Source organism: Terrapene carolina, unplaced genomic scaffold, assembly GCF_002925995.2.
Source record: "Terrapene carolina triunguis isolate 2854851 unplaced genomic scaffold, T_m_triunguis-2.0 Scaffold139, whole genome shotgun sequence".
Lineage (NCBI taxonomy): Eukaryota > Metazoa > Chordata > Testudines > Emydidae > Terrapene > Terrapene triunguis.
Window position 1 is genome coordinate 15,523,872 of NW_020664490.1, and position 72,089 is coordinate 15,595,960.

At 40.8% G+C, this 72,089-nt stretch overlaps 1 protein-coding gene across 3 annotated transcripts; it reads right to left on the minus strand.

The window, feature by feature from the left end:
• Positions 1 to 5,444: 5,444 nt before the first annotated feature.
• LOC112112601 (ribonuclease H2 subunit B) lies at positions 5,445 to 58,464 on the minus strand. Of its 3 annotated transcripts, XM_024208570.3 has the most exons (11): positions 58,330 to 58,464; positions 44,661 to 44,732; positions 42,456 to 42,563; positions 39,248 to 39,324; positions 29,239 to 29,356; positions 22,473 to 22,537; positions 20,605 to 20,710; positions 17,228 to 17,309; positions 14,054 to 14,096; positions 11,576 to 11,656; positions 8,916 to 9,257 (listed from the first exon to the last, which is right to left on the minus strand). In XM_024208570.3, the coding sequence occupies exons 1-11, from the start codon at positions 58,442 to 58,444 to the stop codon at positions 9,150 to 9,152; spliced, it is 975 nt and encodes a 324-aa protein (XP_024064338.1). In that variant the 5' UTR covers positions 58,445 to 58,464; the 3' UTR covers positions 8,916 to 9,149. The 3 variants fall into 3 exon arrangements, with proteins under 3 accessions (XP_024064340.1, XP_024064338.1, XP_026509301.1); XM_024208572.3 differs by lacking the exons at positions 8,916 to 9,257; positions 11,576 to 11,656 and adding an exon at positions 5,445 to 5,528; XM_026653516.2 differs by lacking the exons at positions 8,916 to 9,257; positions 58,330 to 58,464 and adding an exon at positions 55,120 to 55,188 and having other exon boundaries at positions 11,169 to 11,656.
• Positions 58,465 to 72,089: the final 13,625 nt, after the last annotated feature.

A 72,089-nucleotide genomic window follows, 5' to 3' on the forward strand; every position in this document is an offset into this window, starting at 1 on the left:
AATATGAGTCAACAGTGTGATGCTGTTGCAAAAAAAGCAAACATGATTCTGGGATGTATTAACAGGTGTGTTGTGAGCAAGACACGAGAAGTCATTCTTCCGCTCTACTCTGCTCTGGTTAGGCCTCAGCTGGAGTATTGTGTCCAGTTCTGGGCACCGCATTTCAAGAAAGATGTGGAGAAACTGGAAAGGGTCCAGAGAAGAGCAACAAGAATGATTAAAGGTCTTGGGAACATGACCTATGAAGGAAGGCTGAAAGAATTGGGTTTGTTTAGTTTGGAAAAGAGAAGACTGAGAGGGGACATGATAGCAGTTTTCAGGTATCTAAAAGGGTGTCATAAGGAGGAGGGAGAAAACTTGTTCACCTTAGCCTCTAAGGATAGAACAAGAAGCAATGGGCTTAAACTGCAGCAAGGGAGGTCTAGGTTGGACATTAGGAAAAAGTTCCTAACTGTCAGGGTGGTTAAACACTGGAATAAATTGCCTAGGGAGGTTGTGGAATCTCTGTCTCTGGAGATATTTAAGAGTAGGTTAGATAAATGTCTATCAGGGATGGTCTAGACAGTATTTGGTCCTGCCATGCGGGCAGGGGACTGGACTCGATGACCTCTCGAGGTCCCTTCCAGTTCTAGAATCTATGAGGGAGAAGCAGGCACAGAGAACTACTGTATCTACTGCAGTCCTTGCTAGATTCCAGACGTTGTGGTAGCATCCAGCAAACTCTGATCCCATGGACATGTTTGGCTAGCATGGCAGTAGTCAGGCCCTTTGCCCCTTATATATACTATATACTGCAACACATTATGACCCGGGAGATAACAGCAGTTATACTTGGTGTTTGCTAAAATCAAAATGATACAGTAGTAACTTCACTTATAAAGAACTGCGGCAACTTTTGGTTGTGGAAACAAACCGAGATATTAATCCTTCAGTAATCACATTCTAGATACAAGCCCAACCTGCAAACTTTGACTCTGGCTCTAGACCGAAACTTCCCAATCTTAAGGGTTGTTCAGGTCTGGGATATTGGGTCAGCCTCATCTATTGTGTGCCAGATTCTATCCCTCCCCACCCCACCCATACTATTTACAGCAGCAGAAAGGGGAGCTTATATTTCCTCATCATTTTAAAAAGGGCAAGAGATGATGTCTCCCAGCATCTCCAGTAGGGTTGCATGTCCTGTGCAGATGAAGTTTGGTAAAACTCAGGCTGAATTAATTCATTTTTAAGAAGTATTTTTAATTTCATTTGTAACATTGTGAGTTAGTGCCATGCAGACCAATGACTCAGCAATGTACTGATTGTCTTATTGCTTAGTAATAAATCAAACTGGGGTAATTTTGGACTTTTTGTAGAGACCTATATATTGTTTGTCTTTTTATAAATAAATCAGACAGAATATGCCTACCCCTTCAATGATGCAAGTTTCAGTTACCGAAACTCAGCAATCATTTTGATCAGTTGCTGCCAGTTGGTTTAACAATAAAGAAAAATATTTAAAAACTAAAACATTGATTATTTTTGGGGTCATTCAAATATTAATGAATCAGGTTGGAAATGTATTTACAGTCTCATACTGGGTCCCCACACACCAAAAAAACCATCATTTTTCAGCAAGATGGCTGTTTCCAGTAATAAGCACCAAAATGCCAATTACAACTAATAACTTATAAGTTTACAGCGAGAAGAATGTGTGCGAGTTCTATTCCCGACCCTGACTCATCATGCATGCCAACGGCAAGCTTGGGCCAAATCTTTCAAATCAGCCTCCGATTTTGGGTGACTCCATATTTGAATGGCCAGCATGAGATATCTTGTTTGTGGTGGTCTTAAGTGCTGAGCACCTACAACTCGAGCTGAAGTCACTGGGAGCTGCAGATGATCAACACCTTTGCAAAGCAGACCACAAGGTCTGTAACACTGAGAACCTGAAAACTGAGTAACCCAAAATTAGAGGGCAATTTTGAAAGTGTGGCCCTTCCCTTCTCTATCCATTTCCCACATGTGTAAAATAAGGATAGTAGTTGCCTACCATCACAGGAGTATTATTTTAACTACAATACAATCTCTATTTTCCAAATGTCCTAGGGGACACTGAGTAAGTTCAGATAACTGAGGTTGTGGATAATCAAGGCAATTTTCAATGTAACAGACATTGGGAGACATGACCTTGCTTTAGATAACAGAGTTTCAGAAAACTGAGCTTTGGATAAATGAGGTTGTATTATAGGCCTTCGTTATAGTGCTTTGAAGATGTAGAACAATGAAAACAATTTTTTTTTTTTTTTTGTTCCTACTGGGCTAAGCACAAGAAGTGGGTTGTAGCCCACGAAAGCTTATGCTCTAATAAATTTGTTAGTCTCTAAGGTGCCACAAGTACTCCTGTTCTTAATGTGGGTGTTGTTTTCCTTTAATGTTAGTGATAACACTGATTTCCTGCTCCATCCTTCATGGGAATAAATGCACATATCCTAAAGAAAAACATACACAGCTGAAAGATGCATAGGTGAAGAGATCCGAACCTTGTTTACTTTCTTGTTTGGTTCTTGTTAACACTAATTCAGAGATTTGACCACCAATGAACAATGACACCTTTGCTTAGCACCTTGTTCTCTGGTGTCTGAAAATGAAAATGGAGTAAATTAAGTCTCCTGACAGTTCCGATAAGTTCTTGTCAGCATTTAGCACATATTCATGGAGACACCAAAATAATGTTTTGGCAAACATACAGTTCATCCCCTATGTCTGATTAACAGTTCTTTGTTAAAGTCAGAGAAAAGAAACTGGCTACCACTACAGTACAATTCAGTATGTACACATACATACATTCTACTGGGTATATGGTGGTGATATCTATGTGATAAATTTCATGGATATCATATGACCTCTTCCCATCCATCCACCTCAGAGGCACTTATTCTAGCATTCCAAACCCCTGAGCAAATTCATAAATAGACAGATGCACACAATACGCAGGCATCAGTACAGAAAAGTACTTAAGCATGGGTCTAAGTGTATTACTGAATTTGCCATCGTGAACCTTTAGATTTGTACCCACTTACACCATGATTAATTTTTTCCCCTGTATATGTTAATAAACTTATTTTTTGACTCCACTCAGTTCAAGAATTGACCACTTGATTACCTAGCACAGACTAAAATATTAGTTTACTGTATTTTATTTTCCATGTGAAACTACTGCAATGACCAGCAAAGGCTATTCCATAAGTTTCCACGGGTAAGGATATTTCTTTGTCCTACTTAAATTAAAAATACAATCCAGCACACAAACTGAACCATACCCTTTAATGAAGTATCCTGTATTATTTATACATCTCATATTTTGAATATAAGTTAGCAAAAACAGAAAATGCAGTTTAGACTCTCATCAAATTGCTGAATCCTCCACACAAGAATACCTTGAAATCTATATTAAAATACACATTAACCAGCCATGACAAGTGACAGTGATCAGTGCTAACTAGTCCAGTGCAAAGCCAATAAGAGACAATATCAGTATAGGATTCTAAAAGGATCCCTGAGAGCATTCATAAAATAACTAATTTCATAGAAGAGTCTTAAACATTTAAGGGCTTAGTCCTTTCTAATCCTTCTTTCCTATTCAAAACTAGAGCTGGTCAGAAACTGAAACGAAAATTTAATAGTCTCCTCCCTCCCCTCCCCTTTTGTTGTTGAAATATAGTTTCCCAGAAATATCCCAATCAACTCTACTCAGAACTCTCATTGACTTCCCTGGGCATGACACATGATTGCAGAATTGGGCCAAAATATTTTCCCCCTCAACACTACATTTATTTGCAGCGTTGTTGTAGTCGTGTTGGTCCCAGGATATTAGAGAGACAAGATGGGTGAGGTAATAACTTTTAATGGACCAACTTTGGTAGGTGACAGAGACAAGCTTTCAAGTTTACAAAGAGCTCTTCTTCAGGTCTGAGAAAGGTACTCAGCATGTCACAGCTGGACACAAGGTACCAAGCTCAAGAGCGTGTCAAGTTTGTCCAATAAAAGATATTACCTCACCCACCTCGTCACTCTCATACACATATTTAGGCTTTATGTAAACATACAGGTCACCTGCTTAAGTGCTTTGGTCAATTGGGCCCATAGTTAAGATTCATAGAAATATATGGCCAGTCATTTTAAAACTGCTGTTAATTACTAGTTTACAACAGCTATACCGCAAAATTTCATGTTAACGGCAGTTTGGTAAAGGTAATCATTTTTGCAAACACATACCATATGCCTGATAGAAACAGTTACAGTGCATGTGACTAAGTAGTGGGTTTTGGACCACGTAGGGCAGTTATGGCCTCTCATATAATCCCGCTGCTATTCTTGCACATACAATCTACGTTCTAAATATTCTCAGTAGGATAGTTTGGTTGAAACTCAGTCCCCTAAAATTTATCATGCATGCACAGAAATTAAGATTTTCTCATTATTTGTTGGCTTTCCACTGCCCCCATATAATCCAACAAAATGGACTAATCTGTAAAAAGGTAAAACCATCTGTTTAGTTCTAGTATCATAAAATGCACATTTTCAGTATCTTATCCATTATAAAAATATTAGCTCTCAGCCTTGTTATGATCATATTTTTATACTCCTGCCTTTATAACGAAAACACTGATTCAAGCCTAAACATTGTAGAATGATGCAAATCAAACTACTATAATTTCAGGAGGTTAGGGTGGAGCTTACTCACATAATAGATTTTTAATTTATTCCCAAATTCAGAATTTAGCAGCAAGGGAATGTTTTTGCCCAATTTTTAATGCTTTCCTATCTGTAATGAAAATTCTGCTTCCCAGCAGAGTTTGGAGCCTACAACATAAGAGACGCTCAACAATGTACATAGATATGTAACCGAATCGTCTTAAAATTGAAATAGTCACCACTTAATCAGAAGTTTTATAAAAGAGTGAAAATTATTTAAAATCCTACAGAAACATGGCATTTTTTAGGAGCTGATTCTCAAACCTCTGGCCTTGATCCAGCAAAGTACTTAAGCATGTGCTTAATTTTATGCACGAATTTTATGGATATCACAAATGCAAACGTGTCAGGGGGAGTGCTCATTAATTTCAAGTTAAACATGCGACTATGTGCCTTTGCTGGATCAGGGTCAGAGTGCTCAGCACCTTGTAGGTTTGAGCACTTGGGCCCTCACCAAGCAAAGCATTTAACCACATGAGCAGACTCACTGGACTACTCACATGCTTACATTTACACGTGCTTAAAGTACCTTCCTGAAAAGGCCTTACAGAGCAATATTGTATTAGCTATAAAATTTGAAGCCGCATATAATTAACACACAGCTTGTTCAACAATGTTATCTGTTGACATTAACTGTTTCTTAAAGCTTAGGGGATGCCTTGTTCTAAGAATTCACTTTTAAAAAGCACATAAAAAAAAGTTTTTAAAAGCTGCTTTGAGAGTATGAAAAGTGATATAACCAAGCCTCATTATGTTCTTCATTTCTTCCTCTGACATCTTTTTACTGACATCTAGAGAGAAAAGAAAAAAACAAACAAACATCAATCTATTCAAATAAGAATCAATGCATTTTATTCTCTCTCTTAAAGAAGCTGGAGAAAGCCACAATCAAACTTCTGTATACAGACATCACTGAAGTTCCTTAAATTTCAGATCCAGATCCAAGCTTTGCTGTTTAAGCCCTCTTTTCCATGGAAAATAAAATAATCAGTCACTTCCCAAATAGAGCTAGTTTTATTATTTTAGACTGCAGATTATGTGAAAGTCCAACCCTGAAAGATCCCTGAGAGCTATCATTTCCATCCACAGGATATTTTCCACACTCAGTGAGGTCACTCCATTTGTGATATGCAATCTTAAAAAATGCGATCTATCCCAAACAGCCATAAAAACAGGGAAAAACATCAGATACTTACATGCAAATTTAGCAAAGACATGTTAATCCAGGGGGAAAAAAAAGTAAAAGCACGTTTCTGTAGCAGTGCTGGGATACTGTTTAGTAACTAAACTAACCAAGCAAAAAATGTCACAGCAACACTTCATAATGACCATTCTGCTACTGCTGGCTTTTCATTGTTACTATATTTAAATCCTCACTGTGGTCGGAAACATTATTTTATGTATCTGGCACAATATGCTTTTTATAATTTCTTACAGCTTCGTGTTAAGGAAGTTTCAAAGTTGCAAAATGTATTTTATTCTTTCCTAAAGGGAAAGGATATTTAAAAACAAAATTGTCTTTTTTTTTTAACCTGAAAGCTCTACTGCTTTTGGAAACAGCTTGTCATGCATGAATTTCTGCTGGACCAAAGACATTCACTAATAAAATTACTATTGTTATAAGTTACTGCATGGCTGACAGCTGTAGTTGAGATGTGACATACTAATGCAGAATGCATCTGTGCTCACAGGAAGAACTCCAGACTTGCCCTGGCGAGCAGGGATGAATGTAGAATTCATGTACAGAAAATTGGTGCACTAGATAAGAAGTCAAGATAGATACTTTCCATCTGTAACAGACTTCTTCTGTCGGTGACCTATCCCCCACCCATTCAGAAGAGTTAATTTGACCTGCCTTTTTAAGAGCAAAGTTCACAACTCATTTAACTCATGTAAAGGTTTGCTTTTAAAACTGTATTTCATTGGTGTGCTGACTTTTAAAACTTCAAAGTGTAAAACCCAGAATCAGTGTTTGCTTTAGAAATCCACTCTCCATGCTTCTGCCCTTTCTTACATTTCTATCCTCAACTTCTCCTATAACACCTTCCAATCTCTGTGTTCCATTCAAGCTTTCCTCCTGACCATTCTCTTCATTCACTCCCAACTCTGTGCCCTCTTCCTCACTGCCTTTTCAATGCTTGAAGCAGACTTCCAGTTAACATAATCCAAGCTTCGTCACGGTCTTCCAAAATACTTCGAAACCACCACAGATTGCTTGACGCATTCCAGTTATAATAGCCATAAAAGTTTGCTTTTCCCCACTTGGAACTCAAGGGTGGGATTTTCCTAAAGCACTCATCATTGGCCTAACTACTCCCACTGAAGTTAATTGGAATTCTACCACTGACTTCAATGGGAGCAGTTAGGGTAATAATGAGTGGTTCTGAAAACATCCTTAGACTCTAGGTCACAACTGTTTATGTTTAAAACTCTTACCAATTCACAAGAATGTTTCCTACAAGCTGATCTTTAGTATTCCATATGGTGCCACAATGCTGGAAATCACTTACACTCCCAAGACAGAAAATTAGTACAGCAAAGTGACAAGGGAGGTCTCAAAAGAGTTGCTTATAACTGACAGGAAGAACACAGACGTGATGACATCTGGTCTTAATTATTAAAAGTTGGTTAGTTGACAGATATTGACTTCAGAATGGTACAGGAACCTCTGCTGAATGGTCCGGTGTAAAAGGGCTGAAGACAGTTATAGATCAGAGTGATCAGAATGTTATGGCTCTGCATGGTTTTCTTTCTTTCTTTCAAACCCACCATGTTCTGAGATTTATCTTTCGCCTTGTTTCCTACAATTTATTTGTAAAGCAGTGAACAAATATAAACTATGATCAGATTAACATGGATTATATTGTACGTGTGTATGAATTATTTCTTTATTTCATTGTCATGTCAGTCCTTCCCATCCCAACTTCCTTACACAGCAAAACAAAAGTTGGGGCACCCAAGACTGGAATTTTAAAAAGCATCTAAATGACTTAGGCGCACAATTTCAATTAAAAATCAATGGGATTTGTGCTCCTAGAGTAGGACTGGGGGAAGTTTATTTACTGAAAAATGCAGAATGTGTGTTAAGTTTGCTTAACACTTTTGACTGAACTGAAAAAAAATCAAAACATTTTGGTAATGTCAAAACAAAATGTTTAATTTCCACTCGAAAAATTGTTTTGATTTTAGGCATTGCAGAAAAGAGCTGGATCCACAAAATGGCTGGGGAGGAAAAGGTCCTTCTGCCTCACTTGGACACTTTAGCCAAGTGGCTCACATGGGAGACTGGGTTCAATTTCCCTCTGTGCCTGATGCGGTGACCTTGAGTCTCCCCCATTACAGAAGAGCACCCTAGCCACTAGGTTATGGGATATTCTGGTCTGCAGCTTTCTCAGTCTCTCCTGTTGAAGCTATTCCACTGTTTATACAATACATGAATAATCAATGAGCCAGAGAGAAAGACTATTGGCTGGTGGTTAGGGCACCCCCCTCCCCTTTTGCTTATTTGGATTTATTGAGATTTGGTCATTAGGCTTCTTTGAAAATCTCAGTCTTTGTCTTTAAGTAAACATTTGGCAACTTATTTTGGTAAGAAGCTATGATTCTTGGAAACAAACAGTGAAAGAAACATAGATTTTTTAGCAGATTTATCACACAACTTTTCAGTGATCCTATAATTTTTCAAGAAGGTGTAGAGGTGTATATACAGGGAAGCACTATGGGGGCACGTCTACACAGGGATAAGAGACTCACAGGCCAACCGCGGCTGGCCCAGGTCAGCTGACTCAGGCTTGTGGGCTAAAAATTTCTGTGTAGCTGTTCAGGCTCAGGCTGGAATCCAAGCTCTGGGATCCTGTGAGGGTGGAAGTTCCCAGAGTTCAGGCTCCAGCCTGAGCCCAAACGTCTACACAGCAATTTTTTAGTCCTGGAGCCCGAACCAGCTGACCCAGACCAGCCAAGGGCTTTTTATCTCTGTGTAGACATACCCCAAGTGCCACAGCTTATCTAAAACTCAGCATACTTCTATGAATACAGAAAACACAACGAACATTTGTTTCATACATCAATTTATTATGCTATATTAGTTTTGTTATTTATTGCAATTACAACAAAAACAACGCAGGAATTCTGGTTGCAAAGATAACATGCCCTAAGCAGCTCTCACATTATGTGTTTTGACCAGGGCTAATAAGGAAACCTTAAGAAGCTGCTCTAGTCTGATTTTATACAACATGTAAATCTCAGAAATGTAACACACTCACTGAATCCAAAAATCCTGCTTCAAAATCCTCATTAGCTGACGGACTAAATAAACCAACAACAAAAAAACTCAGGGGACAAGGGTTAGCTTTAGAACAATAGTAACTACAAAAATAATTATGTACCAAAATATATGTTTTAGTTTCAAATCTTTATTTTCTTGCTTTAGTTTTTGCACTAAAGAAAGCAGACATGGTTTTCATTCCAGTCTTGTCAACTTTGGCCAGAGCTTTCTGAGCGGCAGACATCTTGCTAGTCGTCTGTTAAAGAAATGAGGTAAAAAGAGAAAAAAAGAAAAATTACTGAGCAAATCTACAGGAGGGGATGCTAATCTACAAACTTATACATACTGAAATCAATTAAAGGTTTGCTTGGTTTCTTAGTCTACAGTATGCCACAGGGAAAGATGATGTGGGATAAAATTGAAGGAAAAAAAACTTACAATACAATGTTGAGATTTTTCAATAGAAAATAGTTGTCATGAATTATCTAACCACAAAGACAGAGAATCTGTTAAAAGAACAAGGAAGCAAAATATCTCTCCCTCCTGCAGAATGAGGTATCCTAACTCAAATGCTTACATTGGATAATCCTGGAGTGTACATTAACAGGAATAATGCATGCAACATAACAGATGCATACTGTACCCTGTGACTCAATCTCATGATTATGTTGTCAGCAGGCTGAATTACAGCCTTGCATTACAGATAATGAATAATTCACACTGATTTACTATCGAAATCTTTTAGAACAGTGAAATAAAGGGAAAGAGAGGAAAGGACACGAACGATGAAAGAGGTAACCAAGATTTGAAAAGCATGTTGAGGCCACTGGGACAGCTTCCTAGAGACTGTTACACCTAACACACATTTTATGTGCCACATTTTATAGAGCTGACCTCTTTCCTTTCTTACATTTTAAAATAGTATGCTTTACATCTCTAGCCATTTTCCCTATTAAGAAATCTTTGCATTGACCTTTCCTTCTGATAGTCCTCCTACTGTAGGACTTCACAATTTCACTCAATTTGGGTTCAGCTATGATGTTATGGACAGGATAATGATATGCAACCAACAGTAAGACTGTCTGCATTACTTACAGTGCAAACAAAAACACTGCCAAAGTATTTTAAAAGTGCAGTACACTGAACAGAACCCACGAGCCAATTCATCCTTCCCAGATGCTCTTAACTACATATTTTGTTATTTCAGAAGTAAATCAAATTTAATATTAAAGCTTTCTTCAGACTTTTTTTGTATCTTTGTGCCAAGATTCAAAACTGCATGTACACTGTATGGGAGTGGGGAAAAAATGGAGCTTTTGAGTCATTTATCACAAGAATTTAGGGGCACTCCTGTACCTTCTTTTAAGGCTGTGGAACGCCCCCTTGGAATGACAAAATGGTAGACTCCATTGGACTTCCCTGAAAACTTGCATTGAAGCTGGTAAATTAGGCAGCTTGGTATTGATTTACTTTATTAACCCACACAAACAACTGCATCATACAAAATCTGTGGATAAATTAAGACCTGTTTGAAAATGTCTGGGAATTTAAATCAATGTTGCCTCCCTTGTCCCTTTTTAAAATAATACAATAGCAAACTAATTGCACTACCACTTTCCATAATAAATAAATAAATAATAATAATCCTTTACATTGCTGTAGTAGCTTTCATCCAAGGGGCTCAGAAAGCTTCATAAACATTCACTAAGCCTTATAACATTTGTTAAGTAAGTGGCTATCTAAGGCCCACCACTAAAACCCAGTCACCTTTGCAGTTATTTAACATTACACTGCAACACTACACAACAGTTTAGGATGGGAAATTAAGACTTATCATGTCAAATGGAAACTGCAGGTAGAGTTTAAAGAAGCAGAATGTAATTGCTTTCACTAAATTTTTTCCAGGACTCTTGACTCAACACTTCTATGGTACCTCTTATGAAATGTGCCATGATAAATGGTGATAATATATGGTCACAACCTTCATTTTAAGCCTTTTTGATTGCTTCAAAATTTTCTGATCTGCCTTATTCACAAACAATTAAGTTTCTCAAAAAACTATTGACTGCTTTAGAAGATGTACCAGGGGGTAAAATACCAGGAAGAGTAAAAGGACAGTGCTGCCGTGAGAACAAATGGATATAAACTGACCAAGAGTAAATTTAGGCTGGAAATTAGAAGAAGGTTCCTAACCATCAGAGGAGTGAGGTTCGGGAACAGCCTTCCACCTGGAGTAGCAGAAACAAGGAACCTAACTGGTTTCAAGATGGAGCTTGATAAGTTTATGAACAGGATTATATGATGGGGTTGTCTGAGATAGCAGGGAACTGGACTCAATGACCCAGGAAGTCACTTTCAGTCTTTGGTTCTTATCAAGGTGAACCCACCTACAATACAGTATATTGATTTTTATTCAGAACATGTTGAATGTACTTTCCGAAAACATCTATTTTATATTTGCTTTTCTGACTAAGAGGCAAATTGCAAAAAAGGGGGCTCCTGTATAACTATTTGACCAGTATTAAAACACGCTTTAACAAAATGTGAGCATGCACACACATAAAGCACATGTACCTTTTTGTTCTTGAGATCACTGCTATTAAACTTAGTATAGTCTTCTTCTGCTTCCACAGGTGCATCTGAGAATTTCCTTTTCTGAAATGTTAGAGTGATGAAGTTGCTCTGTCAACCACTACTGTGATGTACACACATTGAACGTTAACGCTGAAAAGGCCTGCGGGCTTTCTGGTGTAAGCTAGACACTGAAATGGCACAGGCAACTGAACAAGTAATATGCAATATTCATAACAGTCTCCTCAAGAAACAGGAGGATAAACAGTCTCTCTTCACTATTCAGAGAAGTTTGGTTAGTTTTGTAGGAAACACATTTTCTTCTCTTTTGCCCACAGAAGACTGATTTATAGAATCACTTACATACACATCTGAATTTCCATCCTTTGCCTTTAGTTTTTAATTCAGAGACTATGTGACTCATCTTTATGGATTAGTGCTAGAAAGTATTATCTACTGGCCAAGGAACAGGGGACAAAATTCAAGTCCTCATAGTCTCTTGGGACTGGAAAGCACCAAGCAATCCTACATTGGGAACAATGTCTAATCTGTTTGTTGCATACAACCTCTCTTGGGATCCTTACCTTCCACAATCTGGTAACGTTCATATGTTGACTTGTTTGACATACACTGACTTGTTTTTGCTCAATGCTCTCCAATTTTAGTTCAGTGACAATCTAAGAGCTTAACTGTTCAAGTTGCTAGCTAGCCTTAACTACTATTGAAGTCAATGGAACTCAAGGGAGTTCAGCACTTGACATGATCAGGCCTTAAGAGTGCATGTTTTTTCCCTAAGCTGTGTGTATTTGGCATTTCACAAATGTAATGAGTGCTTTTTTTTTTTTTTTTTAATTTTCAGAGTCAATTACCATTGCCTTAATATCCTGTGAAATCTGAGCTGTGGCCTTTCTAGTTTCTGTGCCAGAGTGAGTGATACTGCAAGTAACTTGAATGATAACCATTCCATTTTAAATCCCTATTTTTCACTCTATTTATTGGCACTTGTGATCTCTCTCACTCTGGCACAAAAACCAGGTCTGCATCTTAGATTTCTCAGGCCCTTAGGACCAGATCCAACAGCAGCTTTTTTTTTTAGTTCAATTGGAGTTGGAGCAGGCCCTTTGGGAGGTAGTTTTCTTAAATGCTGCACTATAAGAACATTTTTAAATGACAGCCTAACAATAAAAGATGATGTCCCTCTTTTGGAATCTTCATGTTTTTAACTTTCAGTAAAACTTTTGCAGTTCAGCTCTAAGTGATCTTAAGTATTTTGCGTGGCTATGTATTATGATCTGTCAGTACCAGACTTCCTACCCTGAAAAGATATAGTGATTACAATGCAAGTTTGGTGGTTACAATTAATGGGATGGTTGGCATATGTCACATGAAGAATTCAGACTTCCTCAAAAAATCTTGTAATGGAAGAGTAAGCTTTGTAATATCCCCCAGCTAGTGGACATTTGTAGCTAAACTCTAAGGCTCCTCTGTCTCTCTCCCTTCGGACATTTATTTTAGATTATTATTTAACAAACAATTACTTTGTACTAGTAAGACACATACATCAGATCTGTCTTGATTTGTAGGAACCATACATTTTGTCCTTACAAACACCTGCTTTCACATAAAAGAAATTTTAAAATAAGCTAAAACAGAAGGTTTAAAGCAAATCAGATTTCACCTAATTTATGGCTTGGTCCTCTGAAGCAGTGATATAAAACATATTAAAGTAGCATTTTAGGCCCTGAACCTACAAAGATTTACACATGTGCTCAACACACCGTGAGCAGCCATGTGGAAGTCAATGGGACCGCAGACATTATTTCACAGTCAAACTATTGAACAAAATTCTAAAAATGGCTTTAGCTGTAATCACACTGCTGATTATTTTTAGAAGTCACTAGACCTTTCTAAAAACAGATTCTCAGCACTATCCAAACAGCATAATAGACATTCATACATATTGTATAATCCACATCACAAGAACGCTCAACAGAGTTAGTGTAACACCTAATGAATATCACTCGGCTCAAGACAGAATCAAAGGAATAAATTGTGGCCACAGTTACTTCCATGTGGTTGGATAGGTGTAACGTTTATGAAAAAGACATGAGGTCATATAGTTCCATCAACCTACCAACAAGAGAGGCTCAAATTTTTTGATTTTTCATTATAAAACAGTAAAAAAATATTGACAAAAATTGTTCCTGGTTTTTGACTAGCTACAAAGATGACTGAAATTTTGATGAATAAAAAATAGAAAAATATTTGGCAACATTTTTGTGATCCACCTCCCCCTATATTTCTGATCAGTGCTACTACAATGCAGGTTTGCTCCTTACTGCGGATTTTTTAATGCTTTGTCCAGTCTAGTTTTAATTGCCTCAAACATTTGAGAGAGACTAATCCACAACAAAACATATCTATCAAGAAGTTTTATTGTTATTCTATCTTAAAATTTTCCCTATCTTACTATTTTCCTACCTTTAGCGGGGGGTCTGCTTCTGGACTTGTAAGTTCTGGAAGCCTTCAGAATAAAAGATTTTAAGTTACAGTTTTCATATAGAAACAAATTAATATATTGGAATAAATCTTTTGAATATGTTATCTTCAAATTACATTACTCTCCCACAAAGAGGGCATCAATGCTAATCCCATCAGTCACCCTCAAAATATTTTCCACTTCATTTCATATTACTTTTATGACACACTAACGATGAGAGCCAAGTTTTCGAAAGAAGTGGCTAGCGGGGTGCCCATTAGGTTTAATCATCTTAGGTGACAACTGAAAGGGGCCTGAGTTTCAGAAAGTGTTGAGCAAACACCCTCTGAAAATCGGTCCCCTTTAATGGTGTCAAGTCAGACACTCAAAACTGAGGAAAACCCAAATTACTAGTTACTTCTGAAAAGTTTGGCTATGATCTGTGAAAAGATATTTTATGGACATTTTACACTTCTGAAGGGTAAACTCCTAGTACATTCCTAGGCCCTGATCCTACAATATGTTGCATGCAGACTGCACATGCACAGAGCCCCAGCAAAGCACCAGGGGATGCCACAGTCTTCTTGCAAACAATGAAGTGCAAGATCAGGGCCCTAATCCAGGATTACCTTCTGAATTCACCTAAGACACAATATAGGTTAGAGTTTAAATTAAGCCCCAGAAAAATTGTGTTGGGATGGAGATAGCAGCTTATTGAGTGAGAATGGAGAGGCAGTGTAGCTTAATAGCTAGAGCACTACAGTGGAACCCAGGAGTTCTAGGTCCTATTCCTGGCACTGCAACTAGCCCACTGGGTGACTTGGGTAAGTAACTTCACCTCTCTCTGTCTCAGCATCTCCTCTATAAAATGGTGATAACAACAACGACCTTTGTAAAGCACTTTGAGATGAATGGATTAAAAGTGCTATGAAGGGCTAGGTATTATTATCATAATTATTAGTATATTTCTACTAGCAAAACATGCTGTTTACATTCACAACGCCAACCTAGATTTAATAAAGAGAGCTCCACTCCTCCTAAGAATGGCCATGCTGGGTCAGAACAATGGTCCATCTAGCCCAGTATCCTGTTTTTCGACAGTGGCCAGCGACAGATGCTTCAGAGAGAATGAACAAAACAGGGAAATTATTGAGTAATCCATCCTGTCAACCAGTCCTGGCTTCTGGCAGTCAGAGGTTTAGAGGCACCCAGAGCATGGGGAGGCATCCTTGACCATCCTGGCGAATATCTATTGATGAACTTATCCCCCACGAACATACCTAATTCTTTTTTGAACCTGGTTATAGCTTTGACATTCACAAAATCACATGGCAAACAATTCCAAAGGTTGACTGTGCGTTGTGTGAAGAAGTACTTCCTTTTGTTTGTTTTAAACTTGCTGCCTATTAATTTCATTTGGTTACCCTGGGTTCTTGTGTAATGTGAAGGGGTAAATAACACTTAATCACTTTCTCCAAACCCTCCATGATTTTATAGATCTCTATCATATCCCCCTTAGCCATCTGTCTTCTAAGCTGAACAGTCCCAGTCTTTTTTTAATCTCTCCTCATATGGAAGCTCTTCCATACCCCTAATCAATTTTATTGCCCTTCCCTGTACTTTTTTCCAATTCTAATATCTTTTTTGAGATAGAGTGACCAGAACTGCACATAGTGTTCAAGGTATGGGCATACCAGGTATTTATATAGTGACATGATATTTTCTATCCCTTTCCTAATGGTTCCTACCACTGTTAGCTTTTTGACTGCTGCTGCACTTCAGCAGATGTTTTCAGAGCACTATCCATGATGACGCCAAGATCTCTTTCTGAGTAGTGACAGCTAATTTAGACCCCATCATTTTGTACGTATAGTTGGGATTATGTTTTCCAATATGCATTACTGTGCACTTATCAACACTGAATTTCATCTGCTATTTTGTTGCCCACACACCCAGTTTTCTGAGATCCTTTTGTAACTCTTCCCAGTCAGCTTTGAACTTAACTATCTTAAGTAATTTTGTATTGTCTGCAAATTTTGCCACATCACTGTTTACCCTCATTTCCTGATCATTTATGAGTATGTTGAACTACACTGGTGCCAGAATAGATCCTTGGGGGACCCGCTATTTACTTCTCACTATAGTGACAATCGACCATTCATTCGTACCCTTTGTTTCCTATCTTTTAACCAGTTACTAATCCATTGAAGAACTTTCCTCTTATCCCATGCCTGAAGAACCTTTGGTGAGGGACCTTGTTTCAAAGTCTTTCTAAAAGTCCAAGTACACTATGTCCACTGGATCACCTTTGCCCACATTTGTCGATACCTTCAAAGAATTCTAATAGGCATGATTTCTCTTTACAAAAGCTGTGTTGATTCTTCCCCAATATATCATGTTCATCTATGTATCTGACAATTCTGTTCTTTGCTATTGTTGGCACTGAAGTTAGGCTTACTGGACTGTAATTGCCATGATTGCCTCTGGAGATTTAAAAAAAAAAATTGGCATTACATTAGCTGTCCTCCAGTCATCTGGTACAGAGGCTGATTTAAGTGATAGGTTACATACCATAGTTAATTGTTCAACAATTTCAGATCTGAGTTCGTCCAGAGCTCTTGGGTGAATACCATTTGGTCCTGTTACTTATTACTGTTTAGTTTATCAATTTGTTCCAGAACTTCCTCTACTGACACCTCAATTTGGAACAGTTCCTCAGATCTGTCAACTAAAAAGAACGGGTCAGGTGTGGGAATCTCCCTCACATCTATGCGATGAAGACTGATGCAAAGAATTCATTTAGGTTCTCGGCAATGGCTTTGTCTTCCTTAAGTGCTCCTTTAGCACCTTGATAACTCATTGGCCCCCCAATTGTTTGGCAGGCTTCCTGTTTCTGATAAACAGCAAAACATTTTTTTAAAGTAAGTTTTTGTGTCTTTTGCTAATTGCTTTTCAAATTCTTTTTTGGCCTGCCTACTTATACTTCTACATTTGACTTGCCAGAGTTTATGTTCCTTTCTATTTTCTTCAGTAGGATTTGACATTTAATAAGTGACAAAAATATCTCTATCATTCACTGTAACTTAATGGTCAAAGTTACAGTATTCAATAGAAAAGGTCATTTGCAGAGCAATGTGTGTCATATAAAGCTAACAAATAATTAAAACAATACTTACTGTAAGTACTTAGATAGCTCAGCACTCAGATGTTCAGGAATATACTCTGATATTAAACCATGGGCATATCGTACATAGTCATCTGAAAGTTAAAAAAAAAAAGAAGTGATTTGGGGAAGAGAGAGTGCATCCATGTTATACAGTCACAGGACTTCTTTCCAATCCAGGCTCTTGTATGTCACTATAACCCAGGATGATGAGCTAATGCTAAGAAACTACTAACAGACACGTGATCTTTCTCTTTGTTGAGTAGTTTATGTTATATGACACTTGTAGGTTTAATTAAAAAGCAAGGAGTTGCTATGCTTACTTTGTCAGCACAGATGTTATTAATCTCTGTGGCATGTACTTTACAAAACCTGTTTGCTTTCTGAGAACACTAAATATAATGTATTTTTTCTGCACAATTAATTTTAAAAAAATGCTGCAGAAGTAAAAAGCTGACTCAACAAAATGTGTAATCATTAATTTTAAAGCATCTGGATCCTACAATTATTTGGCAAGAGTTTCAGTACTAAAATATATTTCTGGCTTCAACTGAAAACAATTAGATGAGACAATGAGTCTATTTCAAAGCCTTGTACTTAATGTCAGTATTTTATGAAAAATGCCAAGGCATATCTAAACATCACTGGCAAGACAGGATAATTATCTGTGGAAATATGAACTACTAGAAGCTGTTTTCAGGACAGGGAACTCTTGCTATAAAAGTTTTTCTGGAAATCAAACCTTTGGCAACATGAAGTCCTAAAACATCTCTTTTTCTGTCCCCCTCCCCACAAACAAGGCTTAGATTCTCCAAACTCTTCTTGATGTCAATGGGGCTATTAGAGAGTAACTTTACTCACATGCATAAATGTTTGCACAAGCAGACCCCAAGCCAATATCTTGCCTCTTAATTAGCCTTAAAATAGCCAAGCACTTCAGCCCCACCCCCACTCTCCCCAGAACTATATGGAAGCATTTGGTAAACCAGCTCCCAGAGTAGCAAAGATGTATTTCTCCTGTGTCAGAGATGGTTTGTTACACACAGTTACATGAAGTTTTGTAATAGCACGAAGCAAATTGGTGCCAAAACAGATAAAATTAATAAACTGGCCCCAGTGTGCACATTTTAGCTATACTGGCACCAGTTTCCTGTGTGCTTTACAACAAAAAAAAGCAGATTTGTTTCTCAAGTATTTCCTCCTTCCTTAACCCCCTTTGGCATCCAAAACCATAAAGGAGCGGTCCAGATCCAACACACTGATTCTGAACTTCACCCTTATACCCAATCTATACCTAAACAGAGATGTTCTTGTTATCTTGCTCTTCTTTTTATGGCACTGAATTGTTAGGTCAAGTCAGTTACTACAGCAATTCTTCTCTTCTGTCAGACCCAGATATGAGGCTGCATCACCCCCACCCTCCAGAAATCTTCACTGGCTTCCTTATTTATTTAAAAATCCAATACAGAGTTTTCCAAGGAGTTCCTGCTGCCACCCTAACCCATACTCTAACTCTTAACCTGCCACCATCTTTTCCGTTTATTCAGGCCATTTGCTTCTTTTCTCAAATGTCAGAGAATTTTGTATATCCCTTCCTTGTCTTCTCCCACACTGCTCTCACCATATGAAATAGCCTCCCTAATATATATATATAGCCTCCCTAATATATATATAGCCTTCCTAATAGCAAATCTCATCTCAAATCCCATCTCTTCTCCCTGGGTTATATGACTCCCAACCTTCCTCTCTAATAAAACATTCAGATCCTAAATGCTAATCCTTCCTTGTTTCCCGGGTACTCATTCTCCCATTGGATGCCCTACAACACTTCTGCCTTACCAACAGATGCTACTTGGCGGTTATTACTGTAATCTACACAGCTGCATTTACAGGTAGACAGTGAAGATTTCTGCCATACTCTTGAATCAACAACTGTATGCAAAAATAAATTGCACTCTCTTATCACTGAATGATGATAAAAAATAAGTGTTGAGTAAGTTCCCTTTGACTTTCTGCCATTCCCTTTGCTACATACAGTAGTTAGAGAGACTTTAGAACCTCCTCCAAAACTGATCTACCTTTAACTCACAATATTCCCTCCTTCAATGTAGTTCTTTTAAATCTAGACCCCTTTCAATGGCAAAACTATAATAAAGAATATACACACCTTCCTGTAAGGTAGGAGGATACAAGAGAAAACATTGTAGATTGAGACTAACAATAAATTTACCAAAGATAACGGTTAAATATAGTAAAGATGGACCTGATCTGACAGTTGCAATTTCCTTTTATTTATTTAATGTTTTTGGAAGTAATAAAAAGTTACTGTAAAGGCACGTAAGTCTCTCAGCACCACCTCCTTTTTGAAACTACATATTATTTGCACCCCCTATAAAACTGTCTAGATGGCTCTTAAATCTCATTTATGCTTTTTCCTTTGATATCATTACTTGATAACTCGTTTTCCACATACTCAGTACTCAGAGTTCAAGAAGCCTGCCACGATTACCTGCTCCTTGTTCCCTTATTTTTAGATTGCATGCAGGCTTCTGAACCTCCTAGTAAAGTGAATCATCTCCTTTGCTTAATTTGCTCTAATTACTTCCTGAATTTGAAATTTCTTCTCTTAAAATTTTGATATTTTTCTTCATCATAGTGCATATTCTGAAGGGCATATCTAGGATATTTCATAATCCAACCCCTCTGTGACACTGTCCTCAGGAAAAAAGGTGATCAAAATAATGGTGAAACTTTACAACTTAATGATTATGGTAATAACACTAACACTTTGGGTGGGGTTTTCAAAATCACCTAAATGATTTAGGAACACAAGTCGTAGTGACTTTCAGTAGGACTTGTGCGCACAAAGGCACTTTTGAAAATCCCCCTTTATATTGTGTGTATTCAATATATTATTAAATCATAATTTATATGATGTGAGTATATATAATATAACTATGCCTATACATACTGTATAGAGATAATTCATATCTATTATACAAGATAACACAAGATGCACATTCTCTCTCTCTCTGCATAATCATTGCACAGGAATATGATCCCAACTTGAGTATTTGTTCTCTGAGCACATCAATGAATAGGGATGGTTTGCTGAATTGGCGCCTCAATTAGATCTCACTAGAAGCTATTCAGAACCTTTCACCCTGTACATTTGGTGCATTATACAGTTACCATGTTTCAGAAACCACAGAACTCAAAACAGTCATGGCACCACTACAGTAACTACACTAAAAACATTTTGGGCAAGAAATATTTTTAAATGTTTACAAACCATTTAAAATTATTGTTAGATTCTAGCTGAGCATCTAAGCTGCAGGTATCTTATTACATAAAGATATATTTCGTTACAACTACACTTAGTTTTCTTACCTTCTTTAATATCTGTGATTTGTTTGCCGCTGATAAATGTAGCCGATTGCACCCTTCCACCCACACATACATTGCTGCTTTTAAGTACTTTCACTGTCTGGTTGACCTATAAGGAGCCACAGATTGAAATGTCTAAATCAACGTTGTTATGTACGTGTGTTAATACAGTGACAAAGCCCTTGTAATTTGGTTTAAAGCACATAAAATGCTCAAGTTATGAACTGTGATGAAACTTAATATACATCTGTAATGACTAGCATATGATCTCGAAAAATTAAGGATCCCGGGTGTTCCGGCCTGCTGCCTTTGAGACATGGCAGCTAGATTTGCAGCTCCACTGAGACGGGCTGGAATTTACAGTTGGAGCAGCCATGGATTTTACAGATGATTCATGCACCTGCTCAGAAAAGCAAGGGTTTTTCCATTTCTATTGGAATGGGAATGGAGTCCTGAACAGGAATGGAATGTAATCACCAGGATTCTGTAGGCCAGGGCATTGTCAGATTCAATATAAGAGAGATTGTCAATAGAGAAAGATCCGATTTTGTTTGGAGGTCACGGAATCCGTGACTTTAACAGACCTCCATGACTTCTTTTACTTCAGCCCACGGGGCTGGAGAAGCTGTCAGCTCCTGCCCAGGAGCAGCAGTGGGGCTGGAGTAGTGGTCGGTGGTCACCCCCTGCCACAGGAGCAGCAGCTGGGCTGAGTCAGCCCCTGGGGTTGGAGAAGCTATCAGCCCCAACCCAGGAGCAGAGGCAGGGTGGGAGCAGCGGCCAGCCCCACGCGGGGCTCCAACTGTTAGTTCCCCCCGACCAGGTATTTTTAGTAAAAGTCACAGACAGGTCACAGGCTTCCTTGAATTTTTGTTTATTGTCCATGACTTTTACTAAAAATACCCTGAGAAAATCTTAACCTTATCAATAGATCAAGAACAGTATAACAATATAACAGGCACCTGCAAAAACATAAATATTCAGCCATTGATGTGAAAATGAATATCAGAGATGTGAAACTATATAGGCTCCTCCAGTGATATTTTTCCCTTATACCAGTCTTGGAAAAATTCCACTCAACCCAGACCAGTACTTTCTTTAACAGGCAAAACACTATTGTTATCCCCGCACCCTTTCCATGATCATGGCAAAAGGTGGGAAGTAGATTTTGTACTTGGGTTGGTAAATGTTAATGACAATTTTTCAAGGCTCCCTTACAACTTGTGACTGACATACATTTAATCATGTTCTCTGATGGATGCCGTTGCAGTAGATCTATTCTGATTAAAATCATCTGCTTCTTTGTGTACAGCAGCGTGGACAAGTAGAGCTTACCTGACAGTACAATTTCGTTTAGGCACAGAGAGTGTGGGCAGGCTTGTTTCACGGGAGATGCATAGTTGCACGACCCCAACAGTATTAGGGGAGACAATGTAGAGAGGTCATGAGGAACAGAGCTGTTGCATCAAATCACAGCAGTGTTCAAAGTGTGCTTCCCTCCACGTTTGGCCAGCTCTGCTGGCTGCTATGGACTAGGGAGGGAGAAATGGTCATAGCCTTGCCTCCTTCCCATGCTTTACGGCAAAGAGCAGTCCATGAGCTCAGGGACAGCATAGAAATAGCAATTGTAGCCTACCCTGGACCTTTCTGCGCCCGTGCAGGGACCAGCCACAGTCTGGTTACGTCTAAGAGGGAATCTGCTAGAAATCTGCTATTTCCTTAACACTTTATATTTGTCACATTCTAAAGTATGACAGCTTTATTGACTTTGAATTTACTCACGTTTTGTGATTCAAATATAATGTGAAGAAACTTCTTATTATTTTAAATTTTGAACAAAAAAGCTCTTTAAAAGCAAAAGAGAAACATATTACCTTTTTCTTTAACCACATCAATGTCTTCTCTTGGCTGTACTTATAAAATTTCTTATTGCCAATTTCTGGGATAAAACAAAACGGGAATAAAGCCATAATTGGTTTTCATTTTCAATACATTAAAAACTCAAAAGATGCACATAAGGCATGGAAGTTATTTCATAGTTTGCACATGTCATCAGGGTAATAATACTTAAAAATATTGGAAATGCGGACAAACAACACAGCAAGCTGATGTTCACAAATCCATGCAACTTGATAATTGTCTAATTTTCTCTAATTAACCCTAATCCAGCAAAGCACGTGCATTATTTAAGTATATGAATAGTCTCAGTCCCAATGGTTTCAAAAGTGGCTTCAATGAGACTATTTACACGATCAAAGTTGAGCACATGCTTAAGTGCTTTGCTGAATCCCTTTTGACACATGCCAACAGACGGTTACATTTATAAGTGATATGGTCACAGCTGTTTTTTTCGTCTCAGGTTCAGTTCCCAGTCAATTTGTTGTTAAGCCTCATGTCTTAAACCTGGACTTTGTAAACAGATGCATCTGGCAGCAAAGGCAGAAAAAAGAATGATTTACAAAAAATATTTTACTGTCCTTCCAAGCATTCTCCCCCAAAGACTCATAGGATGGTGGATAGCAACATTTTCTTTTTCATCACCTCCTTCTGCTTCGAAATAATTTAACATAAATGTCAAAGCAAACAAGTTGTAGTTCTTAAAAAAAAGTGAAACACGCAAATTATTTGGGGAAGGTTATTTTATCTATTATTTGTTAAGCACAATATAAATTAATTATGATATATGTATTAAAAATATTTTCCATGTCTGCAACTATGAGAGCATAAACATTCATTGCTGATGAATGATTAGTTATCTGGGTGTGCTGGGGCAAACGCGAGAGGAAATTACAAAGGTTTCAGGAAAATTTCAGCATAGAACTGCACACTAAATTAATAGTGCATAAAGTCAGGAAATTGAATGAAATGTTTAATAAGATGATATAGGAGACTTTAGAACACACAACAGTTCATTCTTGCTCTTTAACAGGTATTTCAATAGGGTTTAATAACCTATATAACATTACCATAAATACTTACATCTGTTTTAAGTAATTTAAAAGGTCTGATACCATACTCCAGCACTAGGTTCATGGAGTTTCTTTCCCTCCCTGCAAACAACCAACAATGCTTTATTTATGGTTCTTTCCACATTTCCTTCTTTGAGGTGTATCTTGGCTCTTTCACATTGCATACAAATATCTAATTGTTATGTACTTTTTGTGTGTGCATAGCAGGGGGTGGTGAGGGGCTGGGGGAATGTTACATACAAGATATAGTTTAATTTCACCTAGACCATTGTAGAAGAATAAAAAAGGAAATACTTTTACATAGCAAAAAAGAAAAGAAAACTCCAAATACTATCCTTCATTTTATAACTGATCCATTGCAGATAAAGTAGTTGGCTGCGATATTGTTGGCTACAGCCTTTTGGGACTCAAAAAAAAAGTTTTTAAATGGGTCTTAAAAGAAAATAAGTTTGATAGAAGCAGAAAAGGGATACATGAACCTGTTGCTCAAAGAAACTAACATGATTTAGGTCCAAGAATATAATGTACAATTTTTGGATTTCCCTTATCTGAGAAAGTTCGAGGAGAGGACATCCTCTTGCCATCCTCCCCCAATCCATGTTGAAAAATAGTTCAAGACCAGATTTCCAGGCAGAATCCCCAAACAGCATGAATCAGAGTGACTCAGTTAGGGAAGGAAATGTAGAATTGTGAAGCCATTTTCATTAAAACATATGAAAAATAATTACATTGAACCCTTCAGAGATCACTTTGTTTGAAAGTACTTTATGCACTTGACAGTTTGTACTATTAAATACTAGGAACTGACAATATTTGAGACCTCTGAAGAATTGAAATGAGTTGTGAAAGTCACAAACTGCTGACAAAAGGATTCAATACTGGAACATGGATTTTACATGTAATGCACATTTGATATTGGTGAGATTTAGCGACTATGTTTGATAATATGAGAATATATTGGAAAGGCTTTTGTTCCCTAACGTGTCTGGTGCCTATAAAACTGGTCTGAGACATCTGGAAAGATTGGGTTTGAGAAATACAAATGGAATATAAGTGGTTCTACAATTAAATAATATGTTCAGCAATTGGGTAATCGCTATGTATACTTGGAAGTTTCCCTGATGTATTGTTGAGCAAACTGCCTAAAGCACATTTTAACATCTATTTTCTCAGTGTTTTCCATAACTCAGAAACTCTTATGGCCCCTTTTTTCCTACCTTCTGGGAATACAAGCTTGGCAATATTACTTAGCTATTCTAATCAGGTAAGTTTTCTTGGCTCTTCATATTAATCACATCAGACAAGATCACAGTGCAACTTTTGCCTTGCAAAACGAAACAAAGAGTTACACTCACAAACTGAAGTTCATAACCCTTCATTAATCCTTTTCTATCATAGTCTCTCCCTCATACATGAACTTATTTTGAAACAATCCCCCTCACCTAGATCTAGTGAACAGAAAGAAGTAATTTCCTCTACCAACGAAGCAGGTGAATGCAAGTTCAGAGTGGTTTTTACACAGAAACAGAACTCTGACTGCTTCAGTGCCCTGACCGCTGGGTGCCAGGCAGGGGGACTTCTTAATGTTAGCCCAGAAGTGTAAACTATCAGTGCTCTAGGTTCAGAATTTACTACCCGGATTCCCAGTGCTAGTTATGCTTTTTTTTTTATTTGTTAAGCACTGCCACCATGTTCAGTGCTGTCCACAACACAAATACTTCTTGCCCCAAGGAGCTTACTCTCAAATAAGGTAGAGTACACAGAGCAATGAGAGGCCTTAGTAGAGAAGCACTAGATTCTTTAAAAAATGCATTAGTCATAATACCAATAGTTCTTGTGAACACTAGAGAAAGTAAATCTTTAAGAGTGATTTGAATGACAAGTGAGTAGTGGGTTGGTGGAAAGGAAACTTGAGACGCGATGAACAGCCCCGAGTGTATTTGTTACATATTAATGTGTGTGGTGCTGTAAAAGAGAAAAAATAGCTAAAATTCTTGCTCCAAGATACAATCCATAAAACAGACACAAATGGGACAAGCAGCACCTGGAGACCCAGAAATGGTTATGACTAAGAACGTTGTATAAAAACCACTGAATTAAAGTCAATCACATTTTTACATATTTCAAAACAAAATATAAAGATGCTGGCTTTCAGAGTTTGTTGCCAGTTGCTGAAATGGCTATACATTATATAAAATTATATGCATACATATTTTATGTATAAACAAAAGTAAATACTTCCCATTTGTCTAAAGGAATAAAGGCGCTTCCCAGAGGTTGCTTTGTTGTACTATAACTGCATATATTATTTACAGAACTAACACTGAGATAAGGTTAAGAAAGAAGAACTTTTTATGGTAACCACTATTATATTTTTGCTAAGAAATAATATATATATATATTTTTTTTCCAAAGGGCTACATTGTGATTTATACTAGGCATTCATGCAAGGGAATAACCCACTCCTCCTTATTACCCCTATACAGACTTTCTAGTCTGGGTGGCTCAGGAGTAAACCAGGTTATTCCCTCAGTGGAGTAGGTGGATAGAACCTTGGCTTCTCCTCCTCCACTCACTGACCAGCATGGGGGTGGGGCTGAGGAGACTGTAATTTACTTTTGGTACAAACCAGCAGTAAAATTACTACCACTCCAGAGCAAGGAGGAAGCAGGGAGAAACAGTGACCAGGAGGCATATCTGTGTGTCACACTGCCTTCTAGGGTTACTCATGGGGTAGCGCAGATTTTGCGCTACCCCTTTGTCTAGGCTTTTGTGCCCAAACTCACAATCTAGCTCTAAAGTAAACAGTCATTCATATCTGCTAAAACTATGTGCAACGTGAGCCTTTCTGAAGAGTTAGTTTTGAAACCAAACAAAATAATCTGCAACTCAGAACGGTAAATCTGAGCACTGACCTGGGACCCGATGCTGTGCACCTTCGACTACCACTGAAAGGCCTCTACAGACAAGACTTCCTGCTTTCATCCTTTGACGTGTGTATCATTTCTTTAGTTGTTTACCCTCTTTCGCAAGCTAAGCACAGGTTTCCAGCCAGGCCCACAGCTGGGTTACTTTATTTGTTGTACGTGTAACTGGGAATAGTAAGGACACTTTCTCCTTTCTTAATGAAAGTTTACTTTGTGTCCCAGAATTTCTTTCATCTATGTCGCCAGGCTGAGGCTAAGGAAGATAGAAATCTAATTTCCTTCCACCCTTGCTTTATAATTAAATCCTCTCATTTCTGGCAGCAGCCAGTATCCATTCAGTATTCCTGGTCACAACAAATAGGTAGTAACAGTGTTATCAGTATGTTCTCCTTTGGTCCTGCTTTCTCACTGCAATAAAGGTGACTATTTTCAATGGAAGAATGTCCTACTTTATGTTCAAATGAAGCTTTTTAGGAAGAAATGGCTGAACACATGCAACACAACCCTTACCTATAAGGACAGAACATCATCTCATATTGTGAGAATATATCTGGTTCCCTAAAAGTTCAACATGCCTCTCCAGGTTATTGTTTCATGTAACTTAACAGTAAGTGATACAAGTTTTAGTATTTTTCTTCTGTTTGTGGTGCTTATTGTTCCATTGTTACTTTTCAATTCTTTGGTAGTTATCCTTGTAACACTGCCTAAATCTTCCCTCCCAAAGCTGTCAATGACAACTGCAGCCTGCCATTGCTACAGGAATTGGTTCAAACAAGGCTTCTTGTTCGCATACCTTAGCGCCTTGTAGGTGCTCTACACAGCATAGAAATAGAAAAACTGGTTGATTTTTTTTTAATGGAAAAAGAAGGCCAATGTGGAAGATTCTGTTTTCTCTAACTTCTGTATCCTTCTTGAATGATTACCTCTCCATTCAGTCAGGAGGTCAGCACAGAAGGGGGCCCCTATCTGAAAGACAGGACCCTTCGGGATTTTTACAAGTCTTAAATTTTCAGACGATATTGCTATGAATTATGAAGGCTCTTTTCCATGTCTGCCAAGCTTGTGCTATGAAAAAAGCCATGCATTTAAATGTATCTAACAAACAGTTAGGGCCATATGTTGTCCTCAACTGACACACGAACTCCCAATAATATCAATGGGAATTCTGTGTAAAGATCAAGGACAGTATGTGTATACCCTTGACAGATGGAGTTGATTCAGGTTTTCTTTAATACAGTTTATCACCTCATTCTACCAACACCCCTTTCAGAACAAAGCTCGCAATAGCAGACAACTGCTGACTTTTTTAAATAAATTTTTCTTTTTACTTAATTTTAACACCACACCATAAACTTGTGCAAAACTATAGGCACTTGTGCTGTCTCTTCTCCTTTCCTGAAATGCCTCTCACAGCCCATCCCAGCTTGGGCCTGCTTACTCTCCATATACTGCGCTTGTAATTCACAGGGGACACTGGTGCCACTGCTCCTTAGTGGACCATCCAACTGGCAAAAGAGTCACTCCAAGACCCATGTGATGCTTACCAACAGAAAAAGAGATATTGCTCACAGGATAAGGGAACCACTCGGATTCCTTTTACAACTTTAATGATATATCATTTTTGATGCCACCAAATGGTGGAACGGTATGTTACTAATTTAGAGCTGCAGTATATAATTTCAGCCAAGTGCAACACCTTTTAAAATACTGAAATAAAGATCACTTATAAAAGGAAGCCCCATCATTCCTTAAACAACTACTGAAGTGCAGTTCTACTCTGAGCCAATGACATTGAGGGGGGTTACATGTTTATTGTCTCAATGTTTTTCAGATCAAACATTTATAAATGAAAAGCTGGTTGTTTCACTTGCCAACCCTGCAAACTCAACCTGGAATGTAAACACAAGCTAGGTTCTTTCTATCACACATATCACCCAAAGTAACAGAGCTTCTACATGCTCAATTAGGCCTTCAGCAATACCTGTGCAACTGCAATATACAAGTGTAACTGAGTAAACAATTCTGTTGCTGATGCAAAAGAAGTAATAAAATCCAGCTCATTCACATGTAATTTGGCAAAAACAGCCCAACTAACCAGAATAAAAGCAATAAAAAACATTTTATTGCTAAGATCAACAGATATAACTCACAAAATGATGAGCATGGTGGTGCTATTATTACGTAGTCACTTTTCAGCGTAAACTCGCACTTTTAAAAATCTTCAAGTATTCCAGTAGAGTACAGTTTTGATTAATCTTTAGTAAGACCCCCTCCTCTACTGAGAAAGCACTCTTGCTGATCCCTGATTTCATTGTAGTTGTGGTGGTTATAGTTGCAGTCATAGAAATGCACAGCCACATACATACACAGTTAAAAAATAAAATTAAAAAATAGAGCCGTACCTGAGATACAAGTTATAAACAAAAGAGAAAGGTTTAATTTGCCAAACATGGCAATTACTTTATGGAGGGAAAACTTTTTGCAAATTTAGGAGAATGATCAACCACATGAATGGATTCCAATAATAAAATGCAGCAGGACATGTGGCAGATTACATTGGCACACCAAAGATGCTTGGTGAAACAAGACATAAAAGCCAGTGCCTAGTGCTGTTGGCTTAGCATCAGAGTGGCTTCTAGTCCCACTGTGCAGAGGTCAACTGAAACAAATAAATACACCCTTCAGAACCAAACATTAGCTGAAGAATTAGTCTGTTAGCTAAATTAACATCCCAAATCTTGTACCTTTTTCTTCTATCACATGATGTAGTGAGTCCATAACTCTTGCACACTGTAGCAACATCGTACAGCTAGAAAATTCTGAATCAACCACAACTTGATCCAGTGGTTGGAACTTTCCTTTCTGAAAAAAAAAAAAAAAATCAAAGGGATTATAGAAACATTACTGTCAACAATAGCAAAAATATAATAAACCATTAAATGTTTTATGGCTAATGCCTTAAACCAAGGATTACAAAGACTGGATTGCTAGTAGTACCACGACATATTCTGTTTACAGAGCAACAAACTATAAAGAAATATTTCAAAACCCTAAATACTTACAAAGTACTGAACTTTTCAATTAGTGTGCTTAAAAAGGTCCAGTTGCAAAACATCATGGAGACAAACAAATGCAAAGTACAGAGGGTTTACTTTGGAAGATGACAGCATGTTACAGTAGTTAATGTGTACCAACAGCTTTTCTAGACACAACCTGCTGGATTAAATTCAGCATCATAACTTTCATTCAAATTTTGCTTTTTCCCTTTCCATAAAGAGGAATCTCAGAGGAGCAGTGCATCTTAAGGAACATAGTGCTAACCTTTCATCTCTGGAAAGTGAGTTCCAGTTTGGCCTAAAGTCTTACATAAAGTGGTTTTGGCACAGCTTAAATAGCACTGTACACGACAGAACCATCAAACAAATCTCGCCTTTGCCAGACATTACAATGCATAATTATTCAGCACAGTTTGGCACAATTGGCAGCTTTCCCTTTGGAAATCTCCCTGAGCACATCAGTACAAAGGCTCAGTTAGCTCTCCATCCTTAGAGTGAATGGTCTCTAAGGGCCAAAGCTGAAGTCATTATGCTGGTCAGGGTGACAAAAAAACACTTGCGTAAACCGCATTCATTATTAGAGAATAATCTCATTGGAGCAATCAGAGAATTCATAAAATAACCAACTGAAATGTACAAGGTGCAAAACAAAACAAAGGATTTCTATTTGTTTCTAGTGCAGAAAAAAGTAGAGATAATCAAAATAAGAAAACGATTACAAGAATAAAACAATACATTTATATTAAAATTAATCTGTGGATAAGGTTTTCAAAAGGCTACTAAATCTGAATGAAGTGTGGTACATGGAAAGCCACTGAAGGTATTCTTCTATAACTGTTTATAAGAATGTGGACTACTATAAAGACTGTGATGGACTACAATACTATAAAGCATACATATTTATGGTTACCCTATCATAAAACGATGAAACATTTCCAACACAATATAGGTTAAATTACTGATTAGAAATATCAAGCAGGTGTTGACTGCTAAAAGAACATGCATAAAAGATTTTGTATCCTCAATCCACAACTTAAAAGCATAAAGAAAATAATTCCCTCCCATCCATATACTTTTTCTTCATTGAAACAGTAACAGGGAATCTTAGAGGGAGAAACAAGAAATAGGTACTGAAGGAAAGAGAAGCCTTTCAGATAAGTAACCTGAATTTACTGCCTCCATTTGGCATGATTGAAGAGTGGCATTTAAATTCTTCCAGTTAGATAAGCTAGTGTCCTTTGGCTCATGGACAAGAGATTACATTAACTAATTAAATGCATTTTTCTATTCTTCCTGATGTATTGTACTTTTAAATTGCACATGAGAATTTGCAGAGCCGTGTGATCAATTCATTTATTATCTGCCTTGGATTACTTAAACATACCTTTGCCCATAATCTGCCATTCCAGGATTTATCTACATTCTAACCCCTGTAACTACTTCAAACAGCCACCTTTTTCCTTTAAGATCAACCTGCCACAGAAATGTTTCCTCCTCCTCCCCACAAACATGTGGGTTCTCCACAAAAGTTGCATCTACCTCTGGCTCAGGACAGGCACTATTCAGTCCTACACAAACAGCAGCTTATCAGTTCAAACTCCAGTATCTCCCAGCTCTACAGGCCTAGACTCAGGTGCTTTATGATGACAGGAAAGAGGAGATTCTGTTTCCAAATGGGAACCAGCATTCACTTCTGGCCCTGCAGGGCTGCAACATAAATTACTTTAAAATGGTAGTATTTTAAAGTTATTTTAGGTCATGTCTGGAGGTTTTTCACATATATTAATTTTAATTTTTCTCCCTCTTTGAGCCCTTGCAGTGTGGTGTGACACTGACAGACTGATCAATTGGTGTATGAGCCATAACTCCTCAACAGAAGGTATTGAAATGATAAACAGGATCACTCCCTGTAGACAGTTATCAAAGCCATATTAAGTAGACTAGAAACTCTATGTTTGCTTATACTGTTTGAAAACCAAGAATAGATTATAATTGTATTTGTGTGTGTTTACCTATATCTTGTTAGAAGTTTAACAATGTGAGCTAATTCACTTGTACATGCTAAAATTCTGTTCCTGTCTTTAATGATTCATTACTGTATTCTATTGATTCAGAGATCAAAAAGGGATTAGATGGGACTTTTAGTGTAATAACATTATTGGTTCATTTTTCTTTGAAACTTGTAAATTCCACATAAGTAAACTACCTGTGAACTGTTTGAATGGTTAATTGCCTTATGCTAATGAATACAACTAGTTACCAGGAAACAGAGATCAGCTTCAAAAACAATATACATTAGCTATTCTCATCCAAGAAAGACCCTGCTGTGACCATGGCTTGTTCAGCTATAAGAGAAGACTTGGGCCTGATCCCTATCTTATCTCAGTTCTGCTTAAACTTTGACAAGGAAAGTCTAAGCCCACAGGACTGAGGTCTCCAGGTTACTCTGGATCCATCCTGAAATTCTAATGGAAGAATTTGAACAAGCTCTGCACATGGACTGCCTATAGGACTATAACCTATTGAACTGATTCTAGAACAGTGTTTCTCAAACTGGGGTCGCCGCTTGCGTAGGGAAAGCCCCTGGCGGGCCGGGGCGGTTTGTTTACCTGCCCCGTCTGCAGGTCCGGCCGATCGCGGCTCCCACTGGCTGCGGTTCGCTGATCCAGACCAATGGGAGCTGCTGGAAGCAGCGCGGGCCGAGGGACTTACTGGCCGACGCTTCCAGCAGCCCCCATTGGCCTGCAGCGGTGAACTGCGGCCAGTGGGAGCCGCGATCAGCTGGACCTGCGGACGGGGCAGGTAAATAAACCGGCCCGGCTCGCCAGGGGCTCTCTCTACACAAGTGGCGACCCCAGTTTGAGAAACACTGTTCTAGAAGAACTTTTGCAGATCAGCAGCCTCACCATCTCTGCTATGAAACAGACATAAGAACTTTACTCATATCTGTATGTATATTGATCTTTTAACCATAACAATTCTCTTTTCTCTTTTTATTAATAAATCTTAGATTTAGTTAATAAGAATTGGCTGTAAGTGTGGGTGAGATATGAAATATTCATTGACCTGATGGGCAATGCATCTGCTCTCTTGGGATTGGTAGCACTTTATATATGGTGAATAAGGTTTTTAGTAACCGTCACTATATTAGACTTGGCTGTCTGGGTGGAAGCCAAAGGCTGGATTGCTTAAAGGGGACCGTATTTTGGTTTCTTGGTAACCAGTAAGGTATTATAGAAGTTGTTTGGTTACTGGTTTGGTGAAATCTAGTTATAGAATAAAAAGACAGTTACCTTTTCTGTAACTGGTGTTCTTCAAGATGTGTTGCTCATGTCCATTCCACAATAGGTGTGCGTGCTTGCCATGTGCACCGGTGCTGTAAGTTTTTCCCCTAGCAGTACCCGTAGGGGAGCGCCACTAGCGGCCCCTGGAGTGGCACCGCATGGTGCGGTATAAGGGGCGCTGCGTGCTCCCACCACCCTCACTTCCTTCTTGCCAGACAACTCCGACAGTGGGGAAGAAGGGCGGGATATGGAATGGACATGAGCAACAAATCTCAAAGAACACCAGTTATGGAAAAGGTAACTGTCTTTTCTTCTTCGAGTGATTGCTCATGTGCATTCCAAAATAGATGATTCCAAGCTATATCTGTTGGAGGTGGGTAGGAGTTCACAGACACTCGGGACGAAGCACTGTTCTGCCAAACCCGGCGTCCTCCCTAGTCTGGGAGACGATCGCATAATGCGAAGTGAATGTGTGGACCGAAGACCATGTGGCAGCGCTACAAATGTCCTGGATAGGGACGTGAGCCAGAAAGGTGGCCAATGAGGCTTGCGCCCGTGTCGAGTGCGCCCTCACAATCGGTGGTGGGGGAACTCCCGCCAGGTCGTAACAAGTACGGATACACAAAGCGATCCAGTTGGAGAGCCGCTGAGTGAAGATCGGCCGACCTTTCATGCATTTGGCCGTAGCGATGAACAGTTGCAAAGACTTCCTGAACGGTTTTGTTCATTCCCGGTAAAAGACTAGAGCCCCATCTCACATCTAGCATGTGGAGGTGGCACTCCTCACTAGACGTGTGGGGCTTGGAACAGAGCACCGGAAGGAAAATGTCCTGGCTCATATGATAGGCGGAGACCACCTTAGGGAGGAACGAAGGGCGTGGTCGGAGCTGCACCTTATCTTTATGAAATACGTGTACGGGGGTTCAGCGGTCAGGGCCAAGAGCTCCGAGACCCTCCTAGCGGACGTGATTGCCACAAGAAAGGCTACTTTCCATGAGAGATGGGACCAGGAGCGTGTAGCAAGAGGCTCAAATGGAGGCCCTATCAGCCTGGCCAAAACCAAGCTCAGGTCCCACTGAGGGACTGGGAGTCTAACGTAAGGAAAGAGGCGATCCAAGCCCTTAAGGAATCGACGGGTCATGGCGTGAGAAAATACTGTGTGGCCCTGCACTGGCGGGTGGAAGGCCGATATCGCTGCCAGGTGCACTTTGACAGATGAGGGCGCTAGACCTTGGGCTCTCAGATGAAGGAGGTAATCCAGTATAAGCTAGAGCAGAGCAGCCACTGGTGAGATGCTGCGATCCGCGGCCCACCGGGAGAACCTAGACCATTTTGCCAGGTAGGCCTGACGCATGGAGGGCCTCTTGCTTTCCAGGAGGACTCGCTGGACGCCCTCCGAGCAGGTCCTCTCCCTGTGGCCTAGCCACTGAGCAACCATGCCGTGAGGTGGAGGGCTGCCAGGTTGGGGTGGAGGAGGCGACCTTGGTCCTGAGAGAGAAGGTCTGGGCGGGTTGGCAGTGGCCATGGGGGGCCATGGACAGGCTCGTAAGAGTCCCATACCAGTGCTGCCTGGGCCATGCTAGGGCGATCATGAGGATGCGAGCCCTGTCTGTCTTGACTTTTTCTAGGACCTTGCTGATCAGTGGAATTGGATGAAAAGCATATAGAAACTGACCCGACCAGGACAGAAGGAAGGCGTCGGAAATCGCGCCCTTGCCCAGGCCCCTCTTGGAGCAGAACCGAGGGCACCAGCGGTTCTGCCTGGTTGTGAAGAGATCCACCTGAGGCGTGCCCCACGTTTGTTGGGAGGAGAAGTCCTGGCTCAGGCGATCCGCCCGAGAGTTCCAGATACCCAGTAAATGGTGGGCTTCCAGGCTGATATTGTGGGCTATATAGAAGTCCCATTCCTGGAAGAGGGCTAAGGAGTGAGCCCCACCTTGCCTGTTGATGTAGAACATCGAGGCCGTGTTGTCCGTGAGAACTCTGACTACCCTGCCCGTAAGGCACGAGCAGAAGGCCACGCAGGCCAGACCGAATGCCCTGAGTTCTTTGACGTTTATGTGCAGGGCTAGGTCCTATGTGGACCACAGGCCTTGGGTCTGGAGGTTTTCCACGTGGGCTTCCCACCCCAAGTCTGACGCATCAGACACCAATCCTATAGTTGGGGGGCAGCTCCTGAACAGGACCCCTCAGAGCATGTTCTCTGGGGTGGCCCACCAACGGAGGGAGGCTAGAATGGGTTCGGGCACGGTGAGGACCTTGTCCAGCCTGTCTCTGGACTGGGAGAACGTCGAGGTCAGCCAGAACTGAAGGGGCTGCATCCTGAGTCTGACGTGATGTACCACGTATGTACACACTGACATGTGACCAAGGAGTTGGAGGCACGCCCTGGCAGCTGTCACAGGAAATCTCATGATCACTCAGATGAGCTCCCTCAAGGTTTCGAACCTGTCTGGCAGGAGGGAAGCTCCGGCCGATGCCGCGTCGAGAATCGCGCCAATGAACATCTGCTATTGTGTGGCCAGGGAGGTTGAAGTGTTCTCCTACAGGTTTTTGTATATTGTCATATCCCTGGGGGGAGGGATAGCTCAGTGGTTTGAGCATTGGCCTCCTAAACCCAGGGTTGTGAGTTCAATCCTTGAGGGGGCCACTTAGGGACCTGGGGCAAAATCAGTACTTGGTCCTGCTAGTGAAGGCAGGGGGCTGGACTCGATGACCTTTCAAGGTCCCTTCCAGTTCTAGGATAATAGGATATATATATATATACGTATATTCACTACGCAAGAGGATAAATGGACACAAGTCAGATATCAGGAATAGTAATATACAAAAACCTGTAGGAGAACACTTCAACCTCCCTGGCCACACAATAGTAGATGTAAAGGTAGCCATCTTATAGCAAAAAAACTTCAGGACCAGACTCCAAAGAGAAACTGCTGAGCTCCAGTTCATTTGCAAATTTGACACCATCAGATCAGGATTAAACAAAGACTGTGAATGGCTATCCAACTACAGAAGCAGTTTCTCCGCCCTTGGTGTTCACACCTCAACTGCTAGCAGAGCACCTCACCTTCCCTGATTGAACTAACCTCGTTATCTCCATACTGATTTATACCTGCCTCTGGAAATTTCCATTACTTGCGTCTGATGAAGTGGGCATTCACCCACGAAAGCTTATGCTCCAATACTTCTGTTAGTCTTAAAGGTGCCACAGGACCCTCTGTTGCTTTTTACAGATTCAGACTAACACAGCTACCACTCTATTACTTGCACTTGCTGTGGCACTGCTGGAACAGGCTGCCCCGCCGGACTTGCCCGGTCCACCAACTGTCGGCTCCGAGGGGAGGCCGGGCTGGCATACGAATGGCAGCTATCCTGGGATGGGGACGAGTAATGGTGTCGTGAACTGTGCCAGGCTCGAGACCTTGAGTCTGGTGTAGAGGAGCGGGAGTACCGTCTGTAATGGCTGCTCTGCGAACGGCTCCGTCGGGCAGATCCGCGACGGCCAGTTGCTAGTGATCTACGCCTGAAGCTGCGGGAGGGGTGCTGTGCTGGGGACCTCAACTGGGACGGAGAGCGTGAGCGGCGTCAACATCGGTACCGTGAGGGGCTACAGCGGCTTCTCGGAGTCGGCGTCTGTCCCAGTCCCGGTGGGGCGCGCTCTGATCTTGAGGCCTGCACTTCCTCGATGTGGAGCGGTGCCTGGATTCCCTGCTGCTCAGCACCCAACGAGACAATCTGGTGGGGGTTGATGGGGACCAGCGTGGGCTGCGGGGGGGGGGGGGGGAGGGGGGTATGTGTGTGGTCACTCTGTGGAGAACGGCGTCGGGAACCTTCCCTCGATGATGAGCGGTACCGCCCAGGTGGCGACTGTGGCGGTCCGAGTGCTGGCTTGCCTCTGGACCAGGGAGCCGCTGGGGTCGGTGCAGCTGATACCGGGAGAGACATTATGTCTCAAGCCGCCTGCAGGGCCTCCAGCGTGGAGGACACCCATATGTGGCCACTAGCGTCCGCGGAGGCCGGCTCAGAGTGGGCTGGGCTACTCCGCTCAACTTGAGTCGGAGGCCGCGAGGTCGAGGGGGATCGAGAGCTGCCCAACGTGGGTCTAGTCTTGCCCCCAGCCTTGCCCCGGTGCCTTGACAGAGAAGATCTCTTCTTCGTCTTCTTAGAGTGTCCTGTGGATGGGGAGCAGTGCTGGCTGGTGGAGGGCACTGCTGGGTCGCTGCGCGCACCGATGCTGCGGTGCTCGGTGCCGACTCGGACTGGCATAGCGGTGTCAGGGCCGACTCCATCAATATGGCTCGGAGCCGTATGTCCCGCTCCTTCTTGGTCCAAGGCTTAAATGATCTGCAAATCTTGCAGCGGTTGCTGAGGTGGATTTCCCCAAGACAGCGTAAACAGCTAGTGTGTGGATCACTTACAGGTATAGGCCGTTTACAAGTGTTGCACGACTTAAAGCCTGGGGCGCGGGGCATGCCCTGACCCCAGTGCACTTTTTTACTCTATCTATATAACTTTTTTTTTTTTTTTTTTAAACACACACAGGTACTATCTACAAACTAAACGACAGTCCAAACAGGGAAAGCTACAGCTGAGAGTTGGAGCACAGCAGTTCCAAGGAACCTTCACTGGAGGCAAGAAAGAACTGAGAGTGGGGGAAGCGCGCAGTGCCCCTTATACCGTGCCATGGCGGCACCACTCCAGGGGTCGCTAGGGGCGCTTCCCTATGGGTACTGCTAGGGGAAAAACTTCCGGCACTGGTGCATGTGGCAAGCACACACACCTATTGTGGAATGCACATGAACAATCACTCGAAGAAGAACCACCAGTTTTGGGGATTGTCTGCCCTATTCTTTGCAGTTTGCCCTGAATAAGCATTCTCAGTGTAGCCTCTCCAGGCACCACAGTCACAGGGACTCATAGGCCTCAATCTCTAGGAACAAAGAATGTAGGCCATCCTTATAGAATGGGGGGATCTATCCAGGGAAGCAGTGACACTGAAAAAGATTTGAGAGTCATGCTGGAAAATCAGCTGATTGTGAGCTCCCAGTACAACCCTGTGGCAAAAAGGGCTAATGCAATCCTTGGATGCATAAACAGGGGAATCTTGAGTGTAGAGAGGCTATTTTACCTATGTATTTGGCACTGTTGTGACTGCTGCTGGAATACTATATCCCGTTCTGGTGCCATCAATTCAAGCGGGATGTTGATAAACTGGAGAAGGTTCAGAAAAGAGCCACAGGAATAATTAGAGGATTATAAAACATGCCTTACAGAGATAGAGTCAAGGATGTCAATCTATTTATCTTAACGAAGTGAAGGTTAAGGGGTGACTTGATTAAGTCTATAAGTACCTACACAGGAACAAATATTTGATAATGATCTCTTCAATCTAGCAGAGAAAGGTGTAACAACCCAGTGGCTGGAAGTTGAAGCTAGACAAATTCAGACTGGAAATAAGGTTTACATTTTTAACAGTGACAGTAGTTAACCATTGGAACAATTTACGAAAGGTCACGATGGAGTCTCCATCACTGACAATTTTTAAATCAAGAATGGATATTTTCTAAAAGATATGCTCTAGACATTTTTTCAGGGATGTTCTATGGCCCATGTTATACAAGAGGTGGACTAGTCGATCACAATGGTTCCTTCTGACCTTGGAATCTATGAATTCCACAAAGTCCTAAGCAACCTGGCCCCAATCCAGCAAAGTACTTAAGCAGGGGTTTAAGTGCTTTGTTCGACTGGCGCCAAAAAAATGTAACTCAAATGTTAGGGGGAAATCTTGTGCTGAGCAGTCACAAAACGGATTTTTCCAATGCTTATAATTCAGCTTGTTTTGTTAATTTTTATATTTAGTTAGGCAAACTGGCTTAGAGGTAAGTCCTCAGTAAGGACTACACACGTGGAAATTTCAACTTGTAAAGGTCAACCATTTTTAAACTCATCAATGTGCAAAGCAGCATCTTCACATTTTTCTAGAGTGGTAAAAGTATTTTTGTTTCCCTCACCTTCCATAATTAAAAATGGATGAATGAATTCATCTCAAACTTTCCAAAATATTCACCTTTGGAATGAGACCAAAAATGAAACATTTCAGATGAAATTGAAAATTTTTCAGATAATTATGAGCAGAGAGAGAAATATAAGGCTTATGATCAAAATCAAAATGTAACCTTAACTATAACATCCTTTACTGACAATCCACTACATCTTTGATTACCAAACAACAGTGGCAAAAATGACAACAACCTGTCTGGGACATGTATTTGTGCTCCAGTGAAATATAATTTAACATTCATTTAGCGTGGGAGTCCCACTTTAAAGAATTAAAATAACTTTTAGAGAAAATAAAGTAATAAATAGCTGTTTCCCCTAAAATTTCTAATGCCAGAATCAAGGACACTTACCTCTTTCTCTGCCTTTATGAGGTAGAAAAGCACCAGAAATAAAGGATCCACTGGTGTTGCAAACAATAGGCGTCCATCTATGGACAGAAAGATGAAAGAACATTTTATTCTCAGAAACATAACATAGGCAGCTTGATTATTTCCTTTTAATTTTACTGATGGGGCTGCAGCATTTTCATGGAGCAGTTAAGTAAATTCTGTTATTTTGTTTTATAAATGCCTTAATATAAAAGGGCTCAATTCTCAATTGTGCCTAAGCCACGTTCAAATACAGCGGGACAGGTGTCTTGATAGGAAGCTGACTGTAGCTCAATGATTCTGCTCTCCCCCTAGTCCTGGCATAAGTTAAAGCTGCAGGAGTCTAGCTTCAATGAATGCAACAGGAGAAATCCTTTCCATCAGCAGAGAATCAGGCATAATGAGGCCTCGCTCTGCTGTGGCCCCTTCCCCACTTACATCAGGCACAAGCTCTGCAGTAGGAAGCAGAAGATGAGTTGTAGCTGAAATCTGCATGCTTTACAAAGGCCAGAGATTCCCTCTGCATGCAGGAATTCTCTGTTGGTTTCTTATGTGACACAAAGTGAACTTAGTAGACCAGAGAATATGGTCCAGTGCGTATGTTTAATAATATATACCAATTGCAGGATGGGGCCTTCGTTTAACAGAGCCTTCAATATAGATAATTGGAAACAACAATGTAACATGAAAGCAATTCATTAGATAAGATCTAATAATTGATAACCATTTGACATTAGAAAACCAAAAATGAGTGCAGATATTTGGACTTGACAGCTAGAGAGAGGTTTTTGTTTTAATTCATTAATAGGGAATGAAATTTTAACATACTTTTCCCATTTTGTATTTCCTAAATCTTGCCAAACCAAGATCAGGTTATTGGTGAATCATTTGGCTTACAACTAATAATTCATTTTTCATATTTCAAAAAGTGTTGATTTTCCAATGGAAGACCTAACAACAGAACCAACAGGCCCAATGGTAAATTATAATTTGTGATGTCTTTAATTAATTTGCATATTTATTTCCAAATCTTCTCCATTTTAGAGTAAGATCGCTAAATAAGTATGAAACCCCATTCCCCAAGTTCTGTCTTACAGTCATCTATTCCTTGTCATTGGTACCTTTTAATCTGATGGCTGGAAGGTACCATCATAGCACTGAGAAAGCAATTTTTTTTTTTTAAAAGAAGCTTTTTTGTATTTTGGGGACATAGAATACTAAATGTATTTCTATTTCTCTACACACTCATTTGTTCCCGTAAAAACATCATTTCCAGTAGCAATGAGTCTAGTAATGCATTACTGTCACTTGAAAAATATGAGAAAAATCCAAACAATGAGATCATCGTTAAATATTGAAAAATAAATTAGAAAAAGGCAGAAAGAAAGACAGGCCTTTGGAAGGCAACAGGGAACTCAGGATATGTCTACACTACAAGTGCTACAATGGCAGAGCTGCAGTGGTGTACTCAATCCACCCCCTTGAGAGCCAGTAGCTAGTTTGACAGAATTCTTCCGTCAACCTATCAGTGTCTAAACCGAGGCTTTGGTAGGCTACTTTTTCACACTCCTGAGTAACGTAGCTAAGTCAATCTATGTTTTAGGTGTAGATCAGGTCTGTTTCTGGAACAGCTGAAGATGGAGCATGCTGTGAAGGTGACATGCTGGCTATCAAAGGGAGGTAATGTTACGCTTTTCAAACAGCAGCTTCTGTAGTCTAGATCATTAAGAGCCACAACAAATATGTTACTGCTTGAGAGGCAGTTCAACCCATCTTCCAGGTAGTGCATTTGCATCAGCAGTGGGATATAAAGAAAAAACAGGCCAACAAGAGAAGATAACATGAATTACAGGGAATTGGAGCAAGCTCCTCTTTCAGGGGATGCAGGAAATCAAGAATGAGAGATTCCATGACACAAGTATCGATATGTCAGACAAATGGGAGAAAAGACAGGGAAACTCCACTCAGGAACCTGAAAGGCTCACTAACAAAGCTAGGTTGAACACGGACCCATTTTACAGGAAGTGCAAAACTCATGAATTTCAGACTTATACATAGCTAGAATACTCAAACAAAAACAAAAAGCTGGAGAATTATCATCAGAAGAACAACTTTTTCAGAGGTACAGGAGTTAATTTTATACATGCCACTGCAGCACTCAAAGAAATTAGGAACACCTTTCCAGGCTTCTAAACAAAATGCAGGTGAAGATTCCTGAGGACAGCTATTTCTCAGGGGCCAAGGCAGAAGGTGGGAGGAGAAGGGGACATAGAAAATTCAACATAATCAGCAGCATGAAGCATGCACACTCCCGTGGCTCAACGCCCATCCACAGCAAGTCAAAGCTTACAGCAGCATTACTTGCAATCTGGTTATTCCTATATGCACCTGTGCAAAGGAAATTTAGAATTAAACACACACTTAGGGATAATGCAATTAAAGAAGATATACAGTTTTTAGAAAATTGTGTGTTCCCTGTCATTAAATTATACTTTTTCTAGAAAAAAAATATCAAATAAAATAGGATGCAGTAATTGACTGGGCAAGAAACTTTTCTCTAGTGACATCCTCATTGATAAAAACATTGTTAGATCCTTGGTGAGAAGGTACAGAAAGCTGTCTGCCTTCTATTTAAAAAGATAGACTAGGATGAGGAGAGGGCTGTGAATAAATAGGGGAACTTGCTCCAGGTTATGAAATTCCTAAATACCAGCCTCAGAAAAAGAGCCATCGGCTTGAGATCCCAAAGCTTTTCTGGGAACCAGAATGGTAGGTGAAAGGAAGAGGGACCAAATGTTTCAATGCCTGAAACTATATTTCATTGCTAAAATAAGTGGGTCCATTTATGCTTTTTTCCATCAAATTAAAATATACATACGTTCCCTGAGGACTTGTCAGGTTGATTGACAAGGAAAGCTAAATATTTTGTGGCACTTGAGTTTACTACAATTTGATTTTTTTCAAGACATATGAACATCTGTCTAATTGAGGCTGCCAAAGGCAGTCTTCTAAGAGACCACAAAGCCCCACCCCTGGCTAAATCCAGATGGCATGTGAGTGCCTCAGAAGGTGGAGATAGTGTGTGACTGGACTCTGCAATTAGGAGACACAACAGTAAATTTATGGGGGGAAAATGTATGAATATTAGTTACATTTAGGGGTAAGGGAGAGGAAACACTATGTTACTCACCATGTTGAACAGTCTGACCTATAAACCAAGAACGATATTCTTCATGAAAAGCTTTTACTTCAAACAGCTGCTGTGCACTGCTATTGAATAAGTAGAGGGCAGCTTCCCCTGTTAAAAGAAATCTGGTTTGTATTTGCAAGCTTTCATGAAAATCAAAAGACCATCCAATATGTCTGAAGAATGTGCCTATTATATACATAAACATACATACATTCTACATACACTGTAACTACAAAGAAAGCTTAGACAAAGAAAACTATTATATACAGATGTTCGTTTACCAGCTCTATAATCCCTACTCAATTTTGCATCAATAAATAAGAAGTGTGAATAGTTCATCTTACAGTGCAAAGCCTTTGATTCAAACCCAAATCAGATCACACAAGAAATTAGCTTTTGTCTGTATGGGAGGGGGTGGTGATAGCGAGAATTTCGCTCTTCTTTCTTTGTGTCTGTCTCTGAGTTATCTGACTCAGGGATAGGGAATGAGAGTCCCGACTCTTTTAAGTGCCATTTTGTTGTTTGTCATTTATTTTTGTGTGTTGGTACAGATGTAGGGAGAGTATGGGTTAAATGAATTAGGTGAATGAAGGAGCTGAACTAGTGGGTTTCATTAGAAACTTGAAATCTTGGAGATGACAGAAATGCTTTGTTTTAGGCCCCTTCGCAAAATCCCCCTGCTTCTCACTGGTTCACATGGACAAAGTGGAATAGATCATTTTTATGCCCCCCCATATTAGTTTTGATTACGAAATGCCAAATATATTGTGAACAAGGCTGACAATCTCCATTACTATAATGGAAAGCCACCAAGACTTTGCTTTGGAAGTTGTATGATTTTGCAGACTTGGTTAGTTCTGGCTGAGCACTCAAGAGCACACCAACATTGCATGGGTGCTTATACAATATTTGGAGACAACAATTTAGTTATTAAAACACAAATATTCTAAAAAGATGCTAAAAGGGTGTTTTCTTCTCTTCCTATTTCAGACTCTGCACTCATACATAAGGTTACATAACCAAAAGTTTGCGCATTACAGATCTTTAAATAGGCTTCCTGTAATTCTATAGTAAGTTACTCAGCTTCGGTGTCAGCAACTACACCGAAAGCTTTTTCTCTAAAAGCCTTACCCACACACTTTTCAGTCTACAAGTTAAATAGATCACTTCCTTCCCTGGTAAAATATAAATTCTTATCCACCTTTTTTCAATTCTGGTGACAAATTGCAAAGCCAATTCAGTACAGCAGATGGAAGTTGTGCATTGCATTATATTTTGAAGCTAAATTCTGAATATTTTTAAACAGAATTAATAAACTCTCTTTCCATTCTGCATCTCTTATCTTTCACTAATCTCTTCCTTTAGGCACAAAGCAGAAACTAGCTGATTATCTGCACCTGTAATTAAGTTTCTCTGATGTGTTTTAATGCCATAAACATGAGTGGTGACATTTTAAAAAACCCAGTGATCCTACCGAAAGCAAATGAATTTATGAAGGGAGCGAAGAAACAACCTGAACCAGATTTTTTCAAACTACTTTAAATGTGAAGATTTTCTGTTTAAATAAACTAAACAGGGTTTAATACTGTATACTTTAATGAAAATAAAGTCTTAGACAAAGGCAGCTTTAAGATACTCTAGCTATACAACCAAAGAAGAAAATGATTGTTTTGGAGATTGGAGGGAGGTTCATTAAATTTTCTACATTATTTGTTTTTCCAATATGTTTCTAATTAAAGGTAAATCATCATCTACTGACAAGAAAAGAGATACCACACTTTGGACTAAGTAAAAAGAAAATTGTAGTTAAAAATGAAAAGGCTCAAAAGTTTGGCAAGTGTAATGAAAGCCTCTTCTAACTGAATGTTTATTTTATAGCATAAGGTGACTAGCGGAAGAATCTAAATTTGGATTTATAAGAAAGGCCTGTGGATCCCCAAAAAACTAATGCATTTAAAAGATACATTTGAAATATACCACTTTTTTGTGCTGCCAATATTTCTGATGAACAGTTCCACCAATTAAAATTATAAAATACATCCTAAATGTTTGAACTGAATTAACTACATGGCATCCTCAGCAAAATCTCTGGCACATGAGATTAACACTATCATCATTTCAGTTTGCAAAATATTAATCCTCTGGTAGAGATAAGGAAAGAATTAACCATAATATTAACAATGTCCTTAACTGTTGCAAACTTGCCTGTACTTGGATTACGCAGTCTTGTAAATAAAGGTCCACCATCAGGTTTCATAGGAAGATCAGTAACAGGCTCTGAAAAGAATTATAAAATTATAAATTGAGAGATCTTTCCCACCCCATCATACTTCACCAACATACCTGTCTGTATTAATTGGATTTACCTTTCAGATACTAGTAATTTCCCCCTGAAAGCCACACAGTATGTCCATTACATCAGAACACAAGAATGGCCATCCTGGACAAGAACAATGGCCACCTAGCCCAGTATCCTGTTTTATGACAGTGGCAAGTGCCAGTGCTTCAGAGAAAATGGACAGAACAGGGCAATTTCCAATCATCCATCCCCCCTGTCATCCACTCCCAGCTTTTGGAAATTGGAGGTTTAGGGACACCCAGAGCGTGGGGTTGCATCCCTAATATATCTTATATATGCTAATATATCCAAATATATTTCTAATATATCTTTTTTGAGATGGGGTGACCAAAACTGTACGTAGTACTGAAGGTGTGGGTGTTCATGGATTTATACAGTGGCGTTATGATATTTTCAGTTTTGTTTTCTATCCCTTTCCTAATGGTTCCTAACATTATGTTAGCTTTTTGTTTTTGTTTTTTTTGGACTGCTGCTGCATACTCAGTGGATGTTTTCAGAGAACTAGCCATAGTGCCACCACAATCTCTTTCTTATGCGGTAACAACTCATTTAGACATCATTGTTTTGTATGTATAGTTGGAATTATGTTTTCAAAAATGCAGTACTTTGCCCTCATCAACACTGAATTTCATTTGCCATTTTGTCACAGTCACACAGTTCTGTGAGATCCCTTTGTAACTCTTCACAGTCAGATTTGGACTTAACGATCTTAAGTAATTTTGTATCATCGGCAAATTTTGCCACCTCACCATTTACCCCCTTTCCCAGATCATTTATAAGTATGTTGAACAGTACTGGTCTCAGCACAGATCCTTTGGGGACCCTCCTATTTACCTCTCTCCATTTATTCCTACCCTTTGAGTATGCCTACACTACCATTAAAAACCCACAGCTGGCCTGTACCAGCTGACTCAGGCTCACGGGGCTTGGATTAAAGGGCTGTTTAATTGTGGTGTAGAGATTCAGGCCTGAGCCTGAACATCTACACCACAATTAAACAGCCCCTTAGTCTGAGTCCTGGGAGCCTGAGTCAGCTGGCACGGACCAGCCATGAGTGTCTAACTGCACTGTAGAGATACCCCTTGATTCCTAGCTTTCAACCAGTTACTGATCCATGAGAGGACCTTCCCTCTTATCCCATGACTGCATACTCTGCTTAAGAGCCTTTGGTGAGGGACCTTGTCAAAGGCTTTCTGAAAGTCCAAGTACACTATATCCAGCACCCTTGTCCATATTTGTTGACACTTTCAAAGAATTCTATTAGATTGGGGAGGCAGCATTTGCCTTTATAAAAGCCAACGCATTGTATTCATCTATGTACTTGATAATTTTTTTCTGACCTACAGATTCAACCAATTTCCTGGTACTCAAGTTAGTCTTACTGGCCTGTAATTGCCAGGATCACCTCTGGGGACTTTGTTAAAAATTGGTGTTCCATTAGCTACCCTCCAGTTATGATACAGAGGCTGATTTAAGTTATAGGTATCTTATCACAGGTAGTAGTTCTGCAATTTCATATCTGAGTTTCTTCAGAACTCTTGGGTGAATACCAACTAGTCCTGTTTAATTTATCCATTTATTCCAAAACCTCCTCTATTGACTTCTCAAGCTGTGAAAGTTCCTCAGATTTGTCACCTAAAATAATAGCTTAGGTGCAAGGATGTCCCTCACATCCAATACAGTGAAGACCAATACAAAGAATTCATTAGCTTCTCCGTAACAGCCTTGTCTTCCTACAGTGCTCCTTTAGCACCTTGATCGTCCAGTGCCCCAATGACTGTTTGGTAGGCTTCTTGCTTTCAATGTACTTAAAAAAATATTGGTTGTTAGTTTTTGTGTCTTTTTCTAGTTGCTCTTCAGATTCTTTCTTGACCTGCCCTAGTTTACACTTGACTTGCCAGAGTTTATGCTCCTTTTTATTTTCCTCACCCGACTTCCAATTTTTGAAGGATGCCTTTTTGCCTTTAACCACCTCTTTTACTCTGCTGTTAAACCATTGTGGCATTTTTTGGATCTCTTACTGTCTTTTATATTATAGTCACTATTACTGAGCAATTCAGTTATATTCACCTGTTGGACCAGATCCTGTGTATCACTTAGGACTAAAACAAGAATTGGCTCTCCCTTTGTGGATTCCAGGACAAGCTGTTCCAACAAGCAGTTATTTATGATGTCTAGAAATTTTATCTGTGTCCCTTCCTGAGGTGACATATACCCAGTCAATATGAGGATAGTTGAAATCCCCCATCATTAATTTATTTTCTGTCTTTGTAGCCCGTCTAATCTCCCTGAGGATTTCACAATCACTATCCCATCCTGGTCAGGGAGCCGGTAGTATATTCCTACTACTTACTATACTCTTATTGTTCAAGCATTGAATTTCTATCCATAGAGATTCTGTGGTACACTTTGATCCATTTAAGCTGTTTACTTTAACTGACTCTAGGCTTTCTTTCACATACAATGCCATGTCCCCACTAGCATGACCTACTCTGTCATTTCTTACATTGACTAGAAGTAATTTTCATTAGAAATCAGTTATGCTTGAAAATCAGGTTGGCATGCAGATGGGGAGAACGTTGCAAGGGTGCTGTCTTGCAGAAATGGATACCAAACCAACTTGGTCTTGAACATTAAGAAACCCCTATTTATGTGGAACACATTCTTTAGTATTCTCTCCTGTATAAGAAATCAGGGTAAGAAAGCATTACTTTTGTGGAAAGGGCATCAGATATAAGAGAAAAAGACCACATTTTACAAACCTTGTGAATGGCATAGAGATCTTTACTTACAAAGGTAACTGGATTGCCTTTTTTTGAGGTTTTCAGTCCCACACTCAGTGAAAAAGATAATGTTGTTGCTAACTTAATGGGCTTTCTTAAAAAGAAATATCAAAGCAGCTTTGTTGTTTCCAGGAAAACTAAGAATTAAAATATGTCTTTTGTCTTAAGGTCTAAGACCCATAATTGGTTAAAAAAATTGGAGAATAAAAGTAAAGGCCAAACCAAAGATGCAGCAAGAGGTCTCTTGTTAAATCCTAAAGGAAGATGGTGGATTATTTGCCACAATATACAAGAATAGATTTTATAAACTCTGCCCCAAGGAGTTTCTTTTATACGAGCAAAAAACAAGTTAGCGAGAGTGTGCAGGGTCTTTTGATTAGAAATTATGCCTTTCAATTAATTATACTGCACCTAGACACTGTACCAAGATAGAGGCAGATAGACAAAACCACTCACCCAGTAAAGGTGGGTGTATTAGCAATAGATAAACTAGACAATTGTTCATCTAGCACAGCATTTAAGAATATGCCATTACAGATTTACACAAATACATAGTGCCTTTATAACCCTAACAAATGAGGTAATTAAGAGGTAAACACAATGTCTTTATGGGGCTGTTTAAATAAATGTCAAAACTGGTTTTATGCAGTATTATTGTAGCTGTGTTAGTCCCAGGATATTAGAGAGACAAGGTGGATGAGGTCATATCACTTATTGCAGTGGCTCTCAACCTTTCCAGACTGCTGTACCCCTTTCAGGAGTCTGATTTGTCTTGCGTACCCCCAAGTTTCACCTCTCTTAAAAACTACTTGCTTACAAAATCAGACATAAATACAAGTGTCACAGCACACTGTTAATGAAAAATTGCTTACTTTCTCATTTTTACCATATAATTATAAATCAACTGGAATATAAATATTGTACTTACATTTCAGTGTATAGTATATAGAGCAGTATAAACAAGTCATTGTCTGTATGAAATTTTAGTTGGTACTGACTTCGCAAGTGCTTTTTATGTAGCCTGTTGTAAAACAAGACAAATATCTAGATAAGTTGATGTACCCCCTTGAAGACCTCTGTGTACCGCCAGGGATACACCTACCCTAGGTTGAGAACCACTGTCTTATTGGACCAACTTCTACTGGTGAGAGAGACAAGCTTTTGAGCTTTTTTTTATTGGTTCAATAAAAGAATATTACCTCATCCACCTTGTCTCTCTAAAATTGGTTTTGGTATATATCATTAAAGATATAGTCTACAGTAATCTATGCAGTATTCATCAAGTAACACCAAACAGTTTTAAAAAAATACTTTGAGATGGACATGTCATTTTCACTGAAGTCTGCAAAGTGAATTTCACAACTTACTCTATCCTGAAGCTGATTTAAGAGAGGCTATAAAAGCTTTGAAAATGTGCAGCACAGCAGGTATGCTAACGGGTAATCCCAGCATCCTTATTTTCTATCCTCATGCATTCCCTCACATGAAAGCCTCTCCCACTTTAACACAGGCCAAGTCTAAAATAATACCAGAACAAACCATTAAAGCTTTTTAAAAGTATCCAGACTTCTTTCACATTTAACGAAAACACTCAGGTCATCTGATGACTTTCACTTGCCCGACTCATTCCTAAAATCTTGGGGGAAACCTTATCACATTTCCTGGAGGTCAGACATACAACCAAATTCCATATATACAATGGTTATTGTTACATGAATAAATTGGAAAGGAACATAAAACCCCACCAAGCTACATGAAGCAATTATGGATGGCCCCAAAATCTATTTTTATAAGCAAATTTTAAAAATGAATACTCTGTTTAACAGTCTGGTATCAAAGGATATGGAATTCTCGGCAAAAAGATGCCATTAAAGTTGGCATTAAAAGAATATTGAGGGCTTTTCTTGAAAAAGAAAGGCTCATTAAAAAGTCTCGAAATACAAAGTTAAGATTTCATTTAAAAACAGATATTAAAACATATGAATTTATCTAGTTTAAAGTCATCTACATAAATTGTATTTTCTTCCATTCCCTGCAGTACTGCAGGCCCACGTAGCCTTTGCACACTGTTTATAACATGGGAACATTTTGATGAAGTCCTTTTGATAGATATTTTAATAAAGGCTTTAAATAAAGATAGAGTGACGGAGATACTAATACTGCAGATATTTTAGATCTAATAATCTCACTTCATTTGTGTACCTCATGGAGTGAAGGAACTCTGAAGTATATGGCTTTAATTCAGTACCAATGACTCTATGGTACATAAGTGTGATGCCCTACCACTCTGTACCCGGGCTTATAAGTAATACAGACCTTTTAGAAGGGCTGAATAAGATTACATAGGACTTATGACACTTTACATCATCCAAGGGTTTTACAAAGTTTAATTAATAATCCATATGAAGTATGCATTAGTTCCAATCAGCAAAGGAATAAACTCAGCTACACAGAGGATAAGTGACTTGGTAGAGGTCAGAAAGTCAGTCAAGTATCAGAGACAGGACTATAAACTTGATTTCTTGACTCCCAGTCCCATATTGCATCTTCACAAAAACCCTCAACTACTTCAGCAAACAGGCACTTTTGCACAGACTCACATTCTGCAGGAGCATCCATTGCATCTTCTTTGAAAATTTTGCCTTTGCATTCGATTTCTCAACTATGTTTAAACATCAGAAAGTGTTGGAGAGCTTACACTTCTGGCTTTTTTCAAAACAAATCTATAATACTATCTTAAAAAATTGAGTGAGGACTTCGCCAATGCTTACTGTCAATGCTCTAATGGTTATCAGTCTCGCAATCACTGATACACTGTTTGGTGCTCTCCAGCAAAGGGCTAAATTCAGAAGCAATGTTTAAGGTGGTACAAGGTGGACTCCTCAAACTTACACCACCTTGTGCATCACCTGTGAATTGTAAGGTGCAGTCACGGGATAAACACGAGTTATCTTGAGTGAAACTTCAGACAGAAACAACTACCAGATGGTTTGGTTAGTCTTTTGCCCCTATTCCTAAGTGGAATGACTGATTTTGCATATCAAGACCACTATAGCCCTCCTCTGGCTTCACCCTGTTCAGACATAATTAACCTCTTTTAGAGCAACTCACAAGGAGCAAGTCTAAAACTTGTCTACAGAGAAATAGCACTAATTCAGCAATTGGTGTAGCTGTACCCATGCTGAACCCTAGGTGTACATAAGGGCATGCCAGGGTTTGCACCCACTGAAGTACGGGTAAACCCTCATTAGCCCAAGCAAGGTTAAATCCCAACTAGCTTAACTGAAGCAAACCCCAGCTTCTCCTTGTCTACACTTAAGGGTCAACATTGGTGCAGGTACACCAACCGCTGAATCAGCACTATTCCTGAGCGTAGACAATGCCTTGCTCACTCAGGAGCCAGAATATAGGAAACAAAAGTAGGGGAGAGTCTCACATCTCTTTTTGGTTACTTTACTTGCGACACTCCTCTCTTCTGGCCCCACAGCTTATGAGTTACATCAAAGTAGTCTTCCTTATACTTAGTGGGCCATACTCAGAGATGACATATTAGAATGGGTGCAAATTACCTATTGGTAAAAGGTCTTAAGTGTAAGGGAATCTAAGCTGGTGTAATGTACACACTGAGGGAAGCAGAGGTAAATTATGCCAACAAAGCCTCTCTCTAAACTCCCTACTGAATGGCCTGGACACTCAATCCACTCACTTTTTAAGGTGACTTTAATATTAATATATATTCTGCAGTGTTTTTATGTAATATGTACAAAGTTCTATTTGATTTTTTTTAAACCTACTTGTTCAGGGAATGTTATTGAAGAGACAGATAAATATAAAAGGCCAAATGTCTCTCTGAATTTCAAATTCTAAGCAATTCCTGGATCCTGTTTTATAACAGTCTACTACTGTGTTTTGCTCTATGGGAGATGAACAAATTGGGTTAAACATCTTTTATTTTAGGTTAAACAGAAATGAACAAAAACAAATGTTTTAAAAGGTAGGGTCTTAACATGCTGCTCCTGGGGGAATTCTGTGTCACTGCACAATGCAGAATTTTGCAGAAATGAACGCTGTCTGCACAGAATTTCCTTTCCCTCACAGAAATGGGCTGCAGTGCTGCTAGCTTCCACTAGGAACCACTGGACTGGCAGAGCTTGCACATAGAAGACACTTCTGGGGGGAGGGAGAGGGAACTAGAGGGTTCCTGGAAGCTGCAGTTCCCAGCATTCCCTGAGGGAAAGAGGGCAGCACGCAGGAAACTCTGCGCAAGCCTGGGACAGAGCATCAGGCTGTTTCTCCCTCTGGATCCCTGGGCTCTGTGGGGGAAGGGTGTCTGGGCATGGCGGGGCCCCCCAGCTGAACTCGGGGAGGGGAGATGGGTATCTGGGCCAGGGGGAGAGATGGAGTGCAGGATCTGGGCTGGCGGGGGCTTTGCAGCTGGCAGGGCCGGCTCCAGGGTTTTTGCCACCCCAAGCAGCCACCCCCCACCTTGCAAAACAAAAAACAAACAAAAAAGCCGCGATCGGTGGCACTTCGGTAGGAGGTCCTTCGCTCCGAGCGGGAATGAGGGACCCACTGCCGAATTGCCGGACGTGCCGCCCCTCTCTGGTGTGGCCGCCCCAAGCACCTGCTTGGTAAGCTGGTGCCTGGAGCCGGCCCTGGCAGCTGGGCTCTGGGGAGGAGGGGGTTTGGGTGTATTGGCTGGGGGGGGGGCCCAAAGGTGGGCTGTGGGGTGAGGGGTTGTGGGTGTCTGGCCCCCCAGCTGGGATCTGGAGGGGGAGGTAAAAGGGACAGAGCATAGGGGTTTCTTTAACTCTCTACTCCCGGGGGAATTTTTGTGTGTCTGTATTGTTACAGACATACTTGCTGACAGGTATTTTGAAATAAATTACCAAAGTAATTGGAACTGGCGTGATTATGTAGTGTTATTTTGACAAATAAAATTGGCAGAATTTTTAAATTTTTGGAACAGAATGCTCCTAGGAGTAATGACATGTAATAGAATAAATATAATTTGTCTATGTAAGTTGTTAAAATACATTACATTTTACATACTACGTCTCCTAGAGCTTATTTTAATATGACTACTTTTCTAATATGACCCAGAGTTTTCAAGCTGGTCACTCCCTCTCTTATTCCTTGGGCTCATGTGAAAGCCCCACATATTCAGTTATGCTTGCTGATGCCCTATGGCAGGGGTGACCAACCTGTGGCTCCAGGGACACATGAAGCTCTTCAGAAGTTAATATGCGGCTCCTTGTATAGGCACCGACTTTGGGGCTGGAGCTACAGGCGCCAACTTTCCAATGTGCCAGGGGGTGCTCACTGCTCAACCCCTGGCTCTGCCACAGACCCTGCCCCCACTCCACCTCCTCCCCTGAGCCTGCAGTGCTCTCGCTCCTCCCCTCCCTCCCCCCCCGCCCCGCCCCGCCCCGAGCCTCTTGCATGCCATGAAACAGATGATTGGGAGGTGCTGGGAGGGAGGCGAAGGCACTGACTGGCAGGGCTGCTGGTGGGTGGGAGATGCTGGGAACAGATGGGGGGAGCTGCTGGGGGGCTGCTGACATATTACTGTGGCTCTTTGGCAATGTACATTGGTAAATTCTGGCTCCTTCTCAGGCTCAGGTTGGCCACCCCTGCCCTATGGGTTGGTAGCACTGTCTCAATCTGATAATCTGGTAAGTAACATTTGCTCAGAAAACATGCCAAGTATCCTGCAGATGAAAAAGTAAAGCCACAACATAACTGTTCCTTTCATTATTAAACAATGAAAACAGGCTTTTTCTTTGCTCATGTGATTAGTTCAACTGAAGACTTAGAAATTGCACCGCTCAGCCTTCCAATTTAACTATTTGGCATTCCACTGATTTCTGTTGCAAGTACTGACAGTATCTTGCCCTTTCCAATGCTGCATCACAGTGATCAGCCGGGGGAAAGCATGTCACCATTAATTGAAGTGCAAAAGTTTCAGATTAAGATTTACTATCAGTCTGAATGGTTGCATCTGATGAAGTGGGTTCTAGCTCATGAAAGCTTATGCCCAAATAAATGTTAGTCTCTAAGGTGCCACAAGGACTCCTCGTTGTTTTATCAGTCTTAATGGTGAGTCAGGAGATGGATAATGGAATAACAGAGCTTTTTATTTCTAGCTGTTTTCAATCCAATCTGCCATTAGCAACTAAAAATCATGCGAGGGCTGTTCAATGGTCTCTGTGACATTAATACAATACTAATTCTCGGTACAATGGGACTAGTCACATGAGAAAAGTTGTGCATGTGGTTAAGTGTTTGCAGGGTGAGGCCCTAACTTTGTAGCACTCTATTTCACAGAGTTTTCAGTATAACAAGCTGCTGCCATGTTGCTTGGGGCTTGATGGGTATCAAGATACACATGATTTAGGTAGAGTTTCAGTTTCATTTCTGAATACTTGCTGACAAGTCCCTTAATTTCAGTTTCCCTTCTCTGTCTGGATTGATTCCAAGACATCTGCTTCTTTGCAGAATTAGCCCATCATCTCCATTAACGTTAAAAAAAGGCACAATCAAAGCAAGACGAACTATTCATGTCCAGGTGAAAATAATGCTACTGAATATATAGGGTGATACATGATATCAACACCCATGTGAGCTATTCTAATGTTAAGATTACTCATGCGAGCAGCTATAGGTGTGACTTAGTGTTTGTAGGACTGGATCCTTTGGATGTACCTACTTTCCAAGAAGAAAAAGTAACAAATAGCTCTTTCGTGCTTCTTGTTGTAACAGTAAAACAAATCTTTTCTCTCTATAAGTTTCCCTGCATAAAATCAGAAACTTGTTACTTACCTACCCCACAGGGGAGTTGCAAGAATTTAACTTCCTCAAAAAACAGACTATTCTGTTGGAAATTTGGAAAGCAAAGTCAAATTTTGCAAGTATAGCCATAAGTGAATTTTACAGAAATTCTGACAAAACACTTCTGAAATATGGGACTTCAAAAAGGGATATTCAACTTTCTGTAATTTATCAAAAACACTATAAAAATTTTAATTTATTATATTCAATGGTCTTCAATTAGACTTCAACTATTAGACCAATTAGACCTAAGACTATTTCTGATTATGTCAGCAGCAAAACCTTGGAGCTATTTGCTGTGGACTTTTGAAACTCAATATGTGCTTTCAGGTTCTACTGAATTTAATAAACTTTCCTATACATTTGATGAACTTTATAAACTTTGCTGGAGCTGTGCTGGCAAAGTTGGCAACTTTGCCAGTGCAGCTGTTCCCACACCAGGAGCACTCTGCTGGTATATTATACCTATACTATACCAGTAAAGCCCCCGAGTGTACACATAGCCTCTGTAAGGAAACCTGTCTGAGTTCATGGAAGTTACAAGCTCTGGCTCCAATCCTGAAAATGCTGATGTGAGAGATTAACATTTTGCACAGAACTGACTGCTCACATGCATAAAGTTAAGTGTGTTAAAATTAATAGGACAGAGGCATTTGTGGGCAAAGCCAACTGTTTGAATACAGTACTTAACTCTAAACTGAAGTTTGCATAGATGTCAAAGAAAGAAGTGGATCCCCATCCTATACTGGAATTCAGGAAATCTGGGTTCTATTCCTGGTTCTGCCACTAGCCTGGTAGGTGACCTCACTTCACCTCGCACTGTACCTCAGTTTTCCCAGCTGTAAAATGAGGAGAATGATACTGACATCCCTTGTAAACTGCTTTGAGATCTGCAGATGAAATGCATGATATAAGAGCTAGTGGTTATTATTAGGGCTGTCAAGTGATTAAAAAAATTAATCGTGATTAATTGCACTGTTAAACAACAATAGAATATAATTTATTTTAAATATTTTTGGATGTTTACTACATTTTCAAATATATTAATTTCAATTACAACACAGAATACAAAGCATACAGTGCTCACTTTATATTTATTTTTATTACAAATATTTGCACTGTAAAAAACAGAAGAAATAGTATTTTTCAATTCACCTCATACAAGTATTGTAGTGCAATCTCTTTACCATGAAAGTTGAACTTACAATGTAGAATTATGTAAAAAAAAGAACTGCATTCAAAAATAAAACAATGTAAACTTTAGAGTCTACAAGTCCACTCAGTCCTACTTCTTGGTCAGCCAATCACTCAGACAAACAAAGTTGGTTACAATTTGCAGGAGATAATGCTGCCTGCTTCTTGTTTACAAGGTCACCTGAAAGTGAGAACAAGCGTTCACATGGCACTGTTGTAGCCAGCGTTGCAAGATATTTACGTCCCAGATGTGCTAAAAATTCATATGTCCCTTCCTGCTTCAACCACCATTCCAGAGGACATGGTTCCATGCTGATGATGGGTTCTGCTTGATAACGATCCAAAGCAGTGCAGACCGACATGTTCATTTTCTTCATCTGAGTCAGATGCCACCAGCAGAAGGTGGATTTTCTTTTTTGGTGGTTTGGGTTCTGTAGTTTCTGCATCAGAGTGCAAGTAAATGTAAAGAGTGCAGAATGCAAGTAAAACAGAATAGGAGATATACAATTTTCCCCCAAGGAGTACAGTCACAAATTTAATTGAAGCATTATTTTTTTAATGAGCATCATCGGCATGTCCTCTGAAATGGTGGCCAAAGCATGGAAGGGGCATACGAATGTTTAGCATATCTGGCATGTAAATACCTTGCAACGCTGGCTACAAAAGTGCCATCATGAATGCCTGTTCTCACTTTCAGGTGACATTGTAAATAAGAAGCAGGCAGCAGTATCTCCTGTCAATGTAAACAAACTTGTTTGTCTTGGCGATTGGCAGAATAAGAAGTAGGACTGAGTGGGCTCTAAAGTTTTACACTGTTTTGTTTTTGAGTGTTATTATGTAACCAAAAAAAAAATCTGCATTTGTAAGTTACACTTTCACAATAAAGAGATTGCACTTTAGTACTTGTATGACATGAACTGAAATATACTATTTCTTTTATCATTTTTACGGTGCATATATTTGTAATCAGAAATAATAATATAAAGTAAGCACGTTGTATTCTGTGTTGTAACTGAAATCAATATTTAAAATGTAGAAAAACATCCAAAAATATTTAGTAAATTTCAATTGGTAGTCTATTGTTATAAGTGCAATTAATGGTGATAAATTTTTTGAACTTTGATTTTTTTTTTTGAGTTAATCACATGAGTTAACTGTGATTAATTGACAGCCCTAGTTATTATTACTATCAGCAGCAGCATCTTGTACACTCTGCATGTCAGATCCAAGAGTGTGGAACAGAAAAGCTAAGAATGGAGCCAGGAAGGAATCAGCAAATCCAGAAGAAAATAGGGTTGAGAAATGCATCTTTTCTCAGTTTTCTACAGTTTGTGCACATTCTCTCTCACTCGGCCACCTTCATTTAAAAATTAACCAATTTTTTGTTTGGAGATTACTGAAGGTAAGAATCAGATGGTATTTTTAATCCAGACACTGCAAAAAAATTAGCAGTAATGCAATTTTACATTTACAAAACACACTGAATGACAGTTGTGGAGTGGAGGGAAATACAGGCCAGAGAGGATTTCAGTTTTTAAGGCCCTCATCTGAAACATTCTTCCATCAGATACAGGGAATTCTGTTTATTTATCCTATAAGAATGAAGGGTTGAGTAGATCCCTGATCAGGTTTAGAACTTTGTGTTTCAGAGGGGTCTAAGTGTTTCAAAGCTGATGTTTATGTCTCTATGCCATTCCCTTTAGAAAACAGAAGACAGAATAAACTGTGAAGTAGGTGAGGCTCCTTTACTAAAGATTGTCAAAAACAGGTGAGATGAAGCACCAGTGGGAGTACTCTAGAAATAATATTTTGCACTTGTAGAGCACCTTCTCCCCAAGGATCTCACAGCAATTTACTAATTCTAATGAGTTAAACCCTGTGATATCCCAGTGATGTAGGAAAATATCGAGTCAAGACTGAGAAGCAGAATGGTGAACTCTGTAAGACTTTGCTTAAGGTTACACACAGGCAGCTCTGGTAGATGATCCAGCTACTTAGCAAGATAGGGGTTGGCTGGATATACAAAGAGGTCTTGACTAGGGTGCAAATCAGCCAAGGAAATCTAAGTACACCTCTACCCCGATATAACGCGACACGATATAAGACAAATTCAGATATAACGCGGTAAAGCAGCGCTCCAGGGGGGGCAGGGCTGCATGCTCTTGCAGATCAAAGCAAGTTCGATATAACACGATTTCACCTATAACCGGTAAGATTTTTTGGCTCCTGAGGACAGCGTTATATTGGGGTAGGGGTGGATTTGATAAGGGACGAGCTCTCTCTCCTTCTGCAACATCAGTAACCTTTGAGATGCATCTAGCTCACTGGTGAGAGGGAAGGGGCAGCAGATATAGACCATCAAATCCTGCCTTAATACACCCCCTGCAGCTGCCCCCTTGACTGTAATACAGCTGCAAAGAATTTAACCTTCTACAATGAGTAGCCCCTCAACCCCCGCTGGGTCCTGCTCCCTGGGACTGGACGGGGCACAACAAGGGGAGCCTGAGTGGACCAGGGGGATCAAATCTCACTGCTCTGAGGTCGTGCCCCTCCTGGCCGAGATGGGTCACAGGGCTCCAGTCTCCCCTGGGGCGCTAGTGGGGGATGGGACATGGGGCGCTGAAGGAGGTCCAATCTCCCCCGGCGGCGCTGGTGGGGAGACGGGGCGCCAGGGCTCCAGCTCTCCGCGGGGCCCGGGGGGGGTTACCTGGTGCAACCAGCACCCACTGGTCGGGGTGCGAGTCCGCCGGGCGCCGCCGCCCGCTACCCAGCATGGTCCGGGACCCCCGCGCTCTCGGCGCTGCCCGCCTCGGCCTCCGCATCCGAATAACGGCGGGGCCGGGGCGGGCGCGCGGGGCGGGGGAGCCGCGTGCGCAGCGCCCTCCCGCCACTGCCGCCCCAGGCCCGGCGGGGGCCCGAGAGCCCGGGGGGAGGCGGGGGCTGCGCGATGTGCGCGCGGGGGTCACGGGGGAGCCCAGTCGCTCGCGCGGCAGCCAGGGAACCCCTGGCTGGGGTTTGCCGCGCACCCCCGCACCAGCGCCGCCAAATGGTACGAGCCCGGGGGGTGGGGCGGGACCGGACACACTGCGGCGCCTCGCGCTCTCTCCCTCTGCGCGGCGGGGCTGATTCCCCTCCCGCTGAGCCCTTCACCCGGTGTGAGGCGCTGCCGTGCTCCGCCTTCAGCTGAGGGACGGACTGACGTCCCCTAACCCCTCCCCCCGCAGCCCGCACCACACACGGCCTTGCCCGCCTACCCCCGGCCCCAGGGGAGTAACAGCCAGAAACTCCTAGAGCGTTAAGTTCACACCCGCCCGAGCCCGGACATGGGAGCGCCGAGATTCTCCGCATCTGGCATTCAGCCGTGCCCAGGACTTGGGCCGGGTATTGCGGTCCTGGAGCGGGGCCGCATCGTGCTGCCCAGACTCAGCACAAAGACGATCCCGGCCCCAAAGAGCCGAGCCACACGACTGTTAATAGCATCGGTTAAGGCGGGCATTAAATAGCAGCGCAGCGCACGTTGTTTGCCATCATACAACGTTATAAAAAACAACAACCAAACAGCAGCAGCACAGGACAAGCAAAGGGCAGGACATTCCAAATGGCTACGTTCATGTCACAGAAAATAATGCCCTGATGTTTGGCTATATACATTTATACCCTTAAAATTATGTTAACCTACGTTCATTTTAATTTTCCTTGTTTTTTTTTGGACCTAAAGAGGGATAGGGACATAGGAAAAGCCAAGACCCATATTATGGCATCTCCCGTAAAGCAGAAACCACTGGAAAGTTCTGGCCTGATATGGTTCCACGGTTATTCTTTTTAGGACCTTACAAACTACCCATGCTACCGGATTTGCAAAATTCACCAGCAGAGTTTATAAACCCCACTGTTTGTGTTTGCCGTGATTATAAAAGCCACTGGAGCTGGCTGTGTTTGTAATCTCTGCCAGAACATCTATGGGAATGTCTACACTATGGGATTAATCCGAATTTACAGAATTCGAATTTTGGAAACAGATTGTATACAGTCGAAAGTATGCGGCCACACTAAGCACATTAATTCGGCGGTGTGCGTCCATGTACCGGGGCTAGCATCGATTTCCGGAGCATTGCACTGTGGGTAGTTATCCTATCGCTATCCCATAGTTCCCGCAGTCTCCCCCGCCCATTGGAATTCTGGGTTGAGATCCCAGTGCCTGATGGGGCAAAAAACATTGTCGCAGGTGGTTCTGGGTACAGCCTCACCCCTCCCTCCAGGAATGCAACGGCAAACAACCGTTTCACGCCTTTTTTCCTGGGTGAACACTGCAGACGCCATACCACGGCAAGCATGGAGCCCACTCAGCTCAAGACAGCAGTCATGAACATTGTAAACACCTCACGCATTATCGTGCAGTTTATGCTGAACCAGGACCAGAAAAACGAGGCACTTTCATGGAACTTTGTGACTTGCTTTCCCCTGCCCTGAAGCGCCAGAATACCAAGATGAGAGCAGTCCTCACAGTTGAGAAGCGAGTGGCAATAGCCCTGTGGAAGCTTGCAACGCCAGACAGCTACGGTCAGTCAGGAATCAATTTGGAGTGGGCAAATCTACTGTGGGGGCTGCTGTCATGCAAGTAGCCAAAGCAATCACTGAGCTGCTGCTACGAAAGGTAGTGACTCTGGGAAATGTGCAGGTCATAGTGGATGGCTTTGCTGCAATGGGATTCCCTAACTGTGGTAGGGCGATAGATGGAACCCATATCCCTATCATGGCACTGGAGCACCAGGGTACCGAGTACATAAACCGCAAGGGGTACTTTTCAATGGTGCTGCAAGCACTGGTGGATCACAAGAAACGTTTCACCAACATCAACGTGGGCTGGCCAGGAAGGGTTCCAGGAACACTACTCTGTTTAAACGGCTGCAGCAAGGGACTTACTTCCTGGACCAGAAAATAACCGTTGGGGATGTTGAAATGCCTATAGTTATCCTTGGGGACCCAGCCTACCCCTTAATGCCATGGCTCATGAAGCCATACACAGGCAGCCTGGACAGGAGTCAGGAGCTGTTCAACTACAGGCTGAGCAAGTGCAGAATGGTGGTAGAATGTGCATTTGGCCGTTTAAAAGGTCACTGGCGCACATTACTGACTTGCTCAGACCTCAGCCAAACCAATATCCCCATTGTTATTGCTGCTTGCTGTGTGCTCCACAGTCTCTGTGAAAGTAAGGAGGAGACCTTTATGGTGGGGTGGGAGGCTGAGGCAAATCGCCTGGCTGCTGATTACGCGCAGCCAGACACCAGGGCGATTAGAAGATCACACCAGGAAGCGCTGCGCATCAGAGAAGCTTTGAAAACCAGTTTCATGACTGGCCAGGCTACGGTGTGAAAGTTCTGTTTGTTGAAAACCCGCCCCCTTGATTGACTCATTCCCTGTAAGCAAACCACCCTCCCCCCTTAAATCACAGCTTGCTTTCGAAGGAAATAAAGTCACTATCATTTAAAAATCATGTATTCTTTATTAATTGGTTATAAAAAGAGGGAGAGAACTGACAAGGTAGCCCGGGTGGGGTTTGGGAGGAGGATCGGAGGGAAGGAAAAGGCCACTAAAAAAAGGTTAAAATAATGACAGCCTTTTGGTTGGGCTGTCCACTGGGGTGGAATGGGAGGGTGCACGGAGCCTCCCCCCCCGCGTTCTTACACGTCTGGGTGAGGAGGCTATGGAACATGGTGATGGGGGAGGGTGGTTATACAGGGGCTGCAGTGGCAGTCTGTGATCCTGCTGCCGTTCCTGAAGCTCCACCAGATGCCGGAGCATGTCTGTTTGCTGACGCAACAGCCCCAGCGTTGCATCCTGCCTCCTCTGATCTTCCTGCCGCCGCCACCTCTCATCTTGAGCGTCTCTCCTCACGTTGGTCCCTTCTGTCCTCACGTTGGTCCCTCCTGTCCTCACGTTCACTGGCATCTTTCCTGTACTTTGATACCGTGTCCTTCCACTCATTCAGATGGGCTCTTTCATTGCGGGTGGATTCCATGATTTCCGCGAACATCTCGTCTCGCGTCCTCTTTTTCCGACGCCTTATCTGAGATAGCCTTCAGGACGGAGGAGGGAGGCTTGAAAAATTTGCAGCTGCTGGAGGGAGGGAGGGAAAAAAGGGAGAGAAGTATTTAAAAAGATACATTTTACAGAACAATGCTTATACTCTTTCACGGTGAACAATACTATTCACATTACATAGCACATGTGATTTCTGTGCAAGGTTGCATTTTGCATCTTAATATTGAGTGCCTGTGGCTTTGCTGTTAGAGATCACAGACGCAGATCCGGGCAACAGAATTCGGCTTGCATGCGGCGGCCATGGTAAGCCATTGTCTTTCAGCTTCTGCGCCCTCCTTTCCCACATACCAAGCAAAGCCCGTTGACTGCTGCGGTTTTCCTGTTAACCTGCAGCAGCAGAAAACAAACTAACCCCCCCCCATCCAATTCTCTGGGATGATCGCTTTATCCCTCCCCCCACCGTGTGGCTGGTATCAGGGAAGATCCCTGCTAGCCACACGTGAAAAGCTCAGCGCCAATCCCCCCCCCCCCCCGCGCTTGGCTTACTACAGGGAAGGATTTCTTTTCAGCCACAGGCAAACAGCCCAGTAGGAACGGCCACCTCTGTCCCCTTAATTAAATTCCCGTATTTCAACCAGGTTACCATGAGCGATATCACTCTCCTGAGGATTACACAGCGAGATAAAGAACGGATGTTGCTTGAATGCCAGCAAACACCAGGACCATCCGCTGCCAGACTTTGTCATGCAATGATACTAGATTACTTGCTACTAGCATGGCGTGGTCAAGTGTCCTACCATGGAGGACGGAATAAGGCTGCACTGCCGAGAAACCTTCTGCAAAGACTTTTGGAGTACCTCCAGGAGAGCTTCATGGAGATGTCCCTGGAGGATTTCCGGTCCATCCCCAGACACGTTAACAGACTTTTCCAGTAGCTGTACTGGCCACGAATGCATCCCAAGTCCTCAGGGCAAATTAATCATTAAAAAACGCTTGCTTTTAAACCATGTTTTATATTTTAAAAGGTAAACTCACCTGAGGTCCCTTCCATGGGGTCATGGTCATGGGTACTGGCTTGGGAGGCTTGGGAGGGTACTTCACTCAGGCTGAGAAAAAGATCCTGGCTGTTGGGGAGAACGGAGTGCTGTGTGCTCTCCGCAAGCTTGTCCTCCTCCTCCTCCTCTTCCCCGTCCGCAGAATCCTCAGGTGTGTCTGATGAGATTACCCCCGCATCGGAATCCACGGTCAGAGGTGGGGTAGTGGTGGCGGCCCCCCCAGAATTGCATGCAGCTCAGCGTAGAAGCGGCATGCCTGCGGCTCTGACCCGGAGCGACCGTTTGCCTCCTTTGTTTTCTGATAGGCTTGTCTGAGCTCCTTGACTTTCACGCGGCACTGATCTGAGTCCCTATTGTGGCCTCTCTCCATCATGCCCTTGGAGATTTTTTCAAAAGTTTTGGCATTTCGTCTTTTCGAACGAAGTTCTGCTAGCACTGAATCCTCTCCCCATATAGCGATCAGATCCAGTACCTCCCGTACGGTCCATGCTGGTGCTCTTTTTCGATTATCGGCCTGCATGGTTACCTGTGCTGATGAGCTCTCTGTGGTCACCAGTGCTCTCCTGTGCTGGGCAAACAGGAAATAAAATTCAAATGTTCGCGGGGCTTTTCCTGTCTACCTGGCCAGTGCATCCGAGTTCAGATTGCTGTCCAGAGCGGTCACAATGGTGCACTGTGGGATAGCTCCCGGAGGTCAATACTATCGAATTGCGGCCACACTAACCCTAATTCAAAATGACAATATCGATTTCGGCGCTACTCCGCTCGTCGGGGAGGAGTACAGAAATCGATTTTAAGAGCCCTTTATTTCGAAATAAATGGCTTCGTTGTGTGGACGGGTGCAGGGTTAATTTGATTTAACGCTGCTAAATTCGAATTAAACTCATAGTGTAGACCAGGCCTATATTTCAGACAGAAGTGGTTACTATGTTGAAACCTGTCTACAGAGAAAGTTTTTCATATGGAAAATATTCTCTGTAAATATTGGCAACAATAATAACTTGGACATTGATCCTGCAAAGACTTAAGCCATGTGCTCAAGAATATCTAAAGAAACCTTATATTCCAGTTTTACCAAAGCAGACCTGATTTTTTGTATGATGTCCGAGGGTCCCAGGCCCTTCTTTTGGGGCACTTGAAATGTCCAGGTTTTTCATTTCATCAATGAACATGCTCATTTTTAAAATGTGTTTCTATCAGAGGTAGAATTTTGTTTACCAGCAACAGTCTAATGGAAAGCATTCTGTGTGATGCAGTGTTTGGAGAGAAAAGTTGAATGAGTGTAAACACTGTCAAGGCTGATATTTTGCTCAAAGTGAATGTTAACACTTGTTAAATATTTCATGATAAATTTATTCTCAACGCTAAATTACTGCAAGAACTCCTCTGCTCCAAAAAATATGAGCAACTTGAGTCAGAAGCTGGCTGTAGGGGGCACCAGCACACATTTTTAAGAACATACTTTTGCCTTTTGCATGAGTGTTTCACCAACCTAAAAGATATAGCCACAAAAGTATCAGTTCTTTATTTTGAAAATACGGTCACCTGAGCCTTATATTCAGGATTTCAGGGGATTTCTCAGAAGCCCTACCATCCTGAGGAGTGCTTCAAAAATGCAAGGCCTTTTGGTGGCCCAGACCCTGCAGATGCAGCAGCCAAGAAAATTAAACTGAATAGAACAGAAGACAAGAGATGGACAATTCTTGAGTTTCATTGTTGTCTTTATTCTCATAAAGTAGGTGATTCATTATTATTAGTTATTATTATTAGAAGACAACAGCTTTTGGACAGATTTGACTATCAATGTAGTCACCTACAGAGTGCTCTCTTGCCTTCAACATTTTTTTTGGCTAGAAATCTGGTAAATAGAACCAGTGACCTTAATTTCTACAAACTCAAGGCCTCATACCCCGTTTGGCTAGCATACACACAAAATGAATTTATATCCTGCAAATTGTTGGACAGATAAGCTATGATAGAAGTGTCAAATTTGCTGCTCTTCTGTAATGATCTATAATAGTGCCAGTCGGTAAACCCATTACAAAAATCTGTATTATAATTATATTATACTGCAAATTTAGAAAGAAATACATTTTTAGGGCATTTTCCACCCATATGACAGAGAAACTCAGGCCAGTCAGGAGAGAATGAAAAGCCATCTTGTAACACCTGGTGAATATATATTGTTAAAGCAGTTACAAATTCAAATAAATAATTCTGTAAATTTTAGAGGAATATCTTCCAAAGAAATATGAGCTGGGATGTATTTTCTTCCACATCATAGAATGCTACTCACTGCAGGTGTTGTCCAAAGTTCCATCCACAAGTTTATTGATTGTGGACATTTAGTAGCAGCTCTTGAGGGCCAGGCACTTTAATAAAAGCTCTCCCTGATTCCTAACATTCCTGTGGTCATTCTTCACTTTTCTTACAAGCTTTCTCCTGTCCATTTTGAGTGGGAGGATGTTGGCACGTCTCAAATTACTCTTCTTGGGCAATTTTTCTCTACAGTAAGAGTTGTGTCATGTGAGAGCAGATAACAGAGACTGTATATAAAAGGCCCACCTGATCACCCCCACCTGCCAGAAGGAGCTAAAGGAAAGTTAATCTTCATGACATTCTCATCACTGAGATTTCTCCCCATTCATGCTATCATAGTGCAAAGAGCTACTGGTAGGCAAGTCCCAGCCACAATGCCAGTACACCTCTACCACGATATAATGCTGTCCTCAGGAGCAAAAAAATCTTACCGCGTTATAGGTGAAACCGCGTTATATCGAACTTGCTTTGATCCGCCAGAGTGCGCAGCCCCGCCCCCCCCAGAGTACTGCTTTACTGCGTTATATTCGAATTTGTGTTATATCGGGTCACATTATATCAGGGTAGAGGTGTATTCTGCCACAAGCCAAATTCCTCCTCCTCAAATTATGTCCAAAAATGAGTGAATTGTGATACAGATGAGCTATAAATGAAACAGTTTAAAACACCTAAATAGAATTATTTAAATTACTTTCCTTCAAAACTCTTCTCTTACTGAAGCTTTTCTTAGTCCTTCCCCAATGATACTTCGACATCTTTGAGTGTCGTATACCAGGATCAATTTCAATCATAACCTTGGCTCTCTCCCTGGAGTAATGCACATCGAGTGCTGGAAAACTGGGTAATGAATTGTGTTAGTCAAATATATACTAAATAATGTTAGAGAAATTAATATTATTATATATAGTATTATAGGAAAATAAAAAGAATGTTTTGCTTTTTGTATGTGTTCCTGCTGATGCAGCATTTCAGAAGTTAGCTGAAACAGCTTCAGGGTTGTGTAAACCATGAAAGCTTGTGTGTGTGTGTGTGTCTTAGTTGTAAAATCTTGATCTGTGAAAATAGGGTGAAACAGAGTGTCATGAGGGTGAAACAGAGTGTTAATTTCAGGTGTGCCCTGAACATGCTAACAAGCACATACCCAAGGCCACTAAAAAACAAAACAAAACAAAACAAAACCCTACACAGACCAGTAAGATAGAAACAACTGAAGGGAGCCAGTGGGGTTAACAACAAAGAATAGATGGCAGAAGTAGACAGATTAAAGTAGGTTTTTAGCAGGATAAGCAAAAATGGATTAATTTGCATTAGTTATTGGGATTTATGCATAAGAATGTTTTAATTGGGGTTTAGAATGGACATGTGTAGAGATTAGATAACTCATTAAACTGAGTCTGCCTGAAGTTGCAGAACAGGGGGTAAAAATAGGCGATTGGTAATAGGAAAGTGGTGAAGACGACACAGGAAAGAACAGAGATTTGAAAAGAGTTATTTGAAAAGTTTCTTGCCTTATCTGTTTTTGCATGTACATGTAATTCACAGGTGGTAATATCATTGTCTTAAAACATACAAAGTAAAGCCTGAGCCTAAATTGGAGTGGATCTCGTTTGCAGCGTGGGTCATTGAAGTACACCGCTACCCCGATATAACGTGACCCGATATAACACGAATTCGGATATAACGCGATAAAGCAGTGCTCCGGGGGGGTGGGGCTTCACACTCCGGCGGATCAAAGCAAGTTTGATATAACGCGGTTTCACCTATAACGCAGTAAGATTTTTTGGCTTCCGAGGACAGTGTTATATCGGGGTAGAGGTGTATTTAAATCATGATTTGTCAACTTCAGTAACTCAGCCAGAGATTAAGGGTCTATTACAGGAGTGGCTGGAAGGGAGGGGGAGGTTCTATGGCTTGCAATGTGTAGGAGGTCAGACTAGATGATCATGATGGTCCCTTCTGACCTTAAAATCTGAGTTTATGAGTCAGCCAACAACAAGGTACTCTAGTCTATGGCCTGGTCTAGGAGGGGGAAAATTGTAGAATTCCATCTTAGGAAAGCCAAAGGCCCGAGGCCTGAAACCTAATGGGGTGCATTCAGAGAAACCAGTGGTGCCTTGTGACCTTGACATGCATCTTTAAGAAACTGTCATTCCACTCTTTATCCTAATGTTTGTGTCTTTATGACAAATTAAATTTTCTTTCAACCAAAGGAGCCAGATTCTGCTACCTTTACTTGTATTGAGTAGCACATTATTCCACAGTTAGTCCCATTGGAATGCCACTTGGATGGCAGTATCTGGCCCATAGTAATCAGTATTCCTTTTTAAATGCTATGTATTTAAGTCTTTTCTTCAGTTACTGACTTTCAAATGTTAACTCTTAATTCAGAATGATATTTGTGTTACTGTGTCTATAAATGTTATTGGAACCAGCTATATTCTAATGTTACTTCTACATCAGACTGGAAATCAGAAAGATCAGTTGAATTAAACATTGACTTATGAAGTGTTGTGTCTTCACTAATGCAATAGCCTACTATTTATTGAGAGCTGCTAAGAGATTATATTATTAATATATATAAAAATAGATTCCAGCCAAGAACATTCTATAGAGGAATTCTAGATGACAAAGGGTCCTTGTTGTTTGAAACACCTTTAACAATACTTTGTGACCTTGAATGCAGATAACTAGAGAGTTGCTTTGTTAAGGTATATTTACCATATATTTATTTGTTTAAACAAAGGGGCTGTGTGAGACGCTCTAGACAGATCAAGAACTGTTGTCTTTGATATAACCCTTATCCAGAACATCATACCAGAGACACAGATTTGGCAATAAAGCATCCCCTGTACTGGGCTTGGGAAGAAACCAAACTGATTACAAAGAAAGACTGTAAATTGATCAAAATATGAAAGGGTAATATTAAACTTAAAGACTGAAGTACTTGTTCCATATCTTTAGAAATGACTGGCTGAAGAGTAACACGCCTATAGTCTGAAACAGACATGTTATCATCTGTCTTCTGGATGGGAAAAATCAAGGCATGTTTCATTTATTTGGAATATGGTCATGGGTCAAAGAAAGATTTAAAATGTAAGCATGAGGCAGTGCAATAGTGCTTGCTGTAACAGTTAAGTATTTGGACTCTAATACCATCAGATCCTATAGCAAAAGATATATTAAAACTATATGGGATTTACATTCAATTTCCGGGAAAAGGCAGTGGTAGGGTGAGGACAGGTATACAGATTATTCTGGGCATTGTTGTATTGGGAATATACTCAAAAATATTAAATGTAGGTAATTACTGTACTTTTAAAAAAATAAATTAGTAAACATTTTTATTTTAAACAGTGGATCTGCTTTAATTTAATCACTGATAATGCAGAGAAGACACTGCACAGAAATATAAGAAATTCTCATATAGTTCATGTTAAAACATTTTGTGAACAAATTAGAAACAATCAAATATTGTCTTTACCTGAAAACAATGTAGTTCAAGAAACATAGGAGTTTGAAGTATGCCCAAAAAATTCTATTTGGTTGTGGGAACAAAATCTGCTACATATACCACAAATCTGTTGAACAGATCGAAGCCTTTTTGAAAGGAGCTGCTGGAAAAAAAATGATGCATACCAGTTGAAGTCAGCACTTTTATTATTCTGTTTCTAAGTCATCTCAACATACCCAGACTGGTGAGTCGTGATTTCTCAGCCTCTCTCAGAATTATGTGTTTAATTTTGGCTAAATGCACAAGATCAGCAGAGATGCATGGTTATAAGATTAAATGTGCTCAATTGTTTTGGGAGGGATACAGCTATTATTAAAAGAAGAAAGTTGGAGAACAACTAGTTCAAAAAGGACATCAAGAGAGTTTGTTTGCAATGTTGTTGTAGCTGTGTTAGTCCTGGGATATGACAGAGACAAAGTAGGGAAGGTAACATCTTTTATTGACCCACCTTTTGTTGGTGAAAGGTACAAGCTTCTCAACTACATAGATAACCTGAAGAAGAATTCTGTGTGGTTTGAAGTCTTGTACCTTCCAGCAACATAAGTTGGTCCAAGAAATGATGTTAGCTTACCTTCCTTGTCTCTGACAAGAGAGTTTGAAATTAGAGGGGGACAAATTAGTTTGAATAAAATAAGAAACAACTTGAACTATCACCCAAACCTCTAACTGAACTCAAGCTGAATCGTTTATAATGTTTGAACAAATATTGAATTTTTCATTCTGCTTTTGTGCCCTTTTCCAGTTTAAGGTTCTGGCTGGCACAAGAAGCAGTAGTGATCAAATACTCAGAGAGGATGTTCTAATACAGTGGCTCTCAAAATGTCCAGAATACTGTACCTCTTTCAGGAGTCTGATTTGTCTTGCATATCCCAAATTTCATCTCACTTAAAAACTACTTGCTTATAAAATCAGACATAAAAATACAACAGTGTCACAGCACACTATTACTGAAAAATTGCTTATGTTCTCATTTTAGCATATAATTATAAAATAAATGAACTGGAAATATAAATATTGTACTTACATTTCAGTGTATAGGATATAGAGCAAAATAAACAAGTCATTGTCTGTATGAAATTTGAGTTTGTACTGATTTCGCTAGTGCTTTTTACGTAGCCTGTTGTAAAACTAGGCAAATATCTACGAGTTGATATACCCCCTGGAAGACCACTAAGTACCCCCAGGGTTACATGTACCCCTGTTTGAGACCCACTGCTGTAATGGCATAGTAGTTCTAACTCAACTGGAAGTAGGAAATAAAGGAAATCTCACAAGAAAGCCTCTTTCCAGCTCAGGTATATTGATTTAAGAGGTTTTGATAGTTTGAATAAGCATCTGAACTTCTGAGTGCTTCTCTGAAGTGAACCTTTGGAAGCTTTGGTCTGAAGTAAATAGGATGAAATTCAATAAAGACAAATGCAAAGTACTCCATTTAGGAAGGAACAATCAGTTGCACACATACAAAATGGGAAATGACTGCCTACGAAGGAGTACCGTGGAAAGGGATCCGGGGGTCATAGTGGACCACAAGCTAAATATGAGTCAACAGTGTAACATTGTTGCAAAAAAAGCAAACATTATTTTGGGATGTATTAGCAGGAGTGTTGTAAGCAAGACGCAAGAAGTAATTCTGCTCTACTCCGCACTGATTAGGCCTCAACTGGAGTATTGTGTCCAGTTCTGGGTGCCACACCTCTGGAAAGATGTGGACAAATTGGAGAAAGTCCAGAGAAGAGCAACAAAAATAATTAAAGGTCTAGAAAACATGACCTATGAGGGAAGATTGAAAAAATTGGGTTTGTTTAGTCTGGAAAAGAGAAGACTGAGAGGGGACATGATAAAAGTTTTCAAGTATATAAAAGGTTGTTACAAGGAGGAGGGAGAACGATTGTTCTTCTTAACCTCTGAGGATAGGATAAGAAGCAATGGTCTTAAATTGCAGAAAGGGAGGTTTAGGTTGGACATTAGGAAAAACTTCCTGTCAGGGTGGTTGAGCACTAAATAAATTGCCTAAGGAGGCTATGGAATCTCCATCATTGGAGATTTTTAAGATCAGGTTAGACAAACACCTGTCAGGGATGGTCTAGATAATACTTAGTCCTGCCATGAGTGCAGGGGACTGGACCAAATGACCTCTCGAGGTGCCTTCCAGTCCTAAGATTCTATGATTACAAACATGAAATCTACAAAAATGGGATATTTATCCAGTATATCATAGTTAATCTGTCTATGTATTCTTAACATACTCATTTCATACTCTCTGTGTGCCAGTTTGGACAGGATACTTATTCTGGAGAAAAGTCCCATAGATTGTAATGTGGTATACTGGGCCTGAAGGGTTTAAAAGGCAATACTGGGCCCAGGTAGCACAACCCCTCCAGGCCTGCTGAGCATATGACTACTGGAGGAGTGGGTTAAAAGGAGCTCAGAAGCCCAGAGTATCGGTCGTGGGAAGGCTGTAGGAGAGACAAATCCTCTGGGAATCCAGATAGAAGGTTGAGCCTGAGATGGGACCATAAAGAGGGTAAGGCCCACAGGCAATGCCTTCTGAAACCATCAACCACTTTAAGAACCAGCAGGTCCTGCAGAGCCCTGCTCATTTGGACTCTTTTTGTTAAGCGATTGATTGTTTGGACTATAGGGGCCATGTCCCAACCTGAAGGGACTTATAGGTAGGAAGTAGCCCAGGGCAGCAGACAGAGGACAGGTCTACACTACCGCTTATGTCAATATAACTTGCATGGCTCAGGGGTGTGAAAAAGTCATCCCCCTGAGTGACACAAGTTACACCAACCTAAGCACCCTAAGACAGCGCTACGTCAGCAGGAGAGCATCTCCCGCCGACATAGCTATTACCTCTCATGGAGGTGGAGTAATTATGCCGATGGGAGAGCTCCCATTTCTCCCATCAGCATAGAGCACCTTCACCAGATGCACTACAATACCGCAGCTGAATCAGTGCAGCTTCATTGGCGCAGCTGTGCTGATGTAGTGCTTCTAGTGTAGACTAGCCCTTAGATTGTCTGCAGGGAGGACCCTGCTGGTGTTTCTCACACAGGCCCTGGGCTGGTGCCTGGTGGAGAGGGAGGGCCCAGGTCCTACTACCACACCCCCTTAAAGGTGAGACCCAGAGGCAAGTGGAGGCCAGAAGATTTGTGGCTGACTGATGATCAAGAACCAAGCACTTCTACCACCTTGACAGAGAGGCAAGGGGCCAGAGGTTAGGTGCACTAACTGCTAGGCCACCCAGGCCTCTGAGCATCTTATCACAGCTTGGCTTTATATCTTATCACAGGACAGCATCTCTAGTGGTTGTGGATCCTCTAACATCACACTGGAGCATTGGATCAGTCCTAACTCAGAAGGAAAAGTGTTCTTTATTGAATTACCAACACCACTTCATTTAGAAACTTGGTGTTGTTTGGGCTTCTCCCAGCTGTGATGAATTGGGAACATGCCTGTACAATTTATGAATGCTGTGTGAGATGATGAACCCTACATGTCTGTGTCTGGTTGCACACTCCATTATGAATGTGCAGC

What these genes read in the sequence shown, in the direction of transcription:
- LOC112112601 (XM_024208570.3), bottom strand. Translation starts at nt 58,444, where the DNA reads ATGCGGAGGCCGAGGCGGGCAGCGCCGAGAGCGCGGGGGTCCCGGACC. An exon ending in TGATGTGGTTAAAGAAAAAG is followed by an intron (nt 20,711 to 22,472) that starts GTAATATGTTTC and finishes GGCTCCTTATAG; the next exon opens with GTCAACCAGACAGTGAAAGT. An exon ending in GTGATCTCAAGAACAAAAAG is followed by an intron (nt 9,258 to 11,575) that starts GTACATGTGCTT and finishes TTTCTTTAACAG; the next exon opens with ACGACTAGCAAGATGTCTGC.